The 72089-nt window shown below is 39.6% G+C and overlaps 2 protein-coding genes across 5 annotated transcripts; both read right to left on the reverse strand.

Moving 5' to 3' along the window:
* Positions 1–7040: 7040 nt before the first annotated feature.
* Positions 7041–40146, reverse strand: TICAM2 (TIR domain containing adaptor molecule 2). 4 transcript variants are annotated; one of them, XR_002124983.1, is made up of 4 exons: positions 30133–30253; positions 19943–22376; positions 18587–18709; positions 7041–7104 (listed from the first exon to the last, which is right to left on the reverse strand). XR_002124983.1 is itself a non-coding variant. In XM_019651252.1 (2 exons), exon 2 carries the CDS (start codon positions 22315–22317, stop codon positions 21613–21615), a length of 705 nt encoding a protein of 234 aa, XP_019506797.1. In that variant the 5' UTR covers positions 22318–22376; positions 39664–40146; the 3' UTR covers positions 19654–21612. The 4 variants fall into 4 exon arrangements, 2 of the variants coding, with proteins under 2 accessions (XP_019506797.1, XP_019506796.1); XR_002124982.1 differs by lacking the exon at positions 7041–7104 and having other exon boundaries at positions 17186–18709; XM_019651252.1 differs by lacking the exons at positions 7041–7104; positions 18587–18709; positions 30133–30253 and adding an exon at positions 39664–40146 and having other exon boundaries at positions 19654–22376.
* Positions 40147–55087: 14941 nt separating this feature from the next.
* Positions 55088–67743, reverse strand: TMED7 (transmembrane p24 trafficking protein 7). Its single transcript, XM_019651253.1, has 3 exons — positions 67260–67743; positions 60440–60685; positions 55088–56494 (listed from the first exon to the last, which is right to left on the reverse strand). Exons 1-3 carry the CDS (start codon positions 67449–67451, stop codon positions 56258–56260), a joined length of 675 nt encoding a protein of 224 aa, XP_019506798.1. The 5' UTR covers positions 67452–67743; the 3' UTR covers positions 55088–56257.
* Between the last annotated feature and the right edge of the window lie 4346 nt (positions 67744–72089).

Below are 72089 nucleotides of genomic sequence, written 5' to 3' on the forward strand. Positions count from 1 at the left end.
GCCGTGGGGGTGGAGGTGGGGCGGGCCTTCTGGAGGCACTGATGATTATGCAGAAATCTGCAGAGTAAGTCAGACTTTTTACAGATGAAGAAAGTTCCACGCAGAATGAAAGACTCAGAGGCAAGAGAAGGCCTGGCTGCTGATGGACTGAAAGAAGCTCCATATGGCTGAGAAACAACCTGCAGTGGGAAGTGGTGAGAAATAAAGACAAAGAGTTTTGAAGGAGTCAGGTCATGAGCATCTTAGAAAGCCATGTAAAATATTGGGTTGTTGGAAATGTCATGACGTATTTTTTCTATTTTTTTCATTGCAAAAATGCATCATGACTTTTCCAACAACCCAATAATTTGAACTTGATGTCATACAACTTTCCTCAGGTAAAATCCAAACCTGAACAAATGGGGCAGGGCCAGGTCTAGTTTCTGCTAGCCTAAAGGGTGCCAAGTAAAAATCAGCTTCTGCTATTATTGAGAGCAAGCTGGACACGATGCTGGAGACTGTCACAGGCTAAGTCACTGGCTCCATAGTCAACGGGCTGTCCTGAGGACAAGTACTTTACCTAGATTTCCAGGTCTGCCTTCTAGATCAGTGAGTAAAAAAAGCAATTTGTCCATGTTCCATCTCCCTGTCAAAAAGCAACAGCAAAGCAAACAAACAACAAAACACACCCAAACTCTAATATAGTGCATCTATTTGGTAGGTTCTGGAACTAGAGTTCCCTATTTTGCCTGTTCAGAGAGCCCTACCTGTTAAAGTTCTGCCTTGTCTACCCTCAGCATAAACAATACTATCTAGGGCATTTTGTTTTTGTTTTGTATTTTTCTTGTAAAACCATCAACCTAGATGCCTTAGCTATAATAATGTAACTCATCTCTGAATCTTTTCCCACTGGATTTGAAGCTAGGAGAATAGGAGCCTGAAGCCGCTGGCTGCGACCACATGAAGCAAGGATACCGAAAACTGAAATCAATATACATGAAGGAGACAGGGACAGACACCAAGACTAGCCTGATAGCATTGCTTGAGCCCCTGGATCCTGCCATTTCAGGGCCCAGATATCCCCCAGCCAGTACCACTAAGTTGCTTACCCCCAGAATTGTTGAATGGTGCACCTCAGAGCTAGACAACATGCTCAGCTAGACCTCGCTGCCCACTTGTGTGAGCCAATACATCCCTCTTCCTACTTCTTTTGGATTTTGCTTAAGCCAGTTTGAGTAGGGTTTCATGCATTTTCTATCAAGATTTCTGAAAAACAGTAACAAATAAACATAATCTATACAAACAGAGATGAGCACTAGGAAGGAGAAACATAGGATATTTTTGAGAGACTATGAGAGGGGGCCTGACCTATTCTTAGGGCTCAGGATGGGCTGCTCTGAGAAATTACATTTGATGAGACTAGAGGAGGAGCAGTAAAGAAGTGGGAATGAGTAGAGCAGGGAGAAAGCGTGGTCCCGGTGGAGGTAAATACCATTTACTAGGAGCTTGGTGTGAAGTGAAAAAAGAACTCAGTGCACGTGTGAAAGTAAAAGAAAGCCAACATGCGTGGAAAGCAGTAGATAAGAGAATCTGGACTCGACACGCTGCAGAGATTGGCAGGGGCCAGACCAGTAGCTACAGCAACCTGCTCTAAGGAGTGTCCAGACTTATGATGGAGGCAAAGTAGGCTTCACCTGACAGAGAAATAACTTGGTGGTGAAATAACTTAGGAGTGGTGCTGCCAGGGGGGCAGAACAGTTTAAAGACCATCCCATTAACCCTCCCAGACTGAGGCATTCATCTCCTAACTGGTCTTTCTACAACTGCTATTGCCTTCTCCAACTAATTTTACACTCAGCTACTCAGAGAGGAAGGCACACATGTCATGCTGCCCCTCTAAATTCAGTGGCTTCTCACTGCTCTTGGGAAGAAATCTACAAATGTTAATGTGGTTTCCAAGGCCATCCAGGATCTGGCCTTCACCTGCTCCGCGTCTTTATTCTGACCATTCTCCTCCTCCATGTCTTCTCATGCGCCATCTTAGATTGCAGCTCTGCCTCTGTGTCTCACTCTTGCTAATCACTTGGTTTCAGGTCTCACGCACTGCCCCTCTCCAGCTAATGCCCATTTAATCACACTGCCTAAGGCCTCCACCTAAATATCCTTCATACTTTCTCGAACCCTGAAGACTAAGTTGGGTCTCCCTTAGTACGTATTCCCTTTGGTCCTTGCTCTTCACCGTTGTCAGGCCTTGGTTACTGTCTGCTAATCTGTGGTTTCCATTAGCCTGTGCCCCATCCTTTTCTGCTACCTAGTGCCGAGCAGTAGTGCCAGGAACACAGTAAACATGCAACTCTCTGTCCAATATTCTGTGTGCTCTAGGAGGTGGGGTGGGAGTGGGGCAGACAGGAAGTTAGAGGAAGAATTTCTACAACAATTTTCTATGTGTTGTCATAGAGTCCAGTGTCTCATCATCAACAAGAATTTGCATGAATGAAGAATTTTGAGAATGAATTCTTCTAAAGAAAAGGACATAGGTCATTTCTAGAAGGCCTTCTAATGCTAAAACTCTGCATTCTCTTTGCCTCCAGGCTTTGTGTCGCTCCCAAATTTGTATTGGGTCGTCAGAAAAGTCATGACGTATTTTTCTGTTTTTCATTGCAAAAATGCATCATGACTTTTCTGACGACCCAATATATAATGTTTTCATGGCTGCTAAGTGTAGGTAGTTAGCACATCATGCCAGATGATAAGACCACAGGCCTTAGAGGCAGACAATTCAGTTCAACACATATGTATTGCCTACACTACGTTCAAAATAAGACAGAGTCCCTCTCCTCGTGAATTTATAATCTGGTGTGGGCAACAGACATATAAACAGGCAATTTCAGTTCAATGGGAAAGCTATGAGAAAAGTATGCAGACTGCTTCAGAGACTATCACCACTTATAACTTACATCCCTGGGCAAACAACAACCTGTCTCAGAACCCCAGTTTCCTTAACTATAAAATAGGGCCACAGGGGTGGCCAGATGGCTAAGCTGGTCAGAGCACGTGCTCTTTAACAAAAAGGTTGCCGGTTCGACTCCACATGGGATGGTGGGCTGTGCCCCTTCTCAACTAGATTGAAAGTGGAGACTGGACTTACAGCTGAGCTTGCGCCCTCCACAACTAAGGTTGAAGGACAGCTACTTGACTTGGAGCTGATGGGTCCTGGAAAAACACACTGTTCCTCTTCCTCAATTCCCCAACACTGTTTCCTTCCCCAATTCCCCAATAAAAAAATCTTAAAAAAAAAAAATGGGGCCACAGTTCCTACTGCCAGAGGATTGCTTTGAGAACGAAATGGGATAACATTTGTAAAACACATAGCCCAATGTTTTACACACAGGAGGCACTCAATAAATGGTATCCATTAGATTATGTAATAAGGCCAGAACCCAGAGTTCTTGCTCTATCTGTGTTGGCTAAATTTGTATGATTCTCCCATCACAAACTGAATTCTCACATAACCCTATGCACTGTAGGAATTATAACAATAAAACAACACTGTAATACTTGTCCTTGTTCACAGGAGAGTCTGAACAAAAAATGTTGACTATATTAGCACAAATTCATGACTGCTACTCGAAAAAGACCTCAGAGAACATTCTGAGCTGACAGCGGGCCTGGACCATTGTTTTAAGGTGTGAAGAATGAAATGTCCACATTATCACTGTAACTGCTTCCCTGATCCTCTCCTTACTTCTGTCCACTAGTCCATCTTTTACTCTGTTGCCTGCTATCTCTGGTCTGCTATTCCAACAACATTAACTCCTCTACTCCCTCTATCCAGAAATCTCAAAGGTACTCCCTGAATCAGAATCAGCCTCATAATTACGTTCTAGGCTTCCCCTACTAGGTGGTCCTTAGCTTGCCTGTCTGCTACAAATCATTAAAGATCCTCTTTCTCTTTTGCCCATATCAGCTTTCTCATGACTTTATCCAAGGGTCCCACTCAAGACTGCCTTGCATGGCAGTGGTCTCCAAGGTTGTATGATCGAAATGCCACTGCCAAAATTCCCCCAAAGAGTCTTCCATATGCTGGTCACTGGGCCCTAGGTTCAGTCTTGGGGATTTCATATTTTATTAAGAAGCTGACTACCCAAATGCAATTGAGATTTGGTTGGCTTTTTCTTATTGGTGAGGTTTGACTATTGTAGAGAAACACTGACTTAAAGAAATGCTAGCAGACTTTTTTTAAAGCATTTATTGTGAATTTTTTCTCAGTTTTCATTTCCTTATAGTCCATTATTGAGGTAATCATCTATCATATGACCATTCCCAATTGATACACCTTTCTTCTAGAAGCACTATCTTATGAGTTCACTGCTGGGGGAATGACCTGCAATCTGGTGTATGGTGGTTAATATAATTGTGCTTAAAAACTGGGGTGCCATTTTGTTAGCTTTTTTTTTTTTTTAAGATTTTTATTGGGGAATTGGGGGTATGGTAACAGTGCTGGGGAATTGGGGGAAGGGGAACAGACAAGTTGCTGTCGTTTTGTTCTTCAGTCTAGTTGTGGAGGACATTGCTTCACTGGCCCAAGTTGGCACCATCATTGCGCTCTTCCCTGGCGAGGCAGATCAGTCGCCGGCTTCTGGACGGCCGCTCACTGCGGCTGCTGGCCGCTCACGCTGGCTGCTGGCTACAGACAGTAGCCCATGGCAAACCACTGCCACAGGGGCTGCAGCCTACGCCGTCGCCGTCGCCGGCGCCTCACGGCAGCCCAGCTCCAGGTTGAGCTGTTATTCAACATCTTAGCTGTGGAGGGCAGTGTCACTGGCCCTCATATGTGGGATCCGAACCAGGGTCCTCTGGCATCCCAAGCCAGTTCTTAACCATCGCGCCACTCGGCCGGCCCATTTTTTGTTAGCTTTTAAACATTGGGGTTGTGCTTATCGTTATATTATGTGCATACATAGATTCCTATATATCTGTCATGAATTCCTCAAGATACCTGAAATGTGGGCTACACAAAAATCAACTCATTGTTATGGTAGCATTATTCTAAGAATGATCCCCAATGACCCTCACCCACAGGGCAGAACAAAAAGCCAGGGGAGAGAAACCAAGAGCCTAGAGACTGAAGTAAAGAGTGAGGGAGAATTATTCCAAGCCTTGAAACCTATTGGAGTTGGCCCAGCTAGATACCAAATCTGCTTTGGACTTATAACTCCTTTGCAACTACTGTTTACCCCCTTTTTGAATTGAAAGGCCTGTAACTATCTTATGCCAGTCCCCCATTGTATGTGGGAAATGGAGGAGCAGATAATTTGTCTCATTGGTCCACAACAACAGAGGAGTTGTGCCCAGAATTAATTACATCCAGGAGCCTCATCAGTACCTGATTTAGATGATGGTATTTTGGACTTTTGAGCTGATGAGATTTTGGACTTTGAACTGAAGCTATAAAGGGACAAGGCCCTTGGGAAGCTTTGGAGGAGGCACATGTATTTTGCATGTGAGACAGACATGGATGATTGGGGGTCAAAGGGTGGACTGAAGTAGTCAGAATTCTATCCCAATGTCCCTCAATCTTGTATAATCATCTCCGCTTTGAATGTGGATAGAACCTGTGAATATGATGAGATATCCCTCCCGTGATTATGTCACATTAAATATCAAAAGAGAGATTATCCAGTAAGGCCTAATCTAATTACATGAGCCAGTTAAAAGCAGAGTTTTCTGTTGGGATGGAAGCAGAAGTTAGAGAGATTCTAAGTATGAGAGGATTCAACCTGAGGAGATTTTCCTGCTGGTCTTGAAGGAGTTGCTGCCATGTTGAGAGAGAGGCTATGAAAAGGAAGCCAGTGGCCTCTGAAGCAGAGCATGGTCCCTCGCTGACAGTCAGCAAGAAAAAGAGGACCTCAGTCCTACAATCACAAGGAACTGACTTCTGCCAGCAACCTGAATGAGATTGGAAGCAGATTCTTCCTTAGTCAAGCCTCCAGAGGAGAATGAAACAGTCTGACGCTGATTTCAGCCCTCTGTGTCTCCAAGCAGTGAGTCCAACTCTTGCTTTTCAGACTTCTGGACAGACAGAACTATGAGCTAATAAATGGGTGCAACTTCAAGACACTAAGCTTGTGGCGATTTATTATGCAGCAAGAGAAAACTAACACAATTCTTAAATATGTATTGACTAAGTTCAATGTTGGTTGCCTTTGTACAGTTGAAGTCAATCCAAATCATCAATTGCTCATTGTCCTAATGTAGTTATAATGATTCAACAGCTCACAATCCCATATCTCAAACTCAACCAAGTCACACATTTCTATTTCCCTTAAATGCCCAAGGAAATTCTAATTCATGATGTGAATCACAGCAATGGAACTGCACTAAATCCAAATTCTATAGGTGATAAGTTTCATGAGGGACTTGGGTGATAACAGAACATGTTAGGCCAAGAATGGTTGAGGCAGGCAGCAGAGGGTTTGGCAGGCACTGCAAATCATGTGGGTGTGGGAGGCAGGCCCGAGGTAAGGCCAAGAGAAGATTTTTCAAGGATCCAGAGCCCAAGCTAAGATATTAGAGAAACAAAGGATCAGTGACATGAGCAAAAAGCCTGCAAAACTGTAAGGAACCAGCCTTAAAAGACTGGGTGCCAAGACTCAGTTTCTAGACAAGAGTCCAGGAAATAGACAAGGGGACTAGTAACAAGAAGAGATTTGAAATTAGGCCACCCTGACCTGATCCCAGCCGAAAGGTTGGATCCAAAAGGAGGACCATATAACCCACATAGCTTGGGGTTCAACAGAGAGCAATTCACCAATTGGGTAAATGTTTTCAAAGTGAGTTCCTGTATTAGTAGTATCAGCATCACCTGGGAACTCTGGAAATGCAAATTCTCCAGCCCTACCTGCACCTCAGGAATCATAAACTCTTGGGAGAGGGCTCAGCAATTGGTGTTTTAACAAACCGTCTGGATCATTTTGATGTGCAGTAAAGGTTGAGAACCACAGTAATAGCATCTTCACCCTTACCTTCCACTGACAAGCATCTTGAGCTCTGCAGAGCCAAGCCATTAGCCTGGCTTCCTCTTTCCTCATTAGCCAGCTTCCTCTATTTCATAGTAGAGCCTTTCTGTCAGGACATGTGGAAGGGGAGCAACAGTCAAAATGATGTTCATTTTGCTTTCACCTTGGATACATCATACAATAGATTATTGTTGATTTGCATGTATGCATAGTAATTGAAGATAGATCTATAATAGGTTATAAATATTATCACAGACACAGGTCTGCATGGAATATGATCTGGAAGAGAAGGGTGAAGCAACAAACAGTAACTCACTATAGCCAGGCACAAAAGAAGAAAAACAAAGTAATGGGAAAGCTCGAAGGTTATCCTCATCCTTGAGATCTCGCACATGAAAAAAACAAAAAGAATTTTGAATACAGGTGTTTTCTATAGTTTTTCTGAAGAAAATGGTTTTTTGCAACAAAGATGAAGGGTATTAGCATAATATCCCCAGAGGGTATTAAGCTAAGTGAAATAAGTCAGAGAAAGACAAACACCATGTGATTTCACTTACATGTGGAATCTAAAAAACAAAATAAATGAATAAATAAAAAAGAAATAGATCCATAGATACAGAAAACAAGCTGATGGTTGCCAAAGGGGAGGAGAATAGGGGGATGAGTGGAATAAATAAGTAAATAAATGAAATGAAAGATAAAATCCTGTTTAAGTTAAAATCATATATATTAGGAATCTTGTGTATGAAAGAGAGATAGAGTTTTATGCCTATTTTGGGTCAGTAGTTGAACATATAATTCCTTTATTATCCAAAAACTATCTTTAAAAAAATTTTTTTTTCAGAAATGATATTTACTAAAATGCTTTCATTAAGTTTCTCCTTGACTTTTTCCTACATAACGTATTTTTCAACTTGTAATCCAGAATCTAATTGCAGCTTTTATCATTATTCCTACTTCTATGTTTTCATGGTTTATTATGTTTGCAACTGCCCATTAAGACATTTCTAGAACTGAAGCACATCAACTGAAGCTCATCTATGACTTATAATACCATTCCCTGTACATTACTTAACAAGTCATTACCATGATCTTTCATAATATTTTGTTAACTATATAAACAAGAATAGATACAAAGAGAAACCAGGGACAGTCAAAGGATTTTTGAAAAGTAAACACTGGTTTTTTTAAAAACTAAGGATAGCTGGGATTTGATCGTCAAAAAATAAATGTGGATGAATAAAACATAAAGTAGAAAATCCTTTATCTTTTGCACCAGGATGAAGGATATGACCAGTCAGAGACTACACCCTTCTGAGGAAATATTTTCCTGCTATTGTTGATGTATTCCCAGTCTAACTTCCTTAAATCAGCCAAAGAAAATTACAGAATTTCCCCAACGTGGACCTATTAAAAGAAACAACAGAATTTTCCTTCCTTCATATTAAAGTACCATCATTGTATTGACTTTATTTATTTATTTATTTATTTTAAAGATTTTTATTGGGGAACTGGGGGATGGGAACAGCGCTGGGGAATTGTGGGAAGGGGAACAGACAAGTTGCTGTCCTTTTTTCTTCAGTCTAGTTGTGGGGGATGTTGCTTCACTGGCCCAAGTTGGCACCATCATTGCGCTCTTCCCGGGTGAGGCAGATCAGTCGTGGGCTTCTGGACGACCACTCATAGCGGCTGCTGGCCGCTCACGCTGGCTGCTGGCCACACACGGTAGCCCATGGCAACCCACTGCAGCAGGGGCTGTCGCCGGGGACACACAGTAGCCCAGCTCCAGGTTGAGCTGTTGTTCAGCATCTTAGCTGTAGAGGGCAGTGTCACTGGCCCTCATATGTGGGATCCGAACTGGGGCCCTCTGGCGTCCCAAGCCAGCTCTTAACCAACGCGCCCCTCGGCCGGCCCTGATTGACTTTAATTTTGAATTTCAAAACATAGCATTACATATAGAAAAGCATGTGTGCATCTTATATTGTTGCACTTTGCATTAAGAAAGAAAACAAAAATGACAGTCCCTGACTTTCAGAAGCTTGCCTTATACTCACAACAAGGCCATGTGATTTTCCTATTAGACATAACTCACCTCAGAGGACATCAACCTCAACCAAGGTTACTCTAAGACCAAGGTTAAATGAGACAAAATAAGTCACCCCAATAATTTTTTTTGACACCCTCCATAATTTTGTCCAAGCACAGACAAAAACAAAGGCAGTGTAACACCTACAAAATACCAAATATCTCCTCACCTGGCCAAGATGATTGCTACTGATTAGAAATTACAATTTATCTTTGTTCTAATCTCCCCTCCATAGATAAGATTTATTGATACCTAATTATAGAATTGCCTGTTTTCTTACATCTGATCTAGAACCCCACCTCTTTAGACCCTCCTCCAAACTATGCAACCAAAGCCTCACTCCTATAATATGTTCTAATGCCCTTTTACTGAGATGCTCTGTCAGTCCCCTTGATGTATGTTCTTCCTCTCTGCAGCAAGTAATAAACCTACCTTGTCTAACTACAGGCAAGTTCCTTTTTTTTGCTCATAAACAACAGAAATTTATTTCTCACAGTTCTGAAGGCTGAAAGTCTGAGATCAGGGTGCCAGCATGGTCAAGTTCAGGTGAGAGCCCTCTTCCAAGCTGCAGACTGAGGACTTCTCGTTGTAGCCTCACCTGGCCAAGAGCAGAACTATATGCAGGTAGGTGTGTTCTTTTATTTGTTTATTTTTTTAAGTTTCAGGTGCACAAAGCAACATTAGTTATTTACACCCCTCACAAAGTGATAACTCCCCCCAATCCACTACCCCTCTGACATCGTATATAGCTGTTACAGTACCATTGACTATATTCCCTATGCTGTATTTTACATCCTATGACTATATACGAGGTGGACAATTAAGTTTGTGAGCTTGTTGCAACGATGTAGCTAACCTTATTTTATATCAGAGGGATTATTCATTATGAATTTGTACCAACTGGACAAACAGTTAGCCAAGTTCACTATTTGGAAGTGCTGAAAAGGCTGTGTGAAAAAGTTAAACGACCTGAACTTTTCACCAACAATTCATGGCTCTTGCATCACAATAATGCGTCAGCTCACATGACACTGTCTGTGAGGGAGTTATTAGCCAGTAAATAAATAACTGTATTGGAACACCCTCCCTATTCACCTGATCTGGCCCCCCCGGAGATAAAGGAAATATTGAAAGGAGGACATTTTGATGACATTCAAGACATCAAGAGGAATACTATGAAAGCTCTGATGGCCATTCCAGAAAAAGAGTTCCAAAATTGCTTTGAAGACTAGACTAGGCACTGGCTTTGGTGTATAGCTTCCCAAGGGGAGTACTTCAAAGGTGACTGTGGTGATATTCAGCATTTCGTCTAGGATGAGTTCGCAAACTTAATTGTTATTTCTTGAAGTTGAGCTGAAGTTCTCATATTTCCCTGTGTCTGAAGGTAGTAAACACAACTCCTCAGCTCAGGATTAGTAGCAGACAGCTTCCAGCACTCATCCTGAGAAATTATAAACACATCACAGAAAGCAGATACTCCACATGGAATGGATATTTCAGTGGCAGTAAAAACATGGCAGACATATTGGCATCCTCACTTGCTCATGATCCAAATCACAATATTATCATTAGACTCTCTTTCTTCTTGTTGACTTAGAGATGGTTAAATTTTTGTTTGACAATAAAATTATAACAATGGTTGATTTCTCTCTGTTGTTTTGTTTTACAAGAAGTGTGCAACAAGCTATTTGAAAATCATAAAATTGTCTAATGATTACTTTTCATTCTAATTATGCACATTTAATTTTACTATTGTGTTTCTTTAGTCCTACAAACCACATTTTGTCCTACAAACCACAATTTTTAAAGCTATATTTTTATATATCAGCCATTCATGAATGGGACCATGATTTCAGTGAGTTCCTTCAGGAAGGGCAATTATGTCATAAAAAAATGGAGGAACATTCAGTATTTATAGGCTGCTCCAATTTTGGAAAATATTTTTCAACCACTACTACCCCTCCTATGTTTGTTATTCAACCATAGTCTTATTATGCAAGCTAGTTATTAAGATTTTCATAAGAATTACATTAGGTAAATTATAAAATAATACTGCTTCTTGTAGAAAAGTTGGAAAATACAACAAAACACAAAGAAAAAAATCACCCACAATCCAACCCTGTAAAATGGCTAATGCTAACATTTTGATTTACTGACTTCTTGTCTTTTTTCAAAGTGTACATAATATATACACATTCAACTTCTAAAAACAAATTAGAGCCATACTAACTATATTTTGATTTTTTTCTTTTTTACTTAAAATCATAACTGGAATTTTTATGTTAAATATTTATAAAGAGAAAATCTTTGAATTACTGAATGGTATTTCAAGATAAGGATTAGCATAATCTAATCAAACCCCTACTGATGTGAATTTATATTATTTCCAGTTTTTGTTATAGAGAATATTACAATAAGCATTCTTATGTGCAACGTTTTCTACATATCTCTAATTATTGTCTTGCTTTGGAACGTAATTATTAGAATATGAATTTTAAGCTTCTTAATACATATTTTTAAAATAAAAATGCTTAATAATTTTACAGACACTATCACAACATAAAAAATTGAAATATTTTGCCTAAGTCCTAAAGTAAAAGTACTGACACACTGATGCAAGGCCTGCGTTAAACCCTTGGCACACATAGTGCATACAAATGCTTGGCATTTTTGTTAAAAGCTTCCAGGATGGCACATCCATGTTGCTTTTTGGCATAAGATGTTCTTAGGTGGGAAGACACACATCATCATCAAGATATCAAATCTCCTTAAACTCAGCTATTAATTTAAGGCAGTCCTGATAAAAGTAACAAAAGGATATTTTATAGCAATATAAGCATATTTTAATATTAGTATATTAAAATTAATATTTCACATTCATATAAAATATTAAGCAAATATAGGAGAAAAAAATTCTGAAAATGAAGAGTAACAAGGTAGACTAGCTTTCTCAGATATTAAAGCATATTATAAGGTGGCAATAATTAAAACAGTGTGATAAAGATGTTGACAAGAGAGTGACAGATTAACAGGAAACACTACGGAGTTTAGGAATAGGCTCAAAATACCTATGTGAATGCTTAATAGATGACAAAGCTGGCATTTAAAATTATCAAGGAAATATAGATGATCACAAACGGGTGTTAGAACAACTGGAAAAAGGTAATTACACCAACATTCCACACTTTACACCAAAATTAATTCCATAAAGGTCAAAAACTTCAATGAGAACAATAAAACCATAAAGGTACTAGAAAAAAATCAGAAGATAATTTTTAATAAACTAGAAAAAAAAGCTCAGATATAAGAAAAAATTGATAAATTATGTTATTTACAAATAAAAAATGTTTACATGGAAAAAAACTACTATAAACAAAGACAGAAACTACACTGAGAAAAAAATTTGCAACTTAAATCTCAGAGAAGAGCTAATTAATCCCACACATAAAGAGCCCCTACAAATCAATATGGAAAGACCAATAATCCAATAGAAACTCAGGCAAAGGGTAAACACACATAGTTCGCAGAAAAGGGAATACCAAAGGCTCTTAAACACATGAAAAGGTGTTAAGCCTTACTTTTTTAAAAAACCTCCTATTAAAAATTCGATGAGATACTATTTTTGAGATGCTATATTTTACCTACTAGATTGGCAAAAATCACAATGTTTGATGACATACCCTTGGAAAAATCTGGGGAAACAGGTGCTTATAATGTTGGCAAGAGTCTAAATTGATGTAACCACAAGGAGAGCCCTTTGGCAGTACCTATAAACATTTCAGATGCACGTGCTTATCGATCCAGCAAGTGTACCACTAGGCTTTTATCTTACTAACACATTCATTCCTACAAGTACAAAATTCCACACATAGAAAGTTATTTGTTATAGGAGCATTGTAATGGCAAAGACTGGAAACAACCAAAAAGCCCATCAGTAGGGATTGGTTAAAATAAATTATGATACATCAAAACAATGAAATATTAGTCAGTCAATAAAAACAACCAAATGCTCTTCATGTATTGATATGGGATGACCTCTGAGATTGATTGATAGGTGTGGGTAGATACATGTATACGCACAGGTGTTATGGATTGTATATGCAGAGTATCTTTGAAGAACACACAAGGAGCTGGTAATATTAATTGGTTTTGGGAATAGAAATTGATTGTTTCATTGTACTCTCTGAATTTTCAAGCATTTGAATGCATTATCTGTTTTAAAAATTAAATAGAATTAAAATTTTTAAGTTGAGTAGGCCTTTGTAACCACAGAAAATAGCCTGGAGCCTAATGAGGCAGTCCATGGAAGACTAAAAGAAATATCTCAGCAGCGGATAATAACCAGGACCTATTGTTCTTCTAAGTCCCCAGTTGTCAGGTAGTCTGAATTATAAAATCTACTCCCCATGCCAACCAGGTAGCAGAGTATCAACCAATGCCAGAATTTCCCTGGCGGCTGAAATCAAGGCTAGAGCTGCCCTCACCTTCCTCTCCTTGCTTGCTACCAATGCAGTAACTACTACAGCACACAGACTGACCAATGAATGAACGGCCAGGTCTTTAGCTGATATGAAACTCAGTGAAACACTGAAAGTATTGGACTCTCTGGGGTCAATGACTACCAATCCTTACGTCATCCCCTCTTTAGAGTAGAGCCTTTGAGTTCTCTCTCTTGGCTCTGCTCCAATGACTGGATGTGTGACTGCATCAGACATCCAGCCTCAGCTGGAAGGAGGCAGTGCAGAGAAGGCCCGCCATAAGGTGGGACTCATTTTTACAGACTTTTTTTTTTTACGTTAAAAGCAATAAATCTGTTTTTGTTTAAGTGGCAGATGGATTGTTCTGTGGCTTTAGGCAAATATATCCAAGGAAAGTGAACCCATATGGTCTAGAAGGGGAAAAAATAGGGCGGCCATCAGAATTGGGATCTAATTACTGAGCTAATCGCTTAGCGGTCAGCCATGAATAGTGGGCAAGGTCGCCATGAAAGTGACTTCCTAGAATGCCTTCCTCCCCATGTCTTACGCATGTTACCTGTATTAACTAATTTACTTTTCACAACAACTTGAAGAGGTAGTCATTATTATGATATCCATTTTACAGATGAGGCAACTGAGACATGGAAAGTTTAATTTGCCAAAAGTCACCCAAGGAGTAAATGGCAGAACAGGGGTTGAACCCAGATACTGTGGCTCCAAAGGCTGCACTCGCATCAAAACATAGGCATTGTTATAGTAATTTTACCTATAGTATGAATCTAAGCATGAAAAGTTATCATTTTTCTTAGAACTAACCCCTCCTGAAACTCACAGAGTAGAGTGTATGTACATGTCTATATTTGTTTCATTTAGTCAATGTTTTGTACGTTGCTGAACAACCTTTTTGTTCTGAAGACACAAAAAAAACAGTTATATGGATTCAACACTAATTTTCTTGAAATAAACACAATTCCCACTTATCCTGTCCCCTTAGTTTGTCTTCCTCCCTCTAAATCGAAGCAGTGTTTCCTTTAACATTCGTATCATCCAGTGTGAGCAACAAAAGCAAAGAAAACAAGAGTCCTAAGCAACATTTAGGACAGAATTTCAGTCCTAAAGACTGAACACTGAAAAAGTTAGCTAGGCAGCAGCACAGTTATGTTGTGACACGTATTTCCTGACTCCCGTCATGAGTTATTCATACTAGGCGAAGATTGAAAATAGGGCAAGCTTACCTCACCATGCCACTTCTTGCTTTTACCTAGAAATTGCTATGGTTTTCTCTGTGCTATTGACCTCTCCTAATCTCCACCAAGGGAAAGCAGACAGGCCCATTGAGAAGCAGTATTATGGAGCATAAAAACCACCAGGTTTGGATCCAGGCCGCTTAACATTCCAAGGACTGCATCATCTACCAGCCTGTGATTTGGGCTTATTCCTTAGGTTTCCAGCTTTGTTTTTCAGGGACTATTAATACTAACCACGTGGAAACAGGAGACAATGAAAATTAAGTGCCTGACACAGGTTAAAAAAACCGAAACCAATTATTACCAGCAGGTATTCCTCTAATTTATTTATTTGTTGGGTCTTCCTCATTTTTTTCATTCTTCAAATCATCACCATGTGTAAGGAAATTCTACATACTTACCATTACAAGTGTGTGCAACTTTAAAAAATGATTATGAACTATTTCAAATGTACAGAAAAGCATTGAAAATAATATACTATCACCTATGTATGTATCCATGAAAAACAGAGTGCTGTCTTGTTTTAAAACTTTATATTAATGGTGTCAGAATGTCCATATTATCCTATATCTTGCTCCACCCACCCAGCATTATGTTTTTGAGATTCACCCGAGTTGATATATATGTAGCTTTGTTATTTTTGATGCTTTATAGTGTTCAATTGTATGAACCTACCATAATGTATTTCTGCATTGTCCTACTGGCGGACATTTAGATTGTTTCCAGTTTTTCACTATAACAAAACAATATTGAAATAGACATCCTTTTCACAAGGGCTTCTTTGGGTGCCTGTGGGATAATTAATCTAGAATACAAATCCAGAGGAGGAATTGCTAGGTTCACAAGATACTCTTATGTCCCTTTTCAACCTTATTAGCTATTGCTAAATTCTGTTCCAAACTGTTATCACAATTTTGTTGTTGCAAACTATGGGGGTTTTCTGTATTTGTTCTTTTTTTTTTTTTTACATACCGTATTTTATATACCATAAAACTTACCCATTTAAAGTGTACAACTCAATAGTTTTTAGTATAGATATATTTGCAAAATTGTGCAGCCATCACCACAATATAAGTTTAGAATCACATAACAGTGTTTTTATTTATAAATATACTTAAGACATCTGTAAAACTGGTTATGTGTCCTGTCCAGTGTATCTATGGAAATCCCCTGGGAGGAGCTAGTGTGTAGACATTTCCTTGTTTTGAACCTGTTGTTTGAGTACGTACCTGGAAGGAACATTGCTAATTAGATTATGAAACTGCTCAAATGCAGGTTCCTGTTATTTGCTATAAAAAGCATTCCTATTTATTCACCTCAGAGTAAAATGACTCAGAACTAACTCTATTTGAAGAGAATGGGAGGAGTGCTATACCAAATAAAGGAGTTATTTTCCCCCGAGACCAATTCTTGCTCATGCCAGAAAGGGAGGGAGGTGTGAACCAGCATAAATTTTGGAGTAAACAGTTGCAAAAGCCAGTGCACTGGCAAAGAAAAGAGAGCGACTGCCCGCCCCCCACAGGTTAACTTGTTGAGCTTTTAATCAAATAACTTTCATGCTCTGAGTTATTAATTTATGGCACTTTCAAGTACTATTTACTCCAATTCAAACTTAATGTGCTAATTGGCAAAGTGGATGGCCAAATATGACTTGTAATAAAAATTACGTAAGATTATTATTCTTATCCAGCTACTAAATATTCAAAATCAAATACGTTTTTTAACTTGGAATCTCATAAGAAACATCAGGTTCATGGACAATAACATTGGTTCTCTTGTGTTAGTTCATTCCTTTTAGTCATTGACTTAAGGACACCAATTTTCAGATGCTATGGTTTCATTTCATCAGGGGCTTGGCAGCTTTCTGAAACTTCCTCCTTGCCCTTCAGACTTTGTACCATCACCCCATGACCCTCCCAGCAGGTGACACTAAGACAGGGCAATGTAAGACTGTGATAAGGAAGAGAACACAGGCACCGGGCTGAGTGCCCAGGGCAAACACACCTTGTCAGCAATGCTGTGTGCAACAGCTCCCAGCCCTGGGCCACCCCAGTCAGGGGTCAAGAGGCTTAACCTAAAGGAGGAAATGGCCTGACTCAACCGTGAAGTGGGACTTATGGAGGAGACAATTCTGAACTGGATATTTATACTAAGCCACCCTATATTCTCAGCAACTTGGGTGCCAACTCAGATTTCCCCAGGAGTCTGTGAAATCGCTTTGACTTCTTTCCTGCAGGACCCTCTACTGAGCAGGGAGATGGCTCTGCAAAGTCTCATCTACATGTGAATGTAATACAGTAATACATTGGTTTGCGAGCATAATTTGTTCTGGAAACAAACTACTCATTGCAAGACATCGCTTGTTTACCACGTTAAAATTAATGTATTAGAAATGTTTGCTCGTCTTGCGGAACACTCGCAAACCATGTTACTCGCAATCCAAGGTTTTATTTACTATGTGGAGGTGAAGTGCTTGGGCTTTTTAGGGCTCTGGAACAATGCTCACAGTCAGCAACCCGGCTCGGGGTTTAAGAATGAGCTGCAGTCAATGAGAGAAGCCAAGGAAGCTGTTTTTGTAACTAGCTGTGTCACTCCCTACACACGGAGGCCTGGGGCCCTTACAGGAGCTTTTGGTTTCATTCCAATGCCCAACCAATGCCTTAAGGGCAAGGGAATGAAATGGAAAAGAGCCGTGACTTGCACTGGAGGGGGTTAAGTCTAGCAAGCAACCATGAATTCAGGGTAGAAATCCACATAGTCAGGACAGGATTGGAGCAAAGCAGACCAGTGATTCTCTCACTACCCCCTCCGCCTTCCCCAAGGGAGAACAGATTAACTAAACTTCATCAATGTGTATTCCCAAATGAGGCAAAATTATCTACAGGTTGTTCGGTCCCAGAAAAGGGCTGAGTTAAATGACCCTCCTCACGCCCCGCGCCGCCCCCCAACTCAAATGCATACATTCATCCACTGCTTCTGAGGTGAGGAGCGACAAAAACACAGCTGAGGCATCCGTACCTGGGCCATTTCCGACCTGGCTTCAGAGCTGGCACTCTTAGACTCCACGTTCCTGCTTTTCTACTTTATGATCCAACTTCCCTGACTTGCTCCAGTCCCCAGGCCATGCTCTTGCATTCTCCCTGCCTCCGGCCCCCTCCAAACCCACGCCTACCCTTAACAGCTCGCATATCTCTTGCTGATCAAAGGGCTTCTCTCCATTTCCAGTGCCCAGATGGGAACTGCACTGCACACAGAAACAAGGCCCAGCATTTCTTTCTTTGTTTAAAATCGATTCCCCACAAGTTGCAAGGGCTGTAAGTATAGGGTTTGGGGTAGTTATAAACTCGTATTTGCCCTCTCTCCCATCCCGTGGTGCAGATTAAATGTGGGAAGGTAACAGAAGTTCTAGCAGCCGAGAACTGGTACAGTAGCTGTGTGGGGGGCACTATTTGAGTGCTTCACATGTGTTATTTCATGTAATCCTCAAAATAACCTACTAGGGAGGTATTATTTTTATTTCAGGATGAAGACACTGAGTCCCAAAGGCTAGCTGTCTTGCTCAAGATCATAAATTTATAGGGGACGGGGAGGGATTCAAACGCAGGTGGGCCGACTCCACAGCTATGGCACTCGAGGGTGTAGGGGAAGGGGGGGCGGTAGGGGGAGTCCACTCGGATGCAGGTGAGGAGAACTTTAAAATAATAATAAAACCAACTAGAATTAGTATCCCACATATAAGCAATTTTCAATAATGCAGTTTGAAATATTTTTCCTTACTTGGGTGAATCACTCCTGTCATTTTTTTTTAAGCAGGACGTTGCCACGTCTGTTTATGGTGCCTGACGCTGGAACCACCTTGATACGACTCTGAGGGGAGCTCGACTGGAACACTGAGAACGGCTGAGCAAAAATATGGAAAAGAAGCTGGGGTTTTAAAATTATTACTGTGGTAAAACACACACACACACACACAATTTACCATTCTAACCATACCATTCAGTGGCATTATGTGCATTCACGAAGTTGCACCCATTTCCAGAACTTTTTCATCATCCCAAACAGGAACTCTGTACCCATTAAACATGACTCCCTATTCTTGCCTCCCCCTTTCTAGCCCCTGGTCACCTCTACTCTTCTTTCTGTCCCTATGAATTTACCTACTCTAGGTACCTCATATAAGTAGAATCATACAGTATTTGTCTTTTTGTATCTGGCTTTCATCCACTTAGCATAATGTTTTCAAGGTTCATCTATGTTGTAGCATGTATCAGAATTTTATTCCTTTTTAAGTTGCAATAATATTCCACTGTCTGTAAGAACTTGGTTTTTTAATGACACCTTTGAGACACCGTATTTTAGGGGACGGACCTCTTGTTAAGGTAGATGATGAGTCTACCTTGTGGTGTAGGACATGTGCATTGGTTTATGTTTTTTACAGCTGAAGCTTCTGTGAAGCTCCAGGGTGGGCAATGGGGCCCACAGAGTGCTCAAAATGGAAGCTCTCCAGCATGTGGAAAAATTTTCCAGAATTTCCCTAAAGGTGTGTGCAAATCTAAATCTACATATTTGTACATATGTATATACACACAAACACACAACTAAGCCCACACCTTTCCCTTCTTTCATCCTCAGTTTAGTTATTTTCATAATCCCTTGTTACAAATGTTAAGTTCAATATATACAGTTACTTGGTACTTAACATTTTTCATCATAAAAAGTATACTGAACTGCAAATCGAGTGAGACATTGTACCTCGTGCTCTACAGAAGAGTACAGATTGATGCCTCTTTTCAAAACACTTCTCTACAATCTTCATTGCAGTAATAATCAAGTTCAGTCAAGGGTAAAGAATAAAAACATTTATTTAAGAAATACCATCTAGCATCAATTGCTCCAAGTTTGGCAGGCACAAAGGGTGGGTGATTAATGTTTTGTTGGTGTGTGAAATTTGAGATAAAAGGAAGCAGTATGACAACAAAGAAACCAATTAAAAAAAAACGTATTAAAACTAAAAAAGAAAAGTGAGTAGTAAGCTACTATGATAGAATGGGACTTTAGGTTAAGAAAATGTCACAGTGCAATGAAAACAATCTCCTTTTAATAAGTACTAGTAAAGAAGAGAGTTAGACTTACTTGCAGGATTACTGGGGAATGATCCTCAAGGAACATTTTGGTTCATGACTATGAAGAGGTGGGCTGCAGACAGAGGTGAGTAGACCCCTGTACTAGTAAGGGATACTGAGAAAAAAAAATTAGGCAGAATGTCTTTGCTCAAGGGTCTCTAAAAAATTATGTTTAAAGAAAATCTGAGTAAGCAGATTCTTCTCTGTGACTATAAAAGCATAATGGACAGCATTTGAAATCAATTACGCTGAAAACACAGAAGGCTGCCCTTTCATTGTAAGCATAGATAAAGCCTCCTGCAACTGTTACAGTACCTATCACATTATAAAATCATATCATATTATAAAATTCTTTTTTTTTTTTCTTGTTCCCTTTTCTGGTTCCTAGCTGTTCACATTGTAGGAGAGAACAAAGGCCTTTAGAGATCCATCCATTCAGTCCTTTTATTTCACAGGTAAAAGAGGGAAAGTAATGGCTTGCCCAGAGTCACATTCATCCTCAGTGTCAGAGTGGGCTAGAACCAGGTCTCTTGAGCCCCGTCAGGTGCTTTTCGCATTACATGACATGATTCATACCCGACCCTGTCCCAGTCTGTATTTGAGAACTCTCCCTCAACCTCAGCTGGGGCAGTAGGGCAGTGAGAAACAGGGCTAGTTCTTTTTGGGGATTCTCTGGTTTGCTATGAGTGTGGGGTACTAGAAGAGGAGAAAAAACACATCTTCTACTTCTCTCCAAAGTCTAAAAATTATCTAACACACACACACACACACACACACACACACACACACACACACACACACACACAGAGTCAGGCTACTCTAAACACCTAACTGAGAAATACTTCCTGGATAGAAAGTTTCTCTCATTGTGCATGAGAGGAATTTTTAAAGGTTACCCTAAGAGAGGTTATTGATCATCCGGCCAAAGACACACAATCATGCACCTTTCAGAAGCTCTGCAAATAAAACCCTGTTAGAGAAAATGACGAACATGGGGACCTTCCAGCTCCAGGGGACATCTCAACACTTTTCCGTGGAGTCCCTAACCACCATACTATCAAAGTGGGCTTGCTGATCAGTGGTGGGAATTGCCTCTAAATATGCAAATTCCAGCAGGAAGAAAATACAGTTGACTGGTTTTTTAAAAGCCCCACCATTTTCACATCTATTTCTGATTTCATACTCGTCAGTAGTCAATATTCCATATGTTCTTTTCTAGCTATCCAGGTTTCTGAGTGACAATATGGGGCTGCTTTATCACAACATTGATAAGAGGTGTCTCAAAAGGGAAGTGGTCAGATCTCTTGGTGTGTCCTTTGAGAACAAAATTCAGTGACAGGAAGTGTTATTATATATTTTTAAAAGGTCTATCCAACAACTTTTTGTTCAAGGTTCAATACAAGGACTATGAATTGAGAATATCCTTTGTCATATTCATGAACTAAGAAAATGGTGAGAGGCAAGTTCTTGAAACTCAGACGTTCCCAAGTTTACTGAAACAGCAAAAAGTACCACAAGTCTATAGATTGTCCGGCAGAAATTTATCTTTCTTGTGCTCTGTAGGTTTCTGTAAGAATAAGGATCTCTTTTATTTAACTTTTCCAGGAAATTGCTTTCTCAAGTGAAGATAAATCATTTGTTTCACAAGACAAGAGCCAGCCATGTGTTCTGTGTTCCATCTCAGGCAACAAAATGCTTCTGTACCATATTTCTTGTCTCTTTCCATATAGTTTCTTGTGTCTTATACACAGACTCCTGAAAAATTTTTTCTACTTGTGTAGGAAAGCCGCGACTTTCTTCCTCTAGGGCATTGATGGTTCGCAAAGCAAAGGGCGTCCTTTCCCGGGGCAAGGGGTTGTTCAGGGGCCGCATGGGTATAACAGAGTTGTATTTGTGCTGCCTGTTAACAGAGTTCATTAGGGATGAATAGAACTGGAACTTACACCAGGTATCTCTTAAAAAGTTTTCGGTCAATAATAAGATTGTCCATGCAGACCCATTCACAGCATCATCTAAATTCTGTAAATGCTGTCTGCCACATGGCATCTCGGCAAAGATTATTCCAGGTCTGATGCCAAAGTCATTTTGTAGCAGATCCTGGACTCGGAGAGCTTCAGTGATGTCGTCTTCTGCATGCAATATCACAAATTTGAGGAACACCTCTTCTTCTGAATCCTCTTCAGGCACCTCTTCCATTTCATCAGCTCTCTCCCGCTCTCCTGTTGGCATCTCTGTTGTACTGCTATGCTCAGCAACATCACACAGGGAGATTTCAGATTTCTTGGAACCTGACTCATGATGTCTTTGACTTGCATCCACACTGTAGCTTTTACCCAAAGGGAGGGAAATAGGGCAGGGATCTATTTTAGACTTCCCGATACCCATTATAAATATCCAAGTCAGACGGGCAAAGCTTTATTTATTTCTCAGCATTTCTTTTCATTCTAAAAGAGAAAATAACAAAGAGAAAAATATTGTATATTTAATCAAAACATTCAAAACAGAAACTTGCATTTGACCTGAAAACCTCAAAAACCCTACAATATATAGGTCCTAAGACAGAAATGTCACACAGATCATTGAGAAACAAAATCGTTTGTTTTTTGTGAGCTTTACAAAGGCTACCACAGGTAGTAAGTTTAATATAACAGGAGACATCTGGAAATTGTAAATGGTACTATATTAGCACCATAAACCTCCAGATTAAAATAAATTACTCTGGTACTTTAGAGAAAAGTTACCATACCCCTCTATCCATCTGGAGTTTAAATCCAACTTCTCCACTATCAAATTATTGTGTAGACTAGCAACATGAAAAATCTAAAGAAACAGAATATTCTAATAGTAAATACACAATTTATTTTTGTATCAAACACAAACACAAAACAGAATAAATATATCCTAAAGATGGCTGGCAGGCAGCTCTACTGACTCAGCATACAGAGATCTGCAATATCAAATCTCACTGGTTAAGAGTTTTTTTGTTTGTCTAGTGTCTGGCACTGTTATAGTGGGGCTGGTAGAGGAATTGTAATAAGGGTTGTTAAAAGTAAGCAACTTGTTTTTCCAGCTAATCCTAGGAATACCGAATAAAACATTTTTTTTCACCTAGGGAAACATTAACATCTCAGTTTGGAAGTGAAATCTGGAAACAAAGACTTGTGATTTTCCCCAGTGAAATCAACAAAAAAATTACTTTTGTCTACAGTCATTCTTTTATTTTAAAAATCCTAACTCCAGAGTGGATGAATTAGATCAGCCATGAAAGAGAAGTACTCTATGTGAATCTAGTTTAAATAAACATTCAGATAATGTTGGCAATGTTGTTAATACAACTCCAAAATAGGTGGTTTCACGATGGTACGATTCTTTTATCAAAAGACAAAAAATTTAGACTAGATAAATATAGGTTCCATATTTTCAAATAGGGGCCTCCAGGCTGTATTCCAGAGCATTTTTATTTGCTGTTCATGGGCAAAGACTACAGTTCAATACGAAATCAGAATTACATTCATAATGGCATAAGTAACACAGCTACATATACCAAAATAATTCAGGTGTTGAAGAAACGAGTAAAAATGGTGAAAACCTGTTATGGGAAGAAAAGATAAGGAAAAACACAGGGAGAGCTTCTTCCTAATGTATGTCAGGAGTAAAAGGGTTTGCTACTGCATCTGAATAGAGGAGTTGCTGGCGACTGCCTGTCATATATCTATAATTTAGGCCCTGACTTCAGAGTACATTGTGCCAACTACCAAAGCATACTAACTCTAAACTGCTACACTCATACATACACACATACATCCCAAATAATAAAGCCAAATGAATTTCAACCCTCCTCATAGGTTAGGATTAACGGCTGACTTCTTATTGCTTTATGAAAAAAGGTTTTATTATGGGAAGTTGCCTAAAGAAGCTTCTCCTGCATAATAAAACAATTGTTAAACCATTCAGAGGCATCTATTTTCTGTGTCAGTTCTAGGATCTTCACTTAATAGGATAGGTTTGTTAAAGCAACTTAACAAAGTTGCTTTATCTTTATCTTAATCACTAGCTGCCGCAGATAAGTGCCCCTGAAGTCATACAACAGATCTTCATAAAAAGTGTCAATGGGACTGGCCAGTGGCGTGTTGGTTAGGAGTTGGCTTGGGACGCCAGCTCTGAGCAGCAGGGCCCCAGTTCAGATCCCACATGAGGGCCAGCGATGCTGCACCCTCTACAGCTAAGATGGTGAACAACAGCTCAACCTGGACTGGGCTGCCATGAGTCCCGGTGACGGCGTAGGCTGCAGTGAAGCTGCAGTGGGCTGCCATAAGCTACCGTGAGCAGCCGGCAGCCGGTGTGAGCTGCCTGTGAGCCACCGTGAGCAGCTGTCCTGTGGCCGGCGACCTATCTGCCTCACCCAGGAAGAGTGCAATGATAATACCAACATGGGCCAGTGAAGGGACACCCTCCACAACTAGACGGAAGAACAAAAGGACAGCAACTTGTCTGTTCCCCTTCCCCGATTCCCCAACGCTGTTTGCCTCCCCCATCTCCCCAATAAAATTTTTTTTAAAAAGCGTCAACAATTTCTAAGATAAAATAGTGAGTCAAGCCAGATCACAAAATCTTTTGAAATAAATTTTTTAAAATGTATTTTATGCCTTATATTTCTTAAACATCAGTCAGCAAAAAAGGGCATAACATTTCAGAAATCTATGATGTCCTGTTCCAGCTTTCAAGCATACCTACCCTAAGCAGTCCAGAGAGAAGAAAGTTAATAACGATGTCTGAAAAACTTCACTATGACATTCTAAAGTGGAGAGAGAGAAAGTAAGGACACAGCCAAGGGAAAAAGATGTTGAAAGCTGTATGCTGGAGATCTGCCTTTCCCACCACCACAGTGATTCAGATATGGAGAAATGGTCGGATCCATCACTGTGGTTCTCAAGGCTAGCAGCAAAGGAGGGAACCAATGATTGTGCTCACTCTGAGTCAATATCTCCATAAAGAAGGAAGGCATGGAGCACAGAAGGAAATGGGGATAAGGAGAAGGCTGGCAAAAAGAATTCTGGAAAGTCTCCTTTAAAGTTCTCCTTCCCCATCAGGAATGGTCAGCACCAGGGTTAAAACATTTAGGTTTCATGTCCTTCTCCTCAGCTAAATGGGAGGAGAGTGAAATGGCCGCCAGGGAGAGGCACACGAAAGGACTGTTCACAGGAATAAAAACGTGTGTCTATTCACTTTTGAATTTACATTTTTAGAAAAGGTATTGGGTTGTCAGAAAAGTTATGATGCATGTTTGCGACAGATGGCACTAGTTCATTTTTGGATGTACTAGAGTCATGTGCATCTATCTTATTGCTATGTCATTTGACAGCTGACAGTTCTAGCTTCATTCTAAAAAAAAATTGAGCAATTTGGTTAAAATTCTACAAGTTGAAGATAGAAGACCAAACTGTGGATTTTTGGCCATATTTTACTGTTTTACTTCCATAAAGGGAAGAATGCGTGTCAAGCTTGTGAAAAGTTGCATAAAGTTTATGGTGACAATGCTCTACAAGAATGTCAGTGCCGGGCTGGCCGAGTGGCGCATTGGTTAAGAACTGGCTTGGGATGCCAGAGGGCCCCGGTTCAGATCCCACATATGAGGGCCAGTGACACTGCCCTCTACAGCTAAGATGCTGAACAACAGCTCAACCTGGAGCTGGGCTGCTGTGAGTCGCCGGCGTCGGCGTAGGCTGCAGTCCCTGTGGCAGGTGGGTTGCCATGGGATACCGTATGTAGCCAGCAGCCAGCGTGAGCGGCCAGCAGCCGCAGTGAGCGGCCGTCCAGAAGGCAACGACTGATCTGCCTCGCCCGGAAAGAGCGCAATGATGGTGCCAACTTGGGCCAGTGAAGCAACGTCCTCCACAACTAGACTGAAGAACCAAAGGACAGCAACTTGTCTGTTCCCCTTCCCCAATTCCCCAATAATAATAAAAAAAATCTTTAAAAAAAAAAGAATGTCAGTGCCAATGATGGTTCACGAAATTCCATGCTGGTGATTTTGATCTCAATGATGCTCCTCAGTCAGGGAGGCCTACCGAGGTTGATGATGACAAAATAAAGACATTGATCGAGTCAAACTCACGTTACACGACAGAAGAGATTGCAGGAACATTGAACATCCATCATTCAAGTGTTCACAACCACCTGAAGAAGCTGGGATACGTAAGCAAACTCGATATTTAGGTTTCCACATAAACTCAAAGAAGTTCATTTGACGGTGCGTATAACCATCTACAATATGCTCATTAAATGTGAGAAAAATGTTCTTTTTTTGAAGCAACTGATAACTGGTGATGAGAAGTAGATTGTTTACAACAATGTGGTGTGCAAACTGTCTTGGCCCTGACGTGATGATTCGCCTCAAACGACATCGAAAGCAGACATTCATCGGAGGAAAGTTATGCTCTCAGTGTGGTGGGATTTTAAAGGTGTCATGTTTTTCGAGCTCCTACCAAGGAACCAAACAATCAATTTGAATGTGTACTGTCGGCAATTGGACAGTTTGAACAATCCATCATCCAGAAACGTCCAGAGCTTGTTAATTGTAAAGGAATTGTGTTCCATCGTGACAACCTGAGACCACACACAAGTTTGATCACCCGTCAAAAATTATTGGAGCTTGGATACTCCCACCATACTCGCCTGACCTTGTGCCATCAGACTTCCACTTGTTTCGCTCTCTTCAAAACTTCTTGCATGTTGTTCCTCTATATCTCTAAGACTATTTCTGTTTACTTTGCTCATTCATTCAGTTTTTAGATTCCACATATAAGTGAGATCATATGGTATTTGTCTTTCTCCAACTGACTTATTTCACTTAACATAATAGTCTCTAGGTCCATCCATATCGTTGCAAATTTGGGAGGGGGGTGGGGATGAGGGAGAAAGGGAAGAGATTAGACAGCATAAATAGATAACTACAATATTGCCACAGGGATATGAAAGACAGTTCGAGGAATATAATTAATAATGTTGTAAATATTTTGTAGGGTGTCAGATGGTCATATGTCTTGTTAGGGATACCGCATCATGGATGGGTTAGAGGCTTGATCACTGCACTGTACACCTGAAGCTGATGTTATATAATATTGTATGTCAACTATAAGTGAATATACATATATATAGTCAGGGGACGTGGAGTACAGTGTGGGAGTGGAGTCAAGGGAATTGTAATAGATATGTATGATATTGGGGAGATGGTGGAGCAGCGGATTGGAGGAGGGGGTGGTCACTTTGAGGGGTAAAAAGTATAACTATTGCACTGTGTTGTACAGCTGAAACTAATTATTTTTTAAATGTGTATTTCACAATGAAAACAAATAAACAAACAAAAAAACAACTTCTTGCGTGGTAGAACGTTCAATTCAGATGAGGCTGTAAATCAGCACCTTGTTCAATTTTTCGCAAATAAAGACAGGTCCTTCTATGAATGAGGAATTATGAAGCTCACTGAAAGATGGCAAAAGGTTATCAAACAAAATGGACAATACATCATTGATTGATCTTTGTTCTTTATATAAATAAATGACACAGACAAAATACGTCATGACTTTTCCAACTACCCAATAGTGGTTGAAAACACTTATATTGAAAAGTCTCACCCTCATCCTTATCTTCATTATCCATCCTGTTACCTCTAAGGTGGTCAATTTTCTGAAATCCTCTTATACCCTTATGCTGTTTCTTTTTGAATATATATTCTTTGTTTTTTCAAAAAATGTATCCTTCATACATACACACATATACAAACACACATACACACCCAAACAGCAGATCAATAGATAGCTTTTCCCTTTAATACTATGATGTCAGAGCTTTCCATATAAGCACATAGAGAACTACCTCACTCTTATTATTTACAACGAAATAATCTTCCAGTATGTGGATGTACCATAATTGTCCCCTGTTCTTGGACATGTGAGTTGTTTCCAGTCTACTACTATTATGAACAATCCTGCAATGAATAACTTTGAACAAAAATCATTTCAAATGTATGCTGGTTCATCTGCAGAATAATTCTTCCAAATAGGATAGCTATATCAAAGGACAAATGCATTTGTAATAGCAATAGATTTGGCCAAATTGCTGTTGGCTAGATATTTTTGTTTTGTTTCGTTTTTAATTTGATAGAATGACACCCCCACCACCACCCCTTGTCCCAACAAAGATCTAAAACAACAGAAGTTACCAAGTACTATGACCCCAGCCCAAATGAGCTAGTCACATCCCTTCAGGCAAGAGAAATGTGGAAACACAAAGCCCATCAGGATGAAGTTCTGAAGGGAAGAACAGAGCAGGTCTGACATAAGAAGAAAGGAGAATCCGGAACGGGTCCACTTTATATCCAAGCAAAAGAGGGTCCCCCACATTAAACAGGCATAAGATGACAAGAACAGCTTGGCAAATATGCAAAAATATTACAGGACATAGAAAAAAGGGTATAAAGGAGAATCACAGCACACAAAAGAAAACTAAAACATTCCATTTCTATTAAGACTACATGGTCTGGAATCAGGCTGCCTGAATGTAAACCCCAGCCCTGCTATATAAAAAAACTGGGAGACTTTGTACAAGTTACTGAGTATCTTTGTACTTTGATTTTGCCATGTGTGAAATGGCGATAATAACAGTACCTAACATTTAGGGTTTTTATGTAGATCAAAACGGCTTAGAACAGTGCCCCATAAATGTTAGCAACTATTATGTTATTAAATACATAAGAAAAAAGCTAAAAAAATTTACACAACAAATGCTTATGCTATAGGGCAGTCTGCTCCGAGTATAGTTCATGGACAAGGTGCCAGTCGTGGAACCACTTGGTGCCAGTCTATGACATGATAAGGAGATGGTGCCAGGATGTAAATCAACATATTAGTTAAGTATGCTGTTTACCGGTAGTTTGGCTGAAATTTTTTTCATAGCAAGACATTCTCAATGAAGAAAGCAGCATGGCTTACTTACAATACTATATTGTAAATTAGTACTATATTTGGTGCATGCTTCTTACAATACTATACACAAGCATTTTGAGTAACACTGCTCTAGGAGACACTAAAGAGAATATGTAATCAATGAAACAAAAATTAAAGATGAGATAACAGAATTAGATGAAAAGGGAGACTGTGGACAAGTCAAGGGCCTAACACCATTAGGAAAAAATAGAAACAGCAAAGAATGGAATAAAGATAACTCAAAATCCTATCAGTTAATTAAACACAGTGGAAAGGCTTGAAAAAAAAATCACAGAATATGAAAATGAAAAAAGACAATAAAAATAAAGCAATTTGAAAAAAATATATAGCTATGGAGATTGAAAAAAAGCAACCAATATAATGTAAACCAATGCATCTGAAATAGAAAATCCAATGAGTATAACAAAAAAATTCAGCACCCTAATTCAAATGATCAGTCTTACTGACCACAGCCAGACATTATGCGCCTCCTGTTGTAATCAAATATGATGTACACAGGATGTGATGTCATATGACGTAGAGAGGATTTGCTAATGATGTTTAGTAGGCATAGAATAGAGAGTCTGGGGTTTGGGGGAAAGGTCCAACTAGGAGATGTGTATTGGGCATTTATCTGTGTATAGATTATATTTCAAAGCTAAAGACTATATGAGATTATTAACAGAGTGAGTATAGATAGAAAAAGAAAGTCGATTTTGGACTCGCCAGCCCCCACAATCACATGAGCCAATTCCTTATCTCCCTTCCTCCTTCTGTCTGTCTCTCTAATCTATTGTTCTTGTTTCTATGGAGAACCCTAATACACCCTTCCTTAAAAGTTTGTTGCCCTAGAATTAAGGGTTACAGTTGTATTTTTAAGACATGACCACTTGGGAAGAGAGGTTCCCAAACAATAGTAAGTAAATAAAATATATGCATGTATACAGTTTTAAATATGCCCACATGTTTACCACAGAAAAAAAGCTTACGTGTTTAAAGCATCGCCTCTGAAATTTAACACATTTAAAATTAAGGCATCTAGAAAAAAATTAAGGCATTTAGTACTGTACTTGAATCCTTCAGCCTTGAGAGGCTTTGTTTTCTTTCTTATCTAAACAGCACCATCTTGTGGCGAATACATGTAAAAATCAATGATTTCTTCACTTGCTCAATTAACATTTTGATGTCATTAATAAAGTAAGTGTTGAAAACTTACTCAGCACCAAGACTTGCTGGTTTGGGGGGGGTGTGTGAAGCCAGGACTAGTAGACAGCTGGAACTCACTGCACTGGTGCTTCATTCAGGATGGCAGGTGCTATGAAAATACCCAGGAAGGACACCTGCAGCAGGAAACACTTTGCATGAGTAAGGCCAAGAGATGCGGAAGGTACCAGCATTTGCAAAAACACAGAGGCCCCACAGGGTAAAGTATGTTAGGATCATTTTGCACTAGGCGTTTATATGGTTCAAGTCCACGTGTGTGTGTGGGGGGGTGGAGGGTAGTGGTGAGAAAAACGAATGGAGGGAATAAACAGGATTAGAGAATGGAAGAGGCCTAATACATAGTGCTCAGAACTTTGAATTTGATCATGTTGGCGGACAGGAGGCTCTGGTAGATGTTAAATAGGGTAGCAGCAACATGACCTGAGTTGTTTTAGGCAGGTTAAAACAGTCATAGTGAGGAGACGTGGCTAGAGGACTGCAAGACCTTAGAACTGGGAGAACTATCAGTGGAGAGGCTATTGCAGTTACCTAAGTGAGAAGGCAAAGAGTCCTGAACTAGGAAAGCGACAGTGGAGACAAAGTATGTAGAGGTGACACAGGGAGGTGAGTGACAGAGAAAGAAGAATCAGGTATGCCTCCCAAGGCTGTTCCTTGTGTAAGTTGGTGTTGTTTGCTGAGATAAGCAGGGTAGAGGTGGGGTGTATGTGACCAATTAATCCAGTTTGGAACATAGGGGAATTGGGGTCCCCATGACCTAGAAGAAGGGCTATCTAGTAGGCACTTACACATGTAGGTACAAGGCTCAGGAGAGCATCTTAATGGGGGATGGAAGCTTGGTGCTAGCTCATGTCTGTGAGTAAAAGAATAGGTAGAAAGTTAAGGAGGAGAGAGCTGAGACCGAACCAATGCCTGACAGCCGTCCAGAGGAGGAGCAGCAGGAAAATCAGACACAGAAGGGTATCTGGAAGCCAAGGGACGCGAGTGCTTCGAGCAGTGGTCAGTGTTCACCGCATTTAGCACCTCGAGGTTCACAGAGGAATAGTAGCAGTCACCACACCAGACTGCAGTGTGCTCAAGAGTCTACGGAAGTGAGGGCCTGAGGAGAGGGGAAAGCTTGGCTAAAAAAATTTAAAAAAAGGAGAGGCCAATAGCTACAAACAAACGTAGGGTCTGGAGAGGATTTCCTTAAGAGAAGCAATATTCAGAATGCCGAGAAACAGAGGGCATTTGCTAGTAGAGGGAAAGAGGATGAAGAATATGGGTGGAAGCTTCGCAGAACTGAGCTGTTATTCTCTAGCGGGTTGTTGAGCAGCTGTCCCTCTCCCACTTCCCCTTTCCCTAAGCAGACAGGCCACTTAATTCCTGAGTGTGCCAGGTCCCAGGACAATGTCTGTGATGAACATTGCACATGATGTGGTGGCCTATAGGACTCTGGGGAGAAGGTGAGTGCACTTGTGTTCTTATGAGGGATAGTTGCATTATCTTGGGAGAAAGCACAATGTTATTGCCATTGGTGCCTGGAAGTTTAGGTTTGGAAAGAAATGGGGAGAGTATGGATGGGAAGCAGCTAAAGGGGTGTTCTGTAGCATATACCGCAGGTCTTCTCATCCAAAATTTATTCCAACTTCCTTTTAGTGTACCTTCTTGAATTTCTTGTGCCACAAGTACTAAAAGCTGTCTTTCCTCGACTCCCTGGAAGCTAGCTGTAATTTAAGTTCTGCCCATTGGATGTACTTACATGTCTGAGTTAAAGATGAAGGGAGGCAGAGCAGAACAGAGGTACCTGTTCTCCTGGTTAAGGCTCTAGCAGAGGTGGTGTGATTCAGGAGACAGCAGCTTCCTGATTTGGCTGCTTTCCTAGTCGTGGCAAAAGCTCCAGGAACACTAGCCCGATTCTACTAGGTGTTTGCTATGAGGTGTTCCTAGAAACCTAACCTAGGGTTCAGCTCTTCAACTTTCCCAATGAGACTATAAATCTTGAAATACCCTTTAATGCCGACCTATCCGCTTAAACTAGCTAGAGTAGATTCTGTTCTCTGCAGCTAACCTGTGATTGGTACAACATCCAAATTCGGGACAAGAAACTACAGCACAGCAGCAAAACATGACCTGCCACCTCCTTTTGTAAATAAAGTTTTATTGGGAGACAGCCATGCCCATTCATTTACGTACTGTCTATGGCTAATTTCATGCACAGAGGCACAGTTGAGTGGTTATAACAGAAATCACATGGCCCATTAAGCTTACAATATTTCCTATCTGACCCAGAGGAAATATATTTCCAGAGGAAAGTTTGCTGACCCCTGGGCTACAGCATCAAAGTGCCAAGCTCTGCCAGGATGTCGGGATACAATGGAATAGGCCTGTGCCAGCCAGACAAGGAACACTGGGATTTTTCTTTAACTACTTCACACTGGATATTTTAAAAATCCCAACGAGGGTAATAAATACTTTCAGGGATAGGATGGGTAGAATTTGAATCCATCCTGAACTTATACTAAAATAATATGAAGAATCAGCTGTTATTTATTTTCTTCTTTTGGGGGGGGGGTTGTACAGAATCCATAAGGATGGCAAAGACCCAGTAAAAACAAAAGCATTAATTATCATATATTACCTATCGGTATGTATTTACAGTCAAAATAAACCAGTGCCTGTATTTTTCCTAGTAGGTACCAGAGCTTGCATTGACAGGTTAGAGTTATGAGCTCTATAGTCAAGTCTAGCACCCTGTATTTTTCCTTCATGGCCCTAATCACAACTACAATTAATTAATTATGTATATGATTATCTGCTTAGTTTCTCGTCTTTTCCACTAAACTATAAACCCTACTAGAACAATGACCAAATCTGTCTTGTTCACCGTTGTATCTCTAATCTTGAAATAGTCAGCATTCAAGAATACCTTCTGAATGAATGAATGAGACAATTCCAAATATAAGAATAACACAGATTTTTAGGTTTAGAGACAGAGCCAGATAGCTCTTTAATTATTCATATTATATAAATTATTGACTCAGTCAATAGGGACTGGCCAATCCAAATATATCTTGTTGGATTTTTTTTAATGAGAAGTTATGTGACATTTTTAAAAATTATGTGACTATAAACATGCTACGTTCATTTCAAGGCACAGCTCAAGGATCACATTTGGCAGAAAGCCTTTTCTTTTATCTCCAGGTTAAGTACTCCTCCCCTAGACACTCATGATATCCAGTTCACATCTCTTATAATATGCATTACACAGCACATCACTGTTAACTTGTCTTCCCTCCTGGCCTGGCAGGTAGCTTTCACCTCATTTTCCTAGAATACACTCCATCAAGGTAAATGGCACCATCATTTGCCCATTTATGACAGTCAGAAACTTGAAGCTTCACTGATACTTTCCCCTTCCTCTTCTACACTTTCACTTCCAGCTGCCACCAAATCCTGACTTTTCAATGTCCGAAATACATCTCAAGTTGTTCCACTTGCCCTCTCCACACTTTCAGCAACATCGCTCCTCTATTCTACTGAACTACTTCGCAACTGTTCTCCTCTGTCCCCTCTTGGTCCATTTAATGTTTTTCATTCAGCAACCACAACCATCTTTTGAAACACATATATCTGATCAAATTACTCCCACTTACAACCCTGCAGTGTCTTACTGCACTTAGAATCAGAATTTCTTTTCTTTTTTTTTTAAAATTGGGGAATTGGGGGAGGGGAACAGTATTGGGAAATTGGGGAGGCAAACCAGCCAAGTTGTTGTTCTTTTTTTTTAAGATTTTTTAATTGGGGAATTGGGGGATGGGAACAGCGCTGGGGAATTGGGGAAAGGGGAACAGACAAGTTGCTGTCCTTTTGTTCTTCAGTCTAGTTATGGAGGATGTTGCTTCACTGGCCCAAGTTGCCACCATCATTGCACTCTTCCCAGGCGAGGCAGATTAGTCGCCAGCTTCTGGACAGCCGCTCACGGCGGCTGCTGGCCGCTCACGCTGGCTGCTGGCCACACACGGTAGCCCATGGCAACCCACTGTAGCAGGGGCTGCAGCCCACGCCGTCGCCAGTGACTCACGGCAGCCCAGCTCCAGGTTGAGCTGTGTTGTTCAGCATCTTAGCTGTAGAGGGCAGTGTCACTGGCCCTCATATGTGGGATCTGAACCGGGGCCCTCTGGTGTCCCAAGCCAGCTCTTAACCAACGCGCCACTCGGCTGGCCCCAAGTTGTTGTTCTTTAATCTTAGTTGTGGAGGACGCCAGTCGCCATCTGGCTGCCCATTGGCAGCTCGTGGCTTCTAAGCTCAAGGTTACAATCTTAGCTGTGATACAATCTTAGTTGTGGGTGGGCGTAGCCACCATCCTATGCGGGAGTCTAACTGGCAGCCTTGTTGTTAAGAGCGCGTGCTCTATCCCCTGAGCCATTCGGTGGCAGCTCAGCTCAAGGTGCCCAGTTCAGTCTTAGTTGCGGGCGGGAGGGTGTAGCTCACCATCGAACATGCAGTCTTGTAGTTAGGAGCATGTGCTCTCACCAGCTGAGCCATCCTGCCACCTATTGGCAGCTCAGTGGCAGCTCAGCTCAGGCACAGTGTCACTGGCTTATGTGAGACTAGAACCAAAGGCCCTGTTGCTCAGAGTTCTTAAGCTAACTCTTAACCAACTGAGCCACTCGGCCAGCCCCAGAATTTCTTAATATGGCAAATGCTGCCCTGCATGAGCTGGCTCCTTCAGCTCCAACCTCATCTCCTGCCTCTCTCCGCTTTGTTTCTCCAGCTCCCTGCACATGGGTCTTTCTTTCAGTTTTTCAAATTTGCTCAGCTTGCTTCTGTCACAGCATCTATGGAGACATGTTGTTGCATTTTTGACGTATGAATTATATGGCGATATTTTCTTATCATTAGAGAACTTGTACATAGTATCATGGGCTAGCCAAAATTCTACTGGAGGTAAACAATCAAAATGTCCAAAAACTGGGGAATGGCAATAACATAAAATATGTCATATTATTCATAGGACTGAATTCTATTAAATCATTAAAAATGTTTATGAATGTTCTAAATAATTTTCATGACATGAGAAAATGCTTCCATAATAATAAGTGAAAAAAAGTCGAATATAAAACAGCATATATAGTATGATCTCAGCTTTGTAAAACAAACTAGAGAAAAACAGATTGGGAAAAAGTATGCCAAAAAGATAACATTGGTTGTCTATGTTTGGTAGATGTGTAAATGCACATATATCTACATGTATATCTACATGTATATCTATACATATCATTTTCTACAATGAGAATGCAATCTGAAAAAATGTTTTTTAGTAAACAAACAACAAAAAAATATTTTCTAGGTTTTGTGTTTTCCAATTGAGGTAATGTTAATTTGGTGCCCAGACTGTATATTCTTTATGAGTCATATCTGTATATTCCGGATGGGTGTAGCCCATCTCCAGGTTTAAAACTCTGTTGGACTTCCTGTTTTCTATCTATTGGGCTGTTGCAAAAGTCGTGACATATTTTTTCTATGTTTTTCGTTGCAAAAATGCATCATGGCTTTTCCAACAACCCAACATATGCAAATTTTCCAAGACTCTGAGTTTGCTAACCCCCTAAACCAAACAGGGATCCTCCAATATTCTACTTAATTACAAACATGAGAGAGTAGAATCATCTCCATAGTACCTGAAAAAGGTCTGTGAGAAGGTAAACATTTAATTACTTGAACACATGCTCATGTGTACACACACACACACACACACACACACACACACACACACACACACACACACTTGCTTCTATCAGGTAGAAAAGCAAAAATACACAAAAGGCCCTTCCCCTGGGTACCTGCTTTTTCATCTGTGGGGTCCTCTCTCTTGACTCAGCTGCTAGGAGGCTCCAGGTTGATCAGTGTTCTCTAGCCCACATATATTGGATTGTCGGAAAAGTCATGACGTATTTTTTTATGTTTTTCATTGCAAAAATGTGTCATGACTTTTTCGACAACCCAATAGAAGCCTGTGATAGGTGTTTCAATTCTAACTTCATGCCTGGCTTCCCCTTAACCCTCCAACTCTTTTCTTCCACTTATTTTAAAATTTTTATTTAATCTGCTACTGTACATATTTATTCAAGCATCCTAATTCTGAAATAAGGAAATATTTTTCTTTTCTTCTAAAAGAGAGGAAGGTAATATATATGCTACTGATAACATCACAGAACTAGTGCCTTGGCATTAAAATGAGAAATAAGCATTATAAATTAAACAGTCTTTTATTTCCCCAACAGCTTTTCCTAAAACTGAAAATGATATTTTTCATTTCCATTCCCACATATTTTAAAGAAAACTAAATTTTGCTGTAAAATCTATTCTGATATTCTGATAGCTGCTTAGTCACTACACTTAAAAAACTTGTATAATATTCTCTAAACGAGCTACTTCATTTTTTTGTTTCCCATTAAAACTACCTGTTCCTGGTACCATTCAAAAAGTTTCCAAATCACACACCATTGCTTCCTATTGAAGCCAAGGAATTGCCCAAAATAATTATTGCATATTCTTTTCGGTAAACTAGATGATCTGTTCCTTTCATTTTCTATATTTAAAAATGAGAACTGGCATAAATTGACATATAGTCTCTAAACCAGGAAGAACATTTTATGTAACACAGAATTTAAGGGCAAACTGTATATCTTATCAAAATGATGCTCAAGAGAAAGATGGTTGTGCACTGTGATATTAAAGAGTTCTGGGGCCGGCCAAGTGGCTCAGTTGGTTAAGAGCTCGCTCAAGAGTTTGAGCTCTGAGCAACAGTGGTTCGATGCCCGGTCTGAACAGAGCTGCCGCTGAGCTGCCAACAGGTGGCAGGATGGCTCAGCTAAAAAATAAATAAATAAATTTAAAGAGTCCTAGCAAACAAGTGTTCTAAAGGTGCCATAAGCTTCAGTGACCACTGGAGAATAGCATCTAGCATTGGACAGCAACCCACCTGAGGGTCAGTTACAAGAAGGTGTTAGGACAGGACTATGGTAGTAACCCCTGAGATAGAGCACTGAACAGGGAAGTGAGGGAACTGAAGGTGCACAGCCTGTGTGGCCTAGCAGGGGCCCACTGCTGCCAATGGGAACAGCAGCAAGATCAGCATCACACAGTGCAGTAAGCTAGGGGGAAGGTAGGAGAGAAGATCAGAGAAAGAGTTAGAGGTTAGGTCTTATAGGGCTTTGAAGCCACCGTAAGTTTAGTTTTCAGGATTCTGATGAGAAGCCACCAAAAGGTTTTGGAGGGAAGTGAAAGTTCTGATTATATTTGAAAAAAATCACTGCTATTTGTAGAAAGACTGTAGAGGAACAAGGGTAGAGGCAGGAAGGCCATATCAAGACTTTCCAGTCATCTAGGTAAGAGAGATTGTGGTTTGCATTAGAGAGGGAGTGAAATGGCATGGGATAGAAAAATGCGTTGGGAGAAAGTATGCCTAGAAAAAGAAAACGGCCAAGACCGGAGCCCTGTGATACGTGAACATTTAGTGGCGGGGAAGAGAAGCTTGGAGACACAGGAGTGACCAGTGAGGTGGAAGGAAATGGCAGGAGAATATGGTGACCTGGAAGCCAAATTAAGAAGAATCAAGGAGGGAGCAGTCAACCATGTCATATGAGGTGAAAACTGTGCACAGACACTGGATTTCACAAGTGACATGGGGGTAATGGAGAAAAAAAGCCTGAGAAAGGAGGGAAGACGAAGAAATAGGAGTGGAAATAGAGAGACTTGGAGGCAAGCCTTTCAAAGAGATTTTTATTGTTGGTTTTTAAATAAAAGGGAGCAAAGAAATGTGTGGGACCTAGAAGGGGATGTCCAGTCAGGGGGTGAGGTATTTAAAGACAAGATTTATCAGCAGATATGTATTTGCTAAATGAATAAATAAAAATACCACAAGGAGAAAATGATTCAAAAGTATAAACATGGTTTATACTTCAAGTTCCATACAGTGGGACGTATGAGTAACACTTACTTTGCTTCAAAAGGAGTAAGGCATTATTCTGTACCAGCTCATCTACTTAATGATTTTAATGAAATATATAGTAGAGTTGCTTAACTCCATGTATAACGCACTATTTAAACTATTAAAATGTTATGTGTTAAAGATTCCCTTTTAAATTATATTTTAAAGAGCCCACCTGAGCGGGGAGGCTCCCTCCAGCGCCCCTACTTGCCTGGGGAGGTCCCAAATAATATAATACTGAAAACTAGCTCACAGCTGCCAGCCCAAATTATTTTTATCCAAATTAGCTTTTGAACAAGAAGCCAAATAAGAAAAACAAAACCAAAACTTTCAGCATTGACTCCATATGCCTGGCTGAGGCTCATGCAGAACTTTTAAGCCATTTAAGATGCTGGGCTATATGCGTATGTGCATACAGTTCCAAGGTTTCTTTAAAAAATGTTTCAGAAACAAACTTATACAAGAACAAACTGATGGTTGCCAGATGGGAAGGGGGTTGGGGGTGCTGGGTGAAAAATGCGAAGGGATTAAGAAGTACAAATTGATAGTTACAAAATACTCATGGGGATGTAAAGCATAGCATAGGGAATATAGTCAATAATATTGTAATTACTATGTATGGTGGATACTAGAGTTACGGGGGAATCACTTCCTAAGTTATAAAAATGTCTAACCACTATGCAATACACCTGAAACTAATGTAATATTGAATGTCAACTGTAACTAACTGAAAAATAAAAAATTATAAACAAAATAAAGCTAGAACCGGAAAAAAAACTAGGTTTCCTAGTCAAAGTGAAACTACAAGAAAAGCCAAAAGTTGTGTGGATTTTCCCTTCAGAGTAACTCAAAGAATTGAGGAAGGATAGGTAGCCTAGGAAATCGACAGCCCCCACGGAAAGGTACCGCAATGGTTACACAAGCAACAAGTGACTATATCCTATACCTGCAGCTGGAGGAAAACAAGAATCAGTTTCATCCAGCAAGGTCAATCCCTATGACCAGGCACCTAACCTTTATCTAATTTTAATATTATAATGTCAACGGCATTTCGGCAACTACCACTCCCATCATGCATCTGACGCCATGACAGTCCCAGGGGAACCAAATAAGGAAAAAATGGAAAACTGAGAGTCCCTCCCAAAGGGGAGGAGATGAATGAACCAAGTCAAGAGACTGCACTGATTCCACCCCAAGAGGAAGGGATAAAAACCCCTTTCTTAACCCCTTCCCAGGTGACTCATTAGCAGGCACTTTTCTCTCAAATGTGTACTTTGATTTTTAATAAACCAATATTGCTTTTCTGCACCTCACTCCTGAATTCCTTCCTGCACGGTGACAAGAGCCTGGTCACCGCTACTGTGGGCTGAGTCCTGTCTTGGACATCCCCGCGAGCCGCCCGCGACAGGACGGCGCTGGTGCCGCTCAGGCCCCCGGAGCCTGCCCAGGCCCTGTCCCTACCCGCCAAGTGCGCTGGGCGGCTGGGCGCGGCCACCCGGCCCCCACGCCCACCCTGGCCGGGAGGCGGCTCCCTCCCGCGACCCTACTTGCCTGGGAAGCCGGCGGCACGGGGTCAGCCCCACGGCCTTTTCCTCTAGCTCTCGGGCTGAGCGGGACCACTCCGTGAGCGACTTCTCTCGGGTATCGCGTCCTTCACCAGACGAGAGTCCCGACCCCGCGCCCACTGCCTAAAGCTCCGCTGAGCCGGAGCGCGGAAGTTGCGGGACCACGGAGACCCCGCCCCTCGGAAACGCGCCGACACTTAACCCTTAGAGCTCGGCCTCTGGGGCCCCGCCGTTCAGGAGGGGCTGCTTGAGCCAGGACGCGGCGCCCCCGTGCGAAACGGGGTTAACGTCGCTGAATCTCTCCGCGCAGAAAGAAGAAGCAGGCCTTTCAGAAGGGCGGAGGGGAAATCACGCTGAGTAACTCTCTCCCAGGCAAATATGGACCTCCCGGCCCTGCGACTGCTTCTTTTTTTTCAATGTCTCCCCAAGTCCCAACTTGGAGGCCGGTGAGTGCGGGGTGGGGGGAGTCCACTGTGTCTGCGCCTTAGAGACCTGGGTGCCGCGAATGTCACTGCAGCCGCGGCCTCCGCCTCTTGGAGCCCAGCACTGAGCCCGCCGTCAGGTCCGGGCTACACAGACTGGAATTCCTAAGCGCTAAAGCAGCGGTTCTCAACCTGTGGGTCGCGACCCCTTTGGGGGTCGAACACCCTTTCATAGGGGTCACCTAAGACCATCGGAAAACTAAAAGATATTTACATTACGATTCATAACAGCAAAATTACAGTTATAGAGTAGCAACGAAAATAATTTTATGGTTGGGGGTCACCACAACATGAGGAACTGTAGTAAGGGGTCGCGTCATTAGGAAGGTTGAGAACCACTGCTCTAAAGGAAGGAAATGAAATGGCCCATCTTACCCAAACAGACCCTTCCCGAGGTACAGCGACTCCCCCCGCCCTGGATGGCCACTTGGCTTTCCCTTTCCCTTTGGGGCTCTCTCACCAAATGTGGCTGTCATCAACCAAATCCCTGGCCAGGGATGCACGACGCATTACCCCCTCCCCACAAAAGCCACTTTTCTCAGGTTTCTTCTCCACAACCGAAACAGACTGGAACTGCACTGAATATTAAGGGAGAACAAAAAAGCGATCAAGTAAAAGCATAAAAAAAACCTTATAAATATAAAGCCAAATACTTGATCCTACCATATCTACCTCAGGCTCCCAATCCCAGTCACACCGTAAGAACCCAGTTGAAAAATAGCACCACCATCCCCTCTTTTTAATTCTCAGGCTATCCCCACTCCCTGCCAAAAGAGGAGCCAGTTACCAAACTTCAGAGGACACAGTGGAGAGTAAAGTGGGTTGCAGGTCCATACTGGGGTCTCAGAGGCTTCCTACAGGTAGAGCGAAGAGTTATTTTCTCCACTCCCCACCACCCAACAACACGATGGGCCACTGACAAGGCAGGCACTGGCAGATAATAACTACTCGGGGAAACGTCCTATTACGCACAATGTCCACACAATTCCTTACTCACTGACAGCTGATCTCTCCTCACTCCGCCTCCCAACAATTCTATTGATATTTCAACTTTTCAGGGGCCTCGTTACTATAAATCCAAATGATACTTTTGTTGCCCTCATTTCCCCTGGGAGTTTCTTTGGCAATTGACAAAGTTGACTAGGTCTCCTCCAAATACTCTTTATTTCCTTGATGTCAACCACCCCACCTGGCCTTTATCTCATCAGAATTGTTAAAATTATTCTCTTTCAGTCTCCTCTACCTGGTTCTGCCTCTGACAACCCTTCAAATCAGTGTTTTTCACTTTTTTTTTTCACTGAAATACTACTAATGGCAAATGCGATAAACCTTCATTTCCTCATTCACCATCCAGCTCGCATGCATACATGAACCTAAAGTCACTGTCAAGGGCAAATTCACTTGAAATTTTCCATTTTATGTTTCAAATTGCTCCAAATTTTACATTGTTCATAAATATTCACGTGTTGTACTAATATTTTACATTGGTTATGAGTTTAAATTTTCAACCCAAATTATTAAGAATACATTTCAAGGGCCGGCCGAGTGGCGCGATGGTTAAGAACTCACTTGGGATGCCAGAGGGCCCCGGTTCGGATCCCACATATGAGGGCCAGTGACACTGCCCTCCACAGCTAAGATGCTGAACAACAGCTCAACCTGGAGCTGGGCTGCCATGAGTCGCCGGCGACGGCGTGGGCTGCAGTCCCTGTGGCAGTGGATTGCCATGGGCTACCGTGTGTGGGCAGCAGCCAGCGTGAGCGGCCAGCAGCCGCAGTGAGTGGCCGTCCAGAAGCCGGCGACTGATCTGCCTTGCCAGAGAAGAGCGCAACTTGGGCCAGTGAAGCAACATCCTCCACAACTAGATTGAAGAACAAAACGACAGCAACTTGTCTGTTCCCCTTTCCCCAATTCCCCAGCACTGTTCCCATCCCCCCAATTCCCCAATAAAAATCTTTAAAAAAAAAGAATACATTTCAAGAAAATGCACCAATCCCTTATGGCACAGATATTTGGTGTCTTTTATGTGCTAGGCACTAGGGATATGGTGTGAACAAGACACACATGGCCCTAGTCCTCATGGAGATACTGCAGTCTAGTCCAGGAGACAGACAATAGGCATGTACACAAGCAAGACAATTCAGATCCATTCATTGATAACGAATGAATGAAATAAAGCACAGTAAAGTGGAAAGGAGTGCTAATTAAATAGAGATGGCTTCTCTGACACGTAAAATACTTCTCCTGTGGCTTCATAACCCTGAACACTTGGCATTAAATGCTGTTGTTTTTAAGGCCTTGATCCTGTCCTCTTTAGCTTACTCTACTGTTTTCCTGAATATCTTACATATGCCTTACAGACACATAAATCAGTCAGGATATATATGATTTGAACATGATTAATAGACTTGACCTGACTGACATACATAGATTATGGCACCCAATGAAATTTCAGAATAGTATTTTCAATACACATGGAACATTAACAAAATCAGATGTTAATGAAATTAGACCATTATTTTTGGCCATAGAGCAAGTCTCAACAAAGCAAAATCAAAACAAATCAAAAGACTAAAATAACATAGATTGTATTCTCTGACCACTTGATATTAGTCTGAAATCCAAAAACAAAAGGATAACCAGAAATGTATATGTTTGGTAATTAAAAGATACATTAAAAAAAAAAGATACATTTCAAAAATATCCATGGGTCAAAAAATAAACCACAACAGAAATGATAAAATATTTTTATCTGAATGTTATTAAAAATACTATATATCAGAACTTGCAAGGCAGCTAAAATATTAGAAGGGAATTTCTAGTCTTAAATGTACATATCATAATACAAAGCCAGAGAACCAACAATCTAAACATCTACATCAAGACATTAGAAAAAACAGAAAATGAAATCCAAATAAAAAGATGGAAATAACAAAAATAAGACTGGAAATTAAATAGAAAAAATAAGAGGATCAACAAGAGCAATGAAGACTAATAAAATTAATAAACTACTGGTGAAACTACTTAGGAAAAAAAGAGACAAGAGAAAAGATGCAATGCTAGAAGTAAAAAGGAAACATCGCTACAGATCATAAGACATTTTAAAGATAACAATTCCCATAAATTTAGATGCAACGAACTAGGAAAGACGAGTGTCCATGTGTCTCTCGTGTTGCTATATATGTCTTGTTGGGTATACCAAGAACGCAAGACCCTGACTATTCTTCACCTGAGCCATTTCTCAGGGTAGTGAGCAACCTTGCAATATGAGGTAATGTCTCCCTCCAGGACCAAGAATAAGCTTGCTTATTGCTTGCTATAAAAGTGGTGGATTCCTTACGCCAGTGTTCCTCAGATGTGACATAAACCCATGGCATGTGTAGCATCTACCTAGACTTTTTCTTTTTTTTAAAGATTTTATTGGGGAGTTGGGGGAGGGGAACAGTGTTGGGGATTTAGGGGAGGGGACCAGCCAAGTTGTTGTTCTTCAGTCTTAGTTGTGGAGGGCGCCAATCGCCATCTGGCTGCCCATCAGCAGCTCGGGGCAGCTCAGCTCAAGGTGCTGAGTTCAATCTTAATTGCGGTGGGCACAGCCCACCATCGAACAGGCAATCTTGCTGTTACACCAGCTGAGCCTTCCTACCACCTGTTGGCAGCTCAGCGACAGCTCAGCTCAGGTGCAGCATCACTAGCCCATGTGGGAATTGAACCTGAGGCCCTGTTGCTCAGAGCTCGCCCTCTTAAGTCAACTCTTAACCAACTGTGCCACTCGGCTGGCCCTGATCCAGGAATTTTTGTCTTCTGTCAGAATCCATGAAACAGTAACAGGTGAACTTATTAGATTAAGTGTGGTAAAATCAAATCCCAGACCTGACAAAAAGGATAGGTGGGGACTTCTAGTGATGGTAAAGATATCATCAAATTCTCTCCCCAAAACAAATATAAACTGGAAAACAAATGGTCAAAAATAATTTGAGGGCTCTGGAAATCAATTTCCAAAGGCAAACAACAAATTGAGAATCATTTATTCATTAAAAAAAACCTTACTGAATTTAACAGTTGAGATCAGGCTGAGGCCAATAATGAAAGCCAGGAGCTCCACTACTGGAGGGAGCTAACTTGACTTGGAGTGGAAAAGTACCTAGTGGTGCTGTCAATAAAAATCACAAACTTGGGAGGAAATAAATGGGGAAAACCCCTTAGCTCTATTAGCCTGATACTGTGGTCTCACATACATAAAAAATGCAGCAAAGAACTGGATGCCGTAAAAAGTAACAGCATATTTAAGAAAAAGAACCTAACTGAAAAATAGAACTAAAAAGTATAAAAACAGAAATCATGAGCTCAATGAATGAGTTGTATGGTAAAGTGAAAAGAGATGAAAAGTGAATTTATAATTTATAAGCTATATCAGAAACTAGATGCAGAGAAAATACAGAACATATAGAAGAAAAATGAAGAGATACAGGAAATACACCAAGAAGGTCTAACATGTTTACTTGGAGTCCCAGAAGGCAAGGAGGGGGCACACTGGGCAGGGGCAATATTTAGAGAGATTATAGTTGAGAATTCCCCAGAATTGACCTACCAATTCACAGATGCAAGATGTCAAATAAACCCATGTGGTAAAATACAATGAAATCCTCACTTACACACAGAATAATGAAAATTGCAGAAAATCAAATACAAAGTGAAAATCTCAAAAGCAGCCAGAGGAAAAGACAGATCAGTTTCAATAAAGCAAAAGACTGATAGCTATTTTTTTTTCTTATCTTTTTATTGAGGAACAGTGTTTTTCCAGGACCCATCAGCTCCAAGTCAAGTAGTTGTTTCAACCTAGTTGTGGAGGGCACAGCTCCTTGGCCCACGTGAGGATCGAACTGGCAGCCTTGGTGTTATGGGCCTGCACGCTAACCTTCTGAGCTAACTGGCCGCCCAGCTAATTTCTTCAAAGCAACAAAATGGAAGCCAGCAGACAATGGGAAGGTGTCTTCAAGATAATCACCCAGGGAACTCTATGCTCAGCACAGCTTTCCTTAAAAAATGAAGGCAAAATAAAAACATTTTCCAAAAAAAGAACAAAATGAATCTGACACCAGCTGACCTGCACTAAAGGAAATTTTAAATGTATTCTTCAGAGAGAAGAAAAATTATTCCAGATGGACGCTCAAAGACACAGCAAAGAACAGAGAGCAAAGAAGGTGGCAAAAATACGGGTAAATCTAAATGAATAGGACTACACAAAAACAATAGTAATGACATCATATTTAAAGGGACACAAAATATATGACAACATATAATTTGAAAGGGAGACAAATGGAGTCATAAAGCAATTGTCCACAAATTTCAAATAATTTAAGTTACAGAGAATATATTCTCTGATCACAATGCTGGGATTATGTTAGAAATCAGTAATAAAAGAGAACTTAAATACTTATGTTTGGAAATTAAGAATTATAATTTCAAGTACCTATGGGTCAAAATTAGAATAAAATCAGAAAATTCTTTGAATTTGATAAATAACTAAAATAGATATCAAGACTTGTAGGATAGAGCTCGTGGTAGGCAGAATTCTAAGATGGTCCCTGAAATCCCTCTCCAACCCCACAGTTATACCTTTGTGAGGGCAGAAATTATAACTTTTTAAAAATTAATTTTATTATTAGTTTCAGGTGTACAAAACAATGCAATAGTTATCCTTTTCACCCATCACAAAGTGACAACCCCCTCCCCAATCCACTGTCCCCCACCCGATATCATAGATATCTATTACAATTCCATTGACTCCGTTCCCACACTATACTCCACATCCCATGACTATGTATGTATTAAATTATAGTTGACATATATTATTCAACGGCAGTTTCAGATATACAGCGCAGTGGTCAGGCCTCTCTACACCATCCATGAAGTGGTCTCCCTAACAAGACATGAGTCCACCTGGCCCCCTAAAAAATATTTACATTATTGATTATATTCCCCAAACTGTCTTTTTCTATCCCTGAGGCAATATTGTGGTTACCAGTTTATGTTGTCTCGTCCATTCCTTCTCCCTCATCCCCACCCCCGTCCCATCTACCAATCATCAGTTTTTCCTCTGTGTCTCTGAGGCTATTTGTTTACATTGCTCGTTTATTCAGTTTTTTGGGTTTTTTTTTTAAGATTTTTATTGGGGAATTGGGGGATGGGAACAGTGCTGGGGAATTGGGAAAAGGGGAACAGACAAGATGCTGTCTTTTGTTCTTCAGTCTAGTTGTGGAGGATGTTGCTTCACTGGCCCAAGTTGGCACCATCATTACGCTCTTCCCAGGCAAGGCAGATCAGTCGCTGGCTTCTGAATGGCCGCTCACACTGGCTGCTGGCTACACACAGTAGCCCATTGCAACCCATTACAGCAGGGGCTGCAGCCTACGCCCTCACCAGCGACTCATGGCAGCCCAGCTCCAGATTGAGCTGTTGTTCAGCATCTTAGCTGTAGAGGGCAGTGTCACTGGCCCTCATATGTGGGATCCGAACTGGGGCCCTCTGGCGTCCTAAGCCAGCTCTTAACCAATGCGCCACTAGGCCGGCCCTTGTTTATTCAGTTCTTTAGATTACAAATATAAGTGAGATCATACGGTATTTGTCTTTCTCTGACTTACTTTACTTGGCATCATGTTGTCTAGGTCCATCCATATCGTTGCAAATGGTACAATTTCCTTCCTCTTTATGGCTGAGTAATACTCCATTGTGTAAATGTACCACAGTTTCTTAATCCAGTCGTCTACCGATGGGCATTTCAATTGTTTCCAAGTCTTGGCTATTGTAAATAGCATTGCAATGAACATAAGGGTGCATATATTTTTTCAAATTAGTGTCTTGGGTTTTTCTGGGTAAATACCTGAGTGGAATTGCTGGGTCATAAGGTACTTCCATTTCCATTTTTTTGAGATACTTCCATACTGATTTCCATAGTGGCTGCACCAATCTGCATCCCCACCAACAATGCAGCAGGGTTCCCTTTTCCAACCACAACCTCACCGGCACTTGTTTGTTGATTTATTGATGATAGCCATTCTGACCGGGGTAAGGTGGTATCTCATTGTGGTTTTTATTTGCATTTCCCTAACGATTAGTGAGGTTGAACATTTTTTCATATGCCAGTTGCCATCTGTATGTTCTCTTTAGAGAAATGCCTCCAGAAATTATAACTTGCTTCTCACCAATAGAATATGCAGTTAAGTTCCCTATTCAGTTGCCTCTGAAGGGAGATTATTCTAGGTGGCTCTGACCTAATCAGGGAATCCTGTCAGGCCTTCCCTAAAAGAAACTCAAAGCAGCAGATTCTCTCTCCTGCTGGCCTGGAAGAAGCAAACAGTCATGATGTGAATGAAGTGCTTATGTACAGGGGAAGCCTCAAGTGGTTGAGGGCATCAGTTCTATAGCTGCAAGGAATTGAAGTTTGTCAGCAGCCTGATGAGTTTGGAAGAGGACCTCAAGTTCCAGATGAGAACAGTCCAGGTGACTACTTGATTGCAGTCTTGTGAGACCCCGAGCCCAGGGCCCACCTAAGGTTTGCCCAGACTCTTCACCCATAGATATTGTGGGATAATAAAAGTATGTTGTTTTAAACTGGTAAATTTGTGGTAATTTGTTACGTAGCATAGAAAACATAGAGGATTTAGAGGGAAATCTATAGTTTTAAGTATATATTAGACTACAAAGTTGAAAATTTGATATCCATTACAAGAATATAGAAATACAATGGCAAATTAAACTCAACCTAGAAAAATAGACATCATAAAAATATGAAATCAATGCAACAGACAACAAATATATAACAAGAAAACAACCCAAATATTTGCTCTTTGAAAAAAAATAATAAAAGTAAAAAACCTCTGGTAAGACTGACTGGCCAAGTGAAAAAGAAAGAAGATACAAATAACATCTTATATAACAAATAGTAGTATAAATGTGTATGCTACAAATAATAGTATCAGGAATGAAAAGGGGGACATAATTACAGAGCTGGCATATGTTAAAAAGAGTGGTATAACATTGTGCTAATAAATTTGAAAATGTAGATGAAATGAACAGATGCTCAGGAATATTCAATTTACCAATATTATGCAAGAATACTTTTATTAATAATAATAATAAAATGAATCAGTATCCCCCAAAGAAGATGCCAGGCCCCAAACACATATCACCTAAGATTTCTGATTTCCATCTAATGTAAGGAGTAAGTAATGCAAATCTTATAGCTCTTTAGAAAATAGGGAAAAGCCACTCTCCAACTCATTTTATAAAGCTATATAATCTTGATATTAAACAAAAATCTTAAACCAAATCCAGCTATTAAAAAGAAACACATCACATCATGGCCAGGTTGATTTTACCTCAAGAACGTTGATTTAATGATAGGAAACCAATCCATGTAACTGACCATATTAAGAGAATAAAGGTGGAAAAACAATTATTTTTCTTAATACAGAAAAAGTTTTAGATAAAACTCAACATTTATGATTATAAAAAAAGATTCTTAGCAAACTAAGAATAGAAGAGAAATTTCTAAATTTAATAAAAATACCATAAACTGCTTACAGGATATCTTGAAAGCATTCCCATATAACAGGAACAAAACAAGAATGCCTATTATGACCACTTCTCTTCAACATTGTATTGGATGAAATCCCTGCAAATGTAGTTAGACAAGAAAAAGAAAGAAAAGAAACAAAAGATATGAGGAATAGAAACATAGAAGTTCAAAAGAATCTACAGATAAGTTACAAGCATTGGTTGCAGAGTAGAAAAATCAATTTAGAAATTGTATTCCCATGTGCCAGGAACAAAAAATACAGAAACTTAAAGATATTGTTTACAATAACATAAAAAATATAGAGAAAATGAGATTAACAAAATATATGGACTATGTACTTCTGTGAAGAAAATTACAAAACTTTATCAAAAGATCTAAGACCTTAACAAAGGAAAGATGTTCATTTACTGGAAAATGCACTATTATGAACAGGAAATTGTTCACAAATTAAATACAATTACAGTCAAAATCCTAAAAGATTTCTTTTGTTGAAACTTGTGCTAATTCTAAACTGTACAAAAATGCAAACGCCAGATGACAGCCAAAATCTTAAAGAACAAGGTATTATATAAAGACCTGTTTACGAAGTTTCAAGAATTTTAAAAGCTTTAGTAATTAAGATAGTATATTACTGATGTACAGATAAACTGATCAATGGAATAGAGCAGAGAGCCTAGAAATAGACTCATGTCAATATGAGCACTTAATAGATGACAGAATTGGCATGATGTATCAATAAAGATGAGTTTTCAAAAATTAAAAAAAAAACTCTGGCTACCTACCTTATCTCATACAAAACTCAAATAGAAGACAAAAGTATACATATTTTAGAATATAGTACAGAAGGTATTCATGACCTCAGGATAGAGAAGTATTTCTTAAATATGACATAAAAACACCAATACAGGAAAAGATTGATACATTTCACTAGGAGCAGAAAAATGACAACAAACTGTGACAAGATATTTAAAAGTTATAACCAAAGGATTAGTCTCCTAAATACATTTAACAACAAATCGTGTTAATCAAAAAAAGTCAAACAATCCAATTTTTAAAAATGGGCAAATGATTTGAACAGAGACTTCACAAGAGAGGAAACTGAAATGGTAAATAAACCTGTGAGAATAAAATAATTAACCTCATAGAAATACAAATTAAACAACGATGAGGTATAATACCACCTTCTTTAACAATATGTACATATATCTATAAAAACAACTGAACTACATCAAAATGGATGGTGGGATGATGGGTGGGTTTTATTCTTTGAACCATTATTTCTCAGATTCTTGAGCGCTGCTGTTACCGTGCAAAAGGTCCGGCTGCTCGCGCACGAAAGCCAAAACTTGAGAGATGAGGCTGGTGGAAAGAAAAGTAGGTTTCATTCCAAAATGTCAGCATTAAGGGAAGACAGTGGACTCCCTGTCACAAAGACTGCCTCCCTCTCTCAATGTCGCCAAAAAGTTTTATAGACAAACAAGGAGAGTCAGAAAGAACAAAGGAAAAGTTGGCCAGGCAATTTCAGGAAAACGCGCTTCCCATAGGCTGGTCTGCCTCAGGGTCAGGAGTGAATCCCATACAGAAGCAAAAACCCCTCCCAACTTATCAGGCCAGGTGTGCACACTGGTCCAAAGGAAACAGAACCACTGAAACTGGTATGCATAGTAAATGCACAGTAAACAAGAGTCATCAAGGTTTGGGGGGAAAAGAGGGAAGCAAAGAAAAGGAAAAAAACTTTCAAAAAGTCCCAAGCCAAACCACTGTCAAATCGAATTACATCAGAGGTCCAAATTTCAAAAATAGAAGATATAGGGTCACCGTTACCCTGCCTTTACAACACTACAAACCCAGGAGATTTTCAAAAGTTTTAAAGTCTGACAATACCAAAACAATGTGGAACCTTCAAATGCTGCTGGTAAAAGCAAAAGCACTAATTGATACAATTGCTTTAGAAGTTAGATATTACCTAGTAAAGAGGAAGATACACATACTCTATGAGCAAACAATTCCACCCCTAGATGTATCCTCAAGAGAGATCATACACATGTGCAATAGGATACATCTACAAGAATATTCATGGGGTATCTATTCATAACAACAAAAAACATGGAACCCAAATGCCATCACAGTAAGAGACATATAACTGTGGTATACTCTTACGATGGACTACTCCACAGTAACATACTATAGAGATAGATACGCATCAGCATAGATGATGTAGCAAAACAAAGTCACAAAAGAACACACGTAATATTCTATTTATTAAATAGAATTTAATACTCCATTAAATTTTACTTATTAAAGTTTATTTGTATTTTCTTTTTTAGAGTATTTTTCAGGCATGTAGACATCAGTACTATTCAGGGTGGTCCACAGACCGTACCGAACTGTTACTGGCTAGTGACAAGGTAGCACATCAAGTGAGAAGCAGCATGCATAGAAAGCAAGCATTTAAAAAGGCTGACAGTGTTTGTCATTGCCAGCACATTCAAGCCTGAGGTTTGTATTTACAGAAGTATTGGTTTGTGATGTTTGGGAATTATTTTAAAAAGTAGTTTGAGAACTATTATACATAACTGGTGAAAATAGAAAGAAAAATATGAAAATTATTTTCATTACAAGCAGAACACTGGTTATCTCTAGAGGAAATTCAGCGATGTGATCAGGAAGATACATAGCAACCTCCTGTGGTGCTGGCGAAGTTGTATTTCTTAAACTGAGCATTGGTTGTGTTGGTGTGTGCTTTATAATTTTACTTCTCTTTAAACTGTGTATGTTTACTACCCTCTTCTGTATTAGGGCAGATTTCATAATTCTTAAACATTTAAAAATTATAAACCAATTTTTAATAAACATATACTTTTATCTATAAAAATAACTGAAATACATTAAAATGGTGGGATTATGGGTGAATTTTACTCTTTTAATTATTTCTCAAATTCTTATGCTGCCTTTTCAAGGTAGTAGTAATCACTAGTAATTACCAGCATTAAAAACAGGTTATGCCAGGCCAGTGTTACCTCTGGTGTATCTTGATTCCTGCAAGGAAAGCAATCATTCCTAATGATTGTATCTTGTGGATAAAAATGGAGAAATGCAGACTGAAAAACAGTGCATTTGGTTGCTTAGGGATAACATCCCTGTATTTTCCTCCAGAATTTGGAAACAACTGAGATGGAGAAGTCAGATCACCTTTATTTATCAGCAACGTTAAAGAACATGTTTTTCCAACCTGTAGCAATGGGACTGGCTAATAGTACATACCCCTGAAGTAGAAGTTACTCCACTCAATGGCTGCCCTAACTAGACAACCATGGACCGTCCCTGTGGGTTGACAAAATTAAACTTTTTGGGATATGTCTTTTGATATATATTTTCTTCCTCCTTTAGTACCCAGTAAATGTCTTAGCTCCTTCAAGTCCATTCTGCTTCATTACTTACGTAACAATAGTTGCTCATGTAGCTATCCTGTCTCGTCAACTAAGTTATGTTCCTGGAGGTCAGACTATCTTCAGTTTTGAAACTTCTAGCAGACTATCATGTACATTATCGACATTCAAACTTTCATATTTGTGTTACGTAATATAAGAGCCATATGAGTAGAGGCCAAAGTAAGAACTTCAAAACTGAAGATCAAGAGACTAGAATTGGACCAATGATAAAAACATAGCTATTTATTAAATGATGTATATCACAGGCAGTGATCCTAAGTGTTCTATGAACATCTCATTATATTCTCATTATAGTAGATACTACTTTAGTAATAGGTGAAGAAACAGAAATATAGTTAATGAAATCATTTGAGTGAAGTCACACCACCAATGATTTGAACTTGACACTAAAGCACTGAACTGCTATTGCACTAAAATCAAGAGGGCTAAGCCTTTAAAGATCTAGCCTTCACTGGTGTTTGTAAGGCAATACTGTCTGGTGGTTGAGAAAGAGGGCTCTGGGGCCTGACTGGCATGGTTCATATTAGACTCAGCTAATTACTGTGATACGGACAGGTTTCTCAACCTCTCTATGACTCTGTTTCCTTATCTGTAAAACGAGAATGTCCTTAGTTCATAGGATTATTGCAAAAATGAAATGTATCAATACAAGTAAAATACTCAGCACAGCACCTGGCACAGGGAAGCATTCATTAAAGTTAACCTGTACTTACCATTATTTCTCTATTTTTGTAGAATTATTCCCAGAAATTGGAATATCCCCTATGACATTATAAAGGGAAAGAAAAAAATTGAGGCAACTTGGCATTATACAACCTAAGGTTAATGTACTTAAAAGTTAAGAGCTTTTTAGGGAACTGAAGGCTTAACTGCCTTTCACCCAAACTTTCAGTAAGAAATGCGAAAAGGTTAAAAATGAGGCAGTTTATAGGTGGGTACAGATTTCCCCTGCTATTGGAAAGGACAGCATTCCTTTCATAAGTCAAAATGGGGTAAAGCAAAGAAGCAATTACCATTAATTTATATGGAAAATTTTAAAGCGTTCCCAGTCTACAAATCACCCACCAAATAACACATAAAATCTAAAACAACACTAACATTTAGTAACAGCAGTGCCACCCTCCCTGCTCCAGGTGCAATAACGCCTCTGTTAACAGCTCCCTGCAAAACTAATATTGAATGCTATTTTCGCTTTTCTCCTAAAGGAAAATCCTCTTTGGATTTTTCAGTTAGTGCAAACAGGTACATTTAATGTAGACCTTTTGTAAAAGTGAATTGGTATCAAGTGAACTTTTGAAAAGTGAGGGATACCTGTATTTCTCTTCTTTAAAAATATTTAAATCCTGATAGAAAACAAGTCAGTTTGTGGAAATATTTTTTTATTCTACAAGGATTGGTGCAATCCTACACAACCAACATCTGTTTAGAGAATTTTTTTCTTTTCAAAAGTAAAAGGAAAACCCCTTTGGATTATTTATATATTAATTTGTTTAATTTTTGAAAACAATAGTCATAGGGTCTGCTTGGTCCTATTATCAACGTTACACATTTACAAACTGAAGCAAAAATGGATAGTACAAAGATTTAATGAAATCTCTCAAGGAATAAAATTGCTTCTCAGTCCACTGTATTTTCAAAGTTGATTATCATCAAGCCAGAATAAAAGTTATGAACCACAAACCATGTTTCTTTAAAAAAAAAAAAGTTAGCTTATCTTATAATGTACCTTCACAGTTGAAATTTTAGTATAAACCAGTATATTAAGTCCCTTTCCATTATTTATCCTACTTTAAAAATATATACAGCTAATAATGTTTAACTATGTATTCTGAGCCATATGTCCAAACATAAATATTTGGGAAATTCAAACTGTTGCAACAATTTATGAAAGGATTAAAGAAAAAAGATGAGCTACAAATTATATAGTAGGAGGAAGGAAAAAAGTTTACGTAACATTTATGTCTGGATAGATATGTATTTTCTAATTTATATATATACATACCCAGTTGAGTATTGACAGCCATGAAACGTTAACCAATTACATACAGAGTAAACTAAGCCTGTACTATTTTCTACAACAGGGAACAGTGGTGATTTCAAACGTTTTAATATATCTCTTAATAGTTTCATCAAAAGTTATTTGTAGGAATAGTCTAATATGACATTTTGATAGGCACAAAAAAAGTAACTGCAATATCTATACCAAACTCGGCACACTGATGGCACCTGGCTCTGTTTAATGGTCTAAGGATCTGAACACAACAGAGCAAATAGGTAACCAGAAAGGACATTTAACATACACCCATGCTTATGAATCACGTTAACATCAGTGTTGAAAATGTTCAAATCTAAATATAGAGGGACACTTATAAAGCTGCAGGGCAATTCCAATATAAGAATCCAAATAGATAAATCTGCAAAATCTTAAACTTCAGTTCTTAATCCTTGTTTAGGATTATCTATTTGTTCTTCCAAAATTTTGGAATTAAATGGTTGAAAACATGTTTATCCCTTGCTACATTGTAGCATTTGAAACTAGCCAGCATGACAACTTGAATTCCTTTGCTCTTACATGCAATAGCATATATATGCATTTTAAGACAATTTAGAATCCAGTTAAATTCTAGTCAGTAGTGATTAAGTGACTAGAGTGGCTATCCAATCAGTATTCCATACCACATATCAAAGTCTTTATGAGTCATGTTCAGCACTTACCACTTTTGAGTGGGGGAGGGATGGCAAAAGCAGTTGCAAATTTTTTTAAACAGCAGGAAAGCTTCAAACACCCATACGATTTTGCATCATCTTGTACTCTATTCTAGAATACTTGGAACAAAATCTTATTTCAATCAGCTCAATTGATGCAAGTTATAAAATACAAACACAGTCTAAACCCTATAGTGTACAGAATATGCATTATTTAATATTCATTAAATGTAGTACAATCAATGAAGATTATCAAATAAAACACACACACATAACACTCTAAATTTTTAAATCGTAGGGCTGCCAACCAGAGATTGTACAAATTACATGTACAAGACAAAAAAAAAAAAAAAAAAAAAAAAAAAAAAAAGAATAAAAGAAAGAAAAAACAACAACAAAGAAATTAACTTCTCAGTGCATCACACCCATCTGGATAAAATGTATGGCACTTTTTGATACTAATATTACAACTGTCAAAATAGTTGGGAATGACTGAAAGACATTAAAGCCACATAAAAGCAAGAACCAGCCAATTAAATGTTAAAAATGAAACAGATCACCTTTTTTGTTTGTAAAAGCACAGAAAATTATAACTCACTAAAAATTTTTCTATTTGCACTCCTCTATAAGACATTCTAGTGTCTTAAATTATTCTGTAATTATTCTGTTATGATAATCTGATTTTTAAGGCCTGTATATCATGTTATTGAAACATACTATTTTCTGTGTGGTAAGAATGTCTTTATGAAAAAAACAACATATCTGGTTGTAAATCAGAGAATAAGCCCCCAAAACAAAAATCTGACATTTTTCAAGCTAGTGAAAAATAAATTATACTGTGATGTATCAACTTAAAACTATATCAATATTAACAAGCATTTTTATTGTAAATTTTTCCCCCCATAAAAATTAAACAGTGCAGAATAGGGCTTGGGCTACAGTTAATCACATTTGCTTTTCTGAAAAACAAAACCTTATTTACTACAGACAATTCAAAGACAATTTTCTTCCTCCACAACACATGTAGACATTAAATCAAAGGTTTTTAAAATATCCACTACCTATAAGAAAAGTACTTTTAAATGACTAAAAGGAATCAAAATACCAAAGTCTAGTGTGCAAAGAGTAGATATAAAGAACCAAGAAAAGAGTAGATCATTGGTGTTGAATATTTAACATGAATAGCCCAAAACAAGTTTCAAAGTTTTTATACCTTTACAAATAGAAAAAGGTGTCCTTTCCACAACAAGTATATGAGTAAGGTTTTTAAAATGTTGCCAATATTCAGTTCTTCAGTACTTAAATTTAATTAGGGGACAGCAATATTATAGTGGCAATGGTGCATCAATTCTCAAAATGTAGTTATGATCCAACACGAGTTGTGGTGGTTCTTTTGTCTGAGAAAAAGCTTTTTAGAAGAAACACTTGCCCTATGCTAACCACCAGAAGAATGAGGGCTTCTCCTACTGACCAATAGGCCACTCTTGTATTTAGATCTTCTGCTCGGCTTCGGCCTTGAGCTTCTCTCAGACGGAAATGAGTCTGATAGTCGATGACAGACTTCAGAGCTTCGTGAATTGAAACACAGGCAGATTCCATCTAAAGAGAAAAACTTCCAGTTAGTATGTTTAATATTTCTGTACAGTTCCTCTAGCCTATTCATCTTTTCTTTCAATCTGATCTTAACTCCTCATTTGATCAACATTCTACTAAACCGGCACTCATTCATTCACTCATTTATGCTAGTGGTCCTGGCAATGCAACCCTTTTACTCATTCCGGACAGGACAACTGGTTAAGGATAGAGATCCCATGAAGCAGCTGCTTGCCCCAAACTGGAACGTCACAGCTGTGGTATCTGTAAGCTGGTAGATGGGACACAAAGCTAACAGTAGCAGAAATACTTATCAGTTAAGGTTGCTGGCTATAGAATTTCAAACCCAGACTTCTCAAAGAGGAAGGATTAAGAGGAAGAAAATGGCAGATTAGTAAATGTGACCAATAAGAATATAAATCGAAGTCCAAATATATACAAAAATAAGCCAAATATGACATAAAAATAGATTGAGTTAGTCAAAAGTATTTTAACTATTTTAAAGTGTTGAATCTGAAAATGATAGGTTAGAGTAGGAATGTCTTTTTTTTTTTACATTTATCAATTTGCTAAGTAAGTCTTTTATCTCATGCTAGTCAACTAAACCAACATATATGTTTCAGTTTCACTGCGTAATCGGTATATAAGTCTTCATCTGATACTTTACCTTTTTATACATTAATTATACCATCTGACATGAGAAGGGCTAAATGTCTAATTTTTTTTTTTTTTTTTTTTTTGTATACCAGAGCTTAGTATTTTTCTACTGCTGAAAACTAAATCCTGGTGATGAAATACATGCTTTATTATTGTATTACACTTACTTAACATCACAACCACACATTAAGAATTTTAAAAACAATCTGAATTTGTCTTAATTTTAATTTAAGAATATAGATACTAGGAAATGATCTTCAAATTGAATTTACCTTTATACTACCCAAATGTTTTTGCTGTTCTTTAATTTAGGCACCAAGGAATGAAAGATTAGCAAAACTGTGCTAAAATAAATTACTTCTAATTTGTGATAAGAGGCTAGAAGGTGCTTCTAGAATTTCTTTGCTTTCTATTTATTCTCAAAATGATATGTGGTCTAAGGAGTCTCCTCCTGGAAAGTGTGAGTAAAAGCAAGGACTGGACACAAATTCAGAATTGTTAAGGATTTCTTGAAGCTTGACCAACAGGGGCAGAATGGCTCAGCTGGTGAGAGCACGTGCTCCTAACAAAGTTGCCAGTTCAACTCCCGCATGGGATGGTGGGCTATGCCCACCTACGCCTCCCCACAACTAAGATTGAACACAGCACCTTGAGCTGAGCTGCCCTGAGCTGCCTACGGGTGGCCAGATGGCTCAGTGCGAGCTGTCTATGGGCATGGGATGACTGGACTTGGAGCTGAGCTAGCTGTGCCCTCCACAACTAAGATTGAAGGACAACAACTTGGCTGTTCCCCTTCCCCAATTCCCCAATAAAATCCTAAAAATAACTAACAACAAAAAGAACTGCTGGATTAGAGAAAACCGCAGAAATTAAGGTACTACTTGCATGGATTCAATACAATTTTTTTTAAATTTTTATTTATTTATTTATTTATTTATTTCTATTTTTTAAATTTTATTGGGGGACAACCATGGTCATTGGTTACACATTGCTTTCATGCTACAATGGCATAGTTGACTCTTTTAAGGAGGGTGCAGCTCAGTGGCCCATGCGGGGATCGAACTGGCAACCCTGGTGTTATCAGCACCATACTACAACCAACTGAGCCTAACCAGTCATTCCCTCAATACAATTTTTGAGATGGTGTTCTTGTTTTCCTTTTTTATTTTTTTGGTACTTTTAAAAAGTATATAGAATAGTACAATGCAACTCCATGTCAATAATTAACACATGGCTAATCTTGTTCCTTCTATTGTATATTCCCTACCTATTTTCCTCCCCAGCCCTCAATTATTTTAAAGCAAATCCCAGATATTTTATAATTTCAGCTATACTTTTATATTTTATATTTATTTCTGAAAGGTAACACTTTAAAAAAGATAGCTCCAATAGCATTACAACACATTAAATAATTAAAAATAGTTTCTTAAAGTTCTCAAATATTAAGTTAGTGTTCAAATTTCTCTAAATGTCTCAAAAGTTGTTTACAAATCAGAATCCAAACAAGATCAACACAATCATTTGGCTCATATGTCTTTTAAGTCTTCTTTAATCTTTAGGTTCTTTTTCTTTTTTCCCTTTCCATCTATTTGTTGGAGAAATTGGGGCCTCTCTCCTAGGCATTTCCCACTTCATGGATTTCGCTGATTATATTCCCATGGTGTTCCTCTATCCTATGTATTTCTTATAAACTGGTAGTTGGAACTAGAGATTTGATGGGATTCAAATATAACGCTCTCAGTGGAAAGACCTGATAGGCAATGTTGTATACTCAATACTACCTATTATCAGAAGACACATAATGTGTAGTTATCTCTCCATTTGTGAATGATCATTAGACTTAGACTGATAGGTACCAGTCTGATCTATGCATTATCAAGCTTCCTATCAGGCATCCACCTAATAGTTTTAGCTCTAGATCCATTATTTTATTAATGGTTAAAAAATTTAGTAAAACTCTATCATTTATTTTGCATTTATTAGCTGGTAATTTTTTCAATTTCAAAGTATGAACAGCTGCTTTATACGCATCCCTGTTGTATGAGAGGCTTATTAGCTTTTTTTTTTTTTTTAAGCGCTGAGCCATCCTGCCTCCTGTTGGCAGCTCAGCGGCTGCTCAGCTCGGGCCGGGACTCGAACCACTGTTGCTCAGAGCTCAAACTCTTGAGCGAGCTCTTAACCAACTGAACCACTTGGCCGGCCCTATTATTAGCTTTCTGATAGTACAAAAAGTAAGATAAAAAAATGTGGTCTGAACAAAGAAGGTTAATTAGTACTAAATACTTTATAATCACTCATTTCTTACATTTTTCTACTTAGGTTTTAAGAGTAAGTTATCTTCTTGTACAAATTAAAATTCATGAAGGTTAAATTATAAACAATGGCCCCAAAGAGAAATCTTTTTACAAAGTGTCATTCACACAGGATGCTTAAATAAAGAGAACATTTCTAGAAATAAGAGCATTTTAATACATCTTGTTAAAGCCCACAATAAGTTTATGAATTAAGGCTCTTACACATTCTTAAAAAACTGCTTCTATAATCACATGACTGGCTAAAAGCCTAACTGGAACCTAGGAACAATGAAATACCAGTTTAAGGTTTTAACAAGTAGGTGTTAAATAATTCCTTTGAGTATCTAATTGAGTATATTTTACATATAATCTAAGCTCATACTGTATTTGAACTAGAACTAAAATAGCCCTTCTCATCACCTGAGCAGTATGTTTACAGACTAAATTTCTTTCACTATCTTTTCCCATTAAGCTCTTCTTCAAAATAAAACCCAATTTAGCTTCCACTTTTGTTAAATGACTTACCATTAATCTTTTAATATTTTATCTTAAGTTACAGCAAAAGTTATTGTAACAGCACCTTGAGTATTTTTATATATTAATTAAAGAATCATTTTACTTCTAGTACACTAATCTGCTAAGTTATGGTAGCAACATTACCCTATGAATCACAAAAAATGTTTCAGGATGTTAGAGTACTGTTTAGCCTTCCTAAATTTCCTTTGCCACTGATGTTTCTACCTAAGTGATCCTATTTTAATGCTTCTTTATTATCTTTACACTTAAAAGTTCATAAAATCTTTTAACACAAGTCTTCACTAAAAAGTCTGAGGTTCTCTGTAAAATACCTAATCTACTGAAAGAATTAAGATAGGTCTTATAGGTCTTAGAGATTGTGAAGTCTCAAAATTCTGTGTTCATCAATGAGTTAATGCATATTAAATTATGCTTTTTCTCCTCTTTACACACACCAACATTATATTACTGACTTTTTCTTTACCTGGGTAAGAGCACTGACGCGATTCTCACTAGGAAACAAAGGTGGGTCTTCTCCAACTTGAAAATCAAAGTATACAGTTTTATGTGTGAAAGTAGAAAATTCATTGCTGAAGCAAAATTTGTATGTCCCATTTTTGGAAGCTGTGAAGGTAAAACTATCATACTGTTTCTTCATCTCTTTGTATAACACATTACCATCGGGATCTTCTAATCGACAGTCTACATCATAGTGACCGCCAGTGATCACCTATAAAGAGAAACAAAAAATAAAGAGTTCGCTGTGACTAACAAGTTTTAGAAATTAACCAGATTTCCTGTTAAAATGGCAATAAGGTTACAGGCTAAGGACTTTTACTATTACAGACAATTTTACATTTTTTTATTTCCACCAGTGGGTGGACTTGGGAAGCAGATTTTAATTCAACTAAAGCTTTACAAAAACTGAACAAATTTCCTCATGACACGACAACGGGAACTGGCAAACTTGCCAGACAAGTATTCTAGTTAATGTAGGTCTCTTATATCACTTAATTCTCCCAACATCACTACAGGAGGGGTTTCCCCCTCTATCTGACAAACTTAGAAACTGAGTTAGGATAAGCAACCTACCCAACATTACTCATCTATGAGAAGCACAGGTAGAACTTGAACTCCAAAGTCGTACTCTTTACCCTTAAGCTTAGTGTCCCATAGTATTTCCCTTCCCCAAATTTTCTCACCTAGTTTCCTGTTAGTATCATTAGCACACACAGATAGTGCAGTGAGGGTGTGAAGTAGGTCAGTCCTTAGCATAACACCCAGCATACTTCCACCATAGAGCTAAACTCATTTTACTGCCCAATTACAAATGGGTTGTGCTTAAATTCCTTATGTCAGTTATATGTAATTTGATACATATTTCATTCCAAACTATACTATCAATTGAATAGAACTGTGGGCTGTGCTAAGAATATTATCATCATTTACAAACTTGCTTCCCAGAGAAACATCAATGATTAATCTATTTTTATACCCTAGGATTAAAGCCAAAACAACACAAAAACAAACAAAAAACCTTTCGTTTATCTGGAAAGCTTGTATTTAAGGGCAAGCATATTGAAAGGAAAGCCAGGGGTAGATGAAATGTTTCTGAAGAGGATTTTGGAGCTATTTTCAAGGGCTGATGCTTAATTAGTTACAATTTGGGCCATTTGGTTTGTACAAATGAAGAGAGGAGGAGCCATTTTTCCTGAAGTAACTGGACAAGCTAAGAGAAAAAAGGGGAAAAGGATTACAGAGGAGAAAGACCTCCTTATTTAAGAAAGAACTGAGTGGCAAGAAAGAGGGAGAGGGGACTGGAGAAAGAAACATAAGGTGTGTGTATCCACCTGAGGAAAGTGATGAGGAAGGGACACTGGGTTTGAGGGCTCCCAACTACGACGAAATGGGTGGCACCAGCCGCCTGTATTTTCAAGCTTGAACACCCTTGGTTAGCATAACATTGACTCTAGATCTATAGAACAGAGATCAAACTTTGGATTTCAAAGAAGGGTTGGTTACTTATGTGACCTTTTATCAGATAATATTACAGGATCATTTTGATAATTATATGAAATATAATTATGCACTTAGGAAATTATAAAAATATGTAAATATTAATATACAAATAAAATGTTTTGACATAAAAAGTGTCTTTATCAAGTGAGCTTTTACACCTCCCCCCAAAAGTCAACTACCTTTCTTCCAGGCGAAAATAATGACTTCATTTTATATACCCAATTATTCATATTGACCATTGTACTCTGAATAATTAAATACGTACATACAAACTGAACAGTATCCCAACTGATCATCACGCCACTTTTCTTCCGTCAAACTTTAAAACAAGTAATCTCATTTCAAACAAAAGTTCCCCTTTACAACCTAAGTCATGTTGAGGTAGAAGAAACTGGGAATCATCCCAAATTCAGTGTCCCTACCTTCCAGTTAATCACAGGAGTTTCTTGATGTTATTGCGTTTCTCAAATTCATCCCATCCCCTCCATTCCTAATCCACAATCCAGACTGGATTACTGCCACAACTTTCTAAAAGTTCTTCCCACAATCCAATCTCTCCTCCCTGTAATCAAGATTTTCTCAATCTGGTTAGATAATCTTGGACTGGATAACTCTTTGTTGTAGGGGACTGTGTTGCCCAGTGCATTCTAGCACGTTTAGCAGCATCTCTGGTCTCTATCCACTAGATGCCAGTGGCACCCCCATACCCCCACATCTCCAGGGCTGGGGTGGGAGCAACCTCCCTACCCTTCCCCTTCCCCATTTGCTTAAAACCTTAAAATAAAATAAAAAAAAGACTATTGGTGAATTGGGGAAGGAGAACGGTGTTGGGGAATTGGGGAAGCCAAGTTGTTGTCCTTCAGTTTTAGTTGTGGAGGCACAGCTAGCTCAGCTCCAAGTCCAGTCGCCATCCGGCCTCCCAATGGCAACTCGTGGCCACTCAGCTCAAGGTGCCGTGTTCAATCTTAGTTACGGGTGGGTGTAGCCCACCATCCCATGCAGGAGTTGAACAAGCAACCTTGTTCATGTGCTCTCACCAGCTGAGCCATCCTGCCACCTGCTAGCAGGTCAGCAGCAGCTCAGCTCAGGCGCAGCTCACTGGCCCATGTGGGAATCGAACTGGCGACTCTGTTGCTCAGAGCTCGTGCTTTTAACCAACTTGAGTCACTCAGCTGGCTGTGCTTAAAACCTTTTCAAAATGGTTTTTATTAAAAAAAATATAGCTAAGGGGCTGGTGAGTTGGCTCAGTTGGTTAAGAGCTCGCTCAAGAGTTTGAACTCTCAACAACAGCGGTTCAATGCCCGGCCCGAGCCGAGCAGCCGCTGAGCTGCCAACAGGTGGCAGGAGGCTCAGCTTAAATAAATAAATAAAATATAGCTAACATACCACCTTATATCAGTTTCAGGTGTATACCATAGTTGTTCAACATTTATATAGCTAAAGAAGTGATCACTGCAAGTCCAGCAACCATCTTACACCCCACCAAGCTGTCATATTGTTGACTATATTCCCCATGCTGTACATTACACCCCCATGACAGATTTGTTTTATGCCCAGAAATTTTGACCACTTATTGCCCTTCACCTTTCCCCTGCCTTTTTAATTTTGAAATTACAGTTTACATTTAATATTTTTATATTAATTTCAGGTGTACAGCACAGTGGTTAGACATGTTTACAATCTAAGAAGTGATCCTGTCTAGTCTAGTACTCATCTGTCATGGTTATTACCATATTGATTATATTCCCTATGCTTTACACCCCCATGACTATTTTGTAACTATTAATTTGTACTTCATAATCCCTTCACCTTTTTCACCCTGTCCCCCATCCATCACCCCCATAAATTTAGTACCCATCTGACACCATACATAGTTATTACAATATTATTGACTATACTCCTTATGCTTTACATCTGCACTAACAGTGGCAAGTTAAACAGGGTTTGTTTGCTAAAGGATCACGGGACCCAGAATGACAATGCTTATAAATCTAGTTTATTACAGAAAAAGAATACAACATAAACATCACAGCCAAAAGGTGTCTCACAGCAAGAGGTCAGGAGAGGTTAGGTGTTGGTTTCTTTGTTCTCCCTCTGTGAGGGCTGTGGCCAGAGATATACTCGGTACTCTCTCAGAGATCGGGAACCATCAAGTGTACTAAAGGAATACCTTGGAACCAATGAGCCCAAGAGTCTTGGCTGAGTTTTTTATATTTTGCTGGTCACATATTCCTGTTATGTAACCTAACCAGTCTTAATACCAAGCCTCTGTGGTCTCAAAGAGACCAGGTGCAAATCATCAATCTCACTGTTATCAATAAACAATGCCGACAAACTGGTACAAACTGGTCCCTAAAGCCCTGGGACCCAGTTATAAAGTAACACTATTACTCAGTGTACTTCAGTGGCAGCTCAGGCTAATTTCAGGCCTGCTGGAATTATGTCTTACTAACATTATCTGCCTAGGATGTCCTTTCCCTCCTAACACCTTGTAGAATAACTCTTATTTATCCTTCTAGACTCAAATCAAACATCAGCCCCTCGGCCAAAATTCCCCTAATGATCCTTCCCCCCTCAGCCAGCACTATACTGAGGAGGACCAAAGTTCTGCTACCTCAAAAATGAGCCTTTTGGGATATTGATTTTAAGCTGGTTATTAAGAAACAAAAGACTCAGAAGGAATTTGTTACCTCCCCCTTTCCTGCCTAAAGAGATTCAGATAGAAAACCCTGCTTCAAGAAGGGAACCTTAGCATAATCATCTTAGCATATTCACGTTAGCACATATGAGAGAAAGAAAGCTAGAAAAGCTTGTTTCCTGCCCTCTTTCCCATTGTTTCTGGATTGCCTAGCAGGAATTTGCCAAATGTGTCTTGTAAATTGCCTGGCTACTGCCACCTGTGTCCTGTAAGCTGCCTGGCTACTGCCACATGTGTCCTGTAAGTTGCCTGGCTACTGTCATGAGTGCCCTGTAAGTTGCTTGGCTACCTGTGAATTGTCTATTTCCCCTTTGAAATCCCATACCCCGTCCCTATCGTCTCCTTTGTCCAGCATGGCATTTAAGCCTCAACTGCCCAATGTGAGTCTCATATCTATGACACCCCGGCATTTACACCGGTAATAAACTTTGTACATTTCCTCCTGTTAGTCTGCCTCTGTTAATTTGATTATTAGCCTAACCAGAAGAACTTAGAAGATGGGAGGAAAGTTACTTTTTTATGCCCCCACAATACCTAGTGTGTATTTACCTAACATCATGTCTATGTAAGCTCTCTGAAGTCAAAGTCAGTCTTATCTGTGGGAAATATTGGGTTGTCAGAAAAGTCATGACGTATTTTTTCTATGCTTTTCGTTGCAAAAATGTGTCATGATTTTTCCGACAACCCAATAGTATAACAAAGTTGTTAAGAATTTAACCTGAATCTGCATACTGATTCTGCTACTTGCATCTTGTGTTTTCTGACCTTGTGTCTTAACCGATGGAAGCCTGTTTCTTCCTTAGTAAAAAAGGACTATACCTATTTCATATCGAGTTGTCCTGAGAATTAAGTAATATAAGTAAAACCTTGGATTGAGAGTAACGTGGTTTGCGAGTGTTCTGCAAGACAAGCAAACATTCAAATACATTTTAACGTGGTCAACGAGCGATGTCTTGCAATACAAGTAGTTTGTTTCCAGAACGAATTATGCTCGCAAACCAAGGTATTACTGTATCTGAAATACTTGGCATTCTGTCTGCCACATAACACATGCTAATTTTTTAGCCCCTAAGAGTAGTAGCATTCTCAGCACCAGGCACAGTGTCTGCACATACAATTCAAGAAATGTTTATTAAATTCAAACAAAATTTTCACTGACACTTTGTTACAATTGCTGCTATCTTCTTTTTGTCCCCTGGTCCTAATCCATGCAGTTAAGTAAGCCTAAGGGTCATCCTTAACCTTTGTTCCCTCACTCACTCTAGTCAAATCATCACCAAGTCCTGCTGATTTTACCTACTAAATTCTCTGCAATCCTTTCACTTTTCTCCTTATCCACGGCTAACACCCTAGTTCTAGGCCTGGACCACTAACTACAATAGCCTCCCAAGCAGTCTGTATATACAATGTGTAACACCGTCTCTACCTGCGCAAGTTAATATCCATATAGCTACCAACATCTGGATCATTTCATTGCACTGCTTACAACCCTCTGTTGGCTTTCCATACTATTAGGAAAAACTAAAATCCTTAACACAGCCAGGAAAGCACTACATGGTCTGCCCTGATCCCCCAGTCTGGCTCCTTATTCCCAAATTCACAGGACCTCTCTATGGTCTTCAGATCCCCAGTCACTCTTACCACAGGGACCTTGCAATGGCTACTCCCTCTTTTCCCTTACCAAAGTATTTACAACTCATTCTTTACAGTTCAGCTTAAAATCACTTCCTAAAGGAAGCCTTCATATAGATCCCAAAGACCAGATTGTATAACCCCTATTTTCTGCTCCTAAAGCTCAATTTTGATGAATGAGCAGATACTAATTAAGAAGGGAATCAAGAATGATGGCAGGGATCCTACCTGTTTTGATCACTTCTGTATTACAGCATCTATCATTCAACAACTACTCAAATGTTAAATAGGTCTACCAAAAAGACAAGGAACAGAGTAAAGATTTTTCTAACCAACTTAAACTACATTCTGTCAAATGAAGTTTCCTTTCTTTCTTTTTTTTAGACTTTATAATCTCAAAGACGAGAAGGGGCCTCTCAATTGTCGCAGCAATTCTTTCTACAACACCTTTGGGAGATGGTCATCCGGCCTCGAATGATGCTCTTCCAATGACTAGGGACCACCTTAACCAAGAGTCCTAATATCAATGGAAAACTAGCAGGCAATGGAGTTAGATATTGGTAGCACTTCAAATATGATTGAAGTGGAAGTGTGGATTAGAGAGTGAGGGACTGACACTGGGCACTATAAGACAGGAATAATATATAAAAGGAAAGTCTTTTAGGTAAGAAACGTCAATGGCCTTCAAATTACGAGCATTAGAGAATGGAAGGAAAAGGCACAGTTACAGGAAGCATTTCTGGAACTCATGTATCTTACTATTTGGTCTTAACTGTTTCTTGCCCAAGGTTTAGAAAATGAAAGCTAAACGATCAGTTATCAGCTACCTAAAGGTGATTCCTGAATCAGCCAAAGAATGGAGGAACAAGGCCAGGAGGTGAGGCAGCAGCAGGTTGCAGCCCGAACCCTGGAACCGCGAACTGCGGCCCCGGGACTGCCGGGGCCTGTGCAGTACCTGGAACTCGAGGGTGCACTTGGTTCCCTGCGTGATGTCCTCGTAGAAACACTGCTTGGCATTGTCAGGCAGCTCGAAGGTGATCTCAGAGGCGCCGCCAGGTCCCGGCACCAGCAGCAGCAGTGCGAGGAGCCTGCAGCCCCAACGGCCCGCGACGGCCGCCCAGCGTTGCGCGGACCCCAGCCGCGGCATCCCGAGGCGGCGGCGGCTGCCTCCACGGAGCTGCGGGGAAACGCGGGGTCAGGCCTGCGCGGACTCAACGAGCACGGCAGGCCTCAGCCCGGGCCGCTCCGCGAAGACACAGGGCAGAGTCGCTCCGAACCTCGGAGAGATTCCGGATGAGGAGCGAACCGCTGGGGGCGGCTGAGGGGTGCTGAGGGACCCGGACCTAGTGCAGGGAACGACCTGGGAAGCAGAGATTAAAACAGGCAGGGAACAAGCGGAAAGGGCCTGAGGTGGCCGGAAGTGGAGGCGAGTACTTGGGGAAAGAGGCGGGGCCTGAGGCTTCAGCGACCCGGATGTGCTCTGCCGAGGCGGAGGGGAGAAGCGTTGGAGTGCGTACGTGGAAGCTCGCGAGGGGTCGGGTCATCTTACACCGCAGCCTGGGTAGAGGGGCGGGGCTAGCGTATTGAGCGGGGCGGGGCGGAGCCAGAAGAAGGGGTGTGGCCGGCGGGTGTCCTCTCAGGGCGTCGGGTGTTAGGATCTACCAGCCTTGAGAGTGAGATGCCGATTCTTGTGTGTTTGTGAGAGCTGAGCGCTGGGGAAACTCCGAGGGAGAGATGAAGAGCTGATTTCGCCCTAGGGGACTAACCACCGATGGTAGTAGAATGCTTTGCTGTTTGCAGAGAATTGTGTCATAAGTAATAACAAATTTGGGGCGAAGCAGCTTAGCAAAGAGCACGAATTCTGGGACCACCAGACTGCAGGAGTTCTAACTCCTCTGCTACTTACTGGCTGTGTGACTTTGGGCCAAACCTCTCTGTGTCAGCCTTTGCATCAGTATAAAATAAGGACCATAGTACCTAACCCAGAGGATTATTACAAGGCTTCAATATTTGGAAAAAGTACTACCAGAAGAGTGGTTGTCACTAGATAGGCTTTTGTTAAATAAAAATAAACATCTATTTAGCACTACATATCATCAGGCACTGTGCTAAGCACAGTACTTTTATTGTGTCTTTGGATCCTTCAAACAACCCTATAAAGTAGGTCTTATGTCTATTTTACTGATGAGGGAATAGGGAATCAAAAAAGTTGAATAAACTTGCCTGTGATCCCACCACTGGTTTGTGTTGGATATGCTTAAAAAAATAATAATGGGTAATTACACATGTTTTTGTGCATATAAACACGAATTCGGTATTATACCGCTTTTTTTAAGTGACGGCGGTGAGACTCACGCACTTTAAAATGCAGAGATAGTAGGTAGGGATTTTTATGAGAAGGAAATAGAGGCAGGTGGGTAGGAACCAAGCAGGGAACAGAGAGGGTAGTGTGAGGGGGTGGGGTAGGGAGATGGGATGGAGGATGAGGGATAGTGGGGGAGCCTAGTGGGGGTGGGGTGGAGGGTTGTTGATGAGCAGGGAGACCCAGAACTTCCTTTGGCCTGGAGTGCCTGAAGCCTCTGCAAGGGGAAAGGAGCCCCGTGGAGGTGAAATTTGGGGACGATCGCACCCTCCTGAGAACTGGGCCAAAAGGAAGCATTATTTCTTCTGTGAATGGAAAGAAGACCGAATTTCAAAATACAAAATGTGGCTTCTATTTTCTAAGTCTTGAATTTGGGCAAGTAACATTGCTCTTCTAAACTTCAGTTTCTTCATACATAAAATGGTAATACAAAAAAAACAATGAATGAATGAGATTAAAACCACAATGCAATACATTACATACCACCCAATAGACAACAATTTTAAATTGCAACAATACCAGATATTGGTGAGCACATAGAGCAACAAGATCCCTCATACGCTGCTGGTAGAAAGGTAAATTGGTACAACCACTTTGGAAAACAATGTAGCATTATCTAATAAAGTAGAATATATAAATTCCGCTTTGCATATAATTTATATACTTTAGAGCTGTGGTTCTCAAATGTGCTCCAAAAACCTCTGGGAGCCTCTGAACCCCTTTCAGAGGGCCTGAGATCATCTATGTGAAGCTGAGTTTTCATCATATATCTCAACCGAAATAACATATAATGCACTGAATATAAAAGCATATGAACACCCAGCTTTTTGTATAAATCTAAGTATTAAAGAGGTTCACACAAATATAAAACAATGTTACTCTTATCACTAAATTTTTATTTGGAAAATATAGCCACTGTAAAAAAAAAATGTGTTGTGTTCACATGTATAGTGGGTTGAATTGTGTCCCCCCAAAACACACGTGCAAGTCATAACTCCCAGTTCCTATCAATGTGACCTTACTTGAAAATAGGGTTTTTGCAGATATAATTAAGAATCTCAAGATGATATCATCCTGGATTTAGGTTAGGTAGTAAATCCAATCACTGCTGTCCTTGTAAGAGAAAGGAGAGGGAGACTTGAGTCATGCAAACAGACGCGCAAGGAGAAGGCTGTGTGAACACAAAACAAAGATGGCAGTATTCATCCACAGGCCGAGGAATGCCAAAGATTGCCCAGAGCCACCAGCAGCTAGGAGAAAGTCATGGGGCAGATTCTTCCTCAAAGCCTCCAGAAGGAACCAACCCTGGAAACACTTTGATTTCAGACTTCTGGCCTTCACAACTATGAGAGAATAAACTTCTGTTGTTTTATGCCACCATGTTTGTGGTAAGTTGTTATGGCAGCCTCAGGAAATGAATACATGTAATGGGATTATTATTATTTTAAGTAAATTATTCAATAAATATTTTAAGTGTCTCAGGTCTCTAAAGTTTAAATTTTTTAATTAAAATTATTTATTAATGTGTCTGATTTTAAAGATTCTGGGATCAAAAATTTGAGAAGCACTGCTTTACAGAAACTCACACACAGGTACACCAGGATACATATACAAGAATATTTAAAGCCAAAGCCTAATAATAGTCCCAAACTGAAAATACCTGAAGTATCCATAAATTTTGGTATATACAGAATATAGAGGCTGACAATAGGCCAAATGAAATGATACTGTTTTCCCTAATACATGGTGAAGCGATCCAAAGAAGCAAGGAAATGATATTCTCAAAAGTCAAGACAGTGGGGGAAGATGGGGTAATAGGAGAGAAGCAACAAAGAGCTGTGAGCTGGTGGGGAGGGATGGCTTCTTTGAGGCTGACAATGCTCTTTTTCTTGAGCTAGGGCTGCTTACATTTATTTCTACTTTATAATTACTTGTTAAAAGTACACATATTTTATGTACTTTTCTGTATGTATATGTCACAACAAAAAAAGGAAAAATTAATATGCTGGGTGTATCAGCCATTATTGTGGAGAAAAAAAGCTCAAAACTTATGGCTTACATACTATGTAATTTTTACTGCTCGAGAAACTATAGGTCAGCTGGGTCTGCTCTTATGTAGACTCACTCATTCATGGTCACTTGGGGGTTGGATGGACAGCTTTGCTCATCTCGGCTGGGCTTGCTCATATTTTGGTGGGATAGCTGATTATGGGCTAGAATGGCCTTGGCTAGGATAATTGGACTCTCCTCCATGCAGTAGCCTCTCATCCTCCAACAGGCTAGCCCGGAATGGTACACACAGTGGTTATGGCGTTCCAAGGGAAAGAACGTGCAAGGCTCCTTGAGGCCCAGACTCAGAAATGGGCCTTGTCACTTCTGTCTCATTTTACTAACCAAAGCAAATTACAAGGCCAACCCAGATTCAAGCGACAGGAAGGAGCTGCAAAGACCCTGTCTCAGTCAGGGCTCCATTAGAGAAGCAGAACCACTAGAAGGAAAAACAACAACAAATATACGTACGCATATATATATTTATATTTGTGTGTATATAAATGCATATCTCTATATAAAACATTGAATATAAACATCTTTTTATATTTATATAAAGTAATCATTTGTATATATTTAGTTATTTGTATATACATATGTATATATACATATATGTATATATATGTAAAATAAGGAGCTGACCATAGGAATTTGACATTACTTATTGTGGTAGCTGGTTAAACAGACTATGAAAGGCTGTTGTTTCTTCCTCTGGTGCTGGAGCCTGCAGTTTGCAGATAAAGCAATCAAGATGAAAAGGTGGATGTGAAGTTGAAGAAGGGGAAAAAACTGGACCTGCGAGGATGAGCCACAGCCCACATCACTTTCTCACTGCCCGCAAGCTTCCAACTTCAATGATGAGTGGTCTGCAGGAAAAGCAAGTGTTCTTCTTCATGGATTTAAATGTGCACCTGGCCCAGAGTCAGAGAAGCTTTGGGCGTAGAAAGGAATATTGCTGTTGCCTCCCCACTTTTGTCTTTCAGAATGTCTCTTGTGGACCACTAACCCCCAACTATGAGGGGACAGAATTCTAAGAAAGACTAATTCCAGCTGAGCTAATTTAACACAGTACAAATCTACCACACACACTTTGCATGTTGGAGAGCAATGTAGGCACTAGAGTCATCCTTCAATTCTAGTATTTTTAGAGGTAGTCTATCTACTGTTTTAAATAGGAAAAATACTCATGCATTTCATATGCATACAAAATCCAACCAATTTTCCTAAATATCAGTAACAACAGTTTCCAACTTCTGTAATAACCCGTAAGTGTATCTGCATGATATAAGCATTTAAAATACTAATCATCCAATTATCTAACACTTAATGGGCTCATCAATGGTATGTTTGTATGCAGCTCTCAAGGATATTATA

Source organism: Hipposideros armiger, unplaced genomic scaffold, assembly GCF_001890085.2.
Source record: "Hipposideros armiger isolate ML-2016 unplaced genomic scaffold, ASM189008v1 scaffold_156, whole genome shotgun sequence".
Lineage (NCBI taxonomy): Eukaryota > Metazoa > Chordata > Mammalia > Chiroptera > Hipposideridae > Hipposideros > Hipposideros armiger.

Coding starts and splice junctions, on each gene's coding strand:
- TICAM2 (XM_019651252.1), bottom strand. CDS start 22,317: ATGGGTATCGGGAAGTCTAAAATAGATCCCTGCCCTATTTCCCTCCCT.
- TMED7 (XM_019651253.1), bottom strand. CDS start 67,451: ATGCCGCGGCTGGGGTCCGCGCAACGCTGGGCGGCCGTCGCGGGCCGT. Junction 60,686..67,259: donor AGTGCACCCTCGAGTTCCAG/GTACTGCACAGG, acceptor TTCTCTTTATAG/GTGATCACTGGCGGTCACTA. Junction 56,495..60,439: donor GCGTCAGTGCTCTTACCCAG/GTAAAGAAAAAG, acceptor TTTTCTCTTTAG/ATGGAATCTGCCTGTGTTTC.